Source organism: Gastrolobium bilobum, unplaced genomic scaffold, assembly GCF_033153095.1.
Source record: "Gastrolobium bilobum isolate Gb01-03AN ecotype WA unplaced genomic scaffold, APGP_CSIRO_Gbil_v1 utg11829, whole genome shotgun sequence".
Classification (NCBI taxonomy): Eukaryota; Viridiplantae; Streptophyta; class Magnoliopsida; order Fabales; family Fabaceae; genus Gastrolobium; species Gastrolobium bilobum.
Genome location: NW_026895834.1, coordinates 1 through 58,588, shown reverse-complemented (window position 1 = coordinate 58,588; position 58,588 = coordinate 1). Strand labels below are relative to the sequence as shown.

General features: G+C 34.1%; 3 protein-coding genes across 3 annotated transcripts; 1 reads left to right on the top strand and 2 right to left on the bottom strand.

Moving 5' to 3' along the window:
• Nucleotides 1-16,332: 16,332 nt before the first annotated feature.
• LOC133296273 (uncharacterized) lies at nt 16,333-18,591 on the bottom strand. The gene is made up of 7 exons (XM_061495220.1): nt 18,442-18,591; nt 17,912-17,988; nt 17,282-17,414; nt 17,030-17,187; nt 16,821-16,944; nt 16,507-16,698; nt 16,333-16,425 (listed from the first exon to the last, which is right to left on the bottom strand). Exons 1-7 carry the CDS (start codon nt 18,589-18,591, stop codon nt 16,333-16,335), a joined length of 927 nt encoding a protein of 308 aa, XP_061351204.1.
• A 15,177-nt stretch (nt 18,592-33,768) lies between these two features.
• Nucleotides 33,769-43,483, bottom strand: LOC133296278 (uncharacterized). The gene is made up of 5 exons (XM_061495229.1): nt 43,372-43,483; nt 43,105-43,171; nt 37,178-37,363; nt 36,910-36,949; nt 33,769-34,074 (listed from the first exon to the last, which is right to left on the bottom strand). The coding sequence occupies exons 2-5, from the start codon at nt 43,105-43,107 to the stop codon at nt 33,992-33,994; spliced, it is 312 nt and encodes a 103-aa protein (XP_061351213.1). The 5' UTR covers nt 43,108-43,171; nt 43,372-43,483; the 3' UTR covers nt 33,769-33,991.
• A 13,899-nt stretch (nt 43,484-57,382) lies between these two features.
• Nucleotides 57,383-58,546, top strand: LOC133296270 (uncharacterized; the record flags this gene model as incomplete). Its single annotated transcript, XM_061495216.1, has 3 exons — nt 57,383-57,493; nt 57,542-57,991; nt 58,109-58,546. Coding segments are annotated over exons 1-3 (999 nt in total), but the record flags the coding sequence as incomplete, so codon positions are not given.
• Between the last annotated feature and the right edge of the window lie 42 nt (nt 58,547-58,588).

The following is a 58,588-nucleotide window of genomic DNA, read 5'->3' as shown; positions in this document are numbered from 1 at the left end:
GATCGCGCCAACAAAGGACCAGAGTCAACATACCATCATCAACAACCTCAAGCCCAAGAAGCAGAGCATCCACATCATTTCAACCGTGTGTGATTAGGCCCGATATACTTTGGCCAGCCCGTATTGTATTTGGTCTGATGAGACACCAACTCTTAATCTGTTTTAAAGTGTTCGTGCTTTATAAATTATAATAGAAATGATTCACGCCTAAACATGCAAAGTCTCCTTAAACATACAAATTTATTTAAGAAGTTACCAAAACAAACAACGTGTAAAATACACATAATGACAAGCTCAACGAGTGTTTTAATTTTTCTTCAATTAAACAATCTAATGGATGTTTTTCATTTTTAAAGTATTACATATGTTAGAATATCTAAGAAATGTCTCGTAATATCATTATTGTAAATTAAAATATCTTAAAATTGAGTTTTACATTTTCTTATTCATCACAAATTCCGTAGCAAATACTAACATAGAGATTTAGTGACAGAATCATCATCGGACTTGTCCAGACAACAGACCATGTTCTACTATTGTTTCCGTCGCTAAACAAAGTTTACAAAACGATAGGTTTTGTCTGACTATTTACAGATAAAAATTAAATATTCGATCTTCCTCATTTACATCTTTGTGAGGGATTTAAAATCTTAATCCTGGATTTGCCTCAAACTTTAGATTAACCGATGGGGAACCTATGAGATTACCGGAGGAATAATCTAAAAAAAGAAAAAGAAAATTAAAAGTAGAGATTGATTTTCTATTTATGAATATATCCAATTTTAATATAGTCAACAAATTGAAAAATGTAATTTCATTTTTAAATTCGTTGCAAATAGAGACTATGAAGTACCGACACTTCAAAAACCCTGATGTGTCGTGTCCGACACTTCCCAACACTCTTCGACACTCCGACACTCTCCGACACTCCAACACGTGTTGTAAAAACTCAAAAAATGATTCAAAGGTTGCGTTGCGTTACGTTTTTAGTTTCGATTATTAGATTCGTTAGATTACGATTACCATTTTATTGAGTTTAATTTAAATATTTGGGATATCTTATGTTTTTTTGCAAAATTGATGGGTATTATAAGTTTAACTTCATTTTTTGTTAAATTATTGAATATTATATATAATATACACTACATAAATTAAAAATATTATTTAATATCAAAATGTGTCCTAACTTGTCGAAATCTCACTTTTTTAGAATAAACGTGTCGGAGTGTCGCGTCGTGTCGTGTCACGTGTCCCGTGTCGGTATCGGTGCTACATAGAATAGAGATACACTTATGATTCGTCACTGATTATGGTCTATAGTTAAAGTTTTTATAATAGTGCACCTTAACTATTTATTCTCTAATCAAGTATTCTCAAATAAAAAATGACAAAATTATTAGCTCATTATTGAATTCTTTTACAATATAAATGAAATAATTGATTGAAACACATTTTTTTTACTAATATATAAAGGCATAGTTAGGGACATAGGGGTAAAAAAAAATTAAAAATTCCTTTTTTGAGCCATTTTTATCAAAATTATTTTGTCGATGTAGTGATTTCCCTCTTAAGAAAATTATATTGTGCATTTTATTTTACACTATCTAATGTCTTATCTTAAAACATTGAGCCAATAGAACTAGGAAGGGTGAATTATTATATTAAAAATTAATGAAGTTATTAATGTGTCTACCAAGGAAGCACCGACACGGCATTTTTAAAAAAATTTGTGTGTCGGACACCGACACGCGTCCGACGTGCACTCAACTTTTCTGGACACATTGACTATTTCGACACGTGATTTTGACCGTGTCCGACACGTTCAAAGGATAGAAATGTAAAATATTTGAAATTTTTATAAAATTAAAATATTTATAAAATACCTCAACACTATCCACGAGAATCACTTCAGATTCGATGAGAAAACAAAGTCTCAGCAAAAAACTAGAAGAAAAAGAAGAAGAAGCATGCCAAAAAGAAAAGCAAGGCCAAAGAGATGTTCCCGTTTAACTTTTGTGCTAAAGATACAAGCTTTCATGGATATTGGTGGTGAAGCTCTCCAGCCACGTATTTCTGCAACTCTTGGCCTAGGGACTCCAAAGCTTTTGAGTGTGAGATAGAATAAAAGTAGGTTTAATTCTTGCTATTCGTGCGCTCTTGAATGGACCAATAGAGTGCTAGTATTTGACACCTTGTATTTGGTTCTGTTCTTCTTCTTTTTTTAAATAACTTGGTCATGTCATCTTTTAAGTGGCTGTTTAATATTGTTGTCAAGTGCTATTGTATGGATTTTTAAAATAATAAATTTATTTATGCCTTGCTTTTTTAAATGAATTTTAAAAAAATGAGTAAAAATAAAATATTTTAATTGATTATATGATTTATTATGAGTTATTATATGTATTAAATATATACTATATTATATATATTAAAAATATTATTTAATATAAAAACGTATCTTAACGTGTCGAAATCTAATATTTTTTGAAATTACCGTGTCGTATCCCGTGTCCCGTGTCGGTGTCGGTGCAACATAGGTGTCTACGTAGCATATGTTAGGCAAAAACGCAAAAAAATTTAAATATTGCTATTTTAATAATTATTTACAAAAATACAGTTGTTTTGAAATTAAATATGAGTCTGTTGCATTTAGTCATCATGCCCAGAATCTGACGTGACCACTCACGCCCAGAACCAGGCACGACCCAGGAGAGAGAGATGCCCTGACCAAGGAGGAGAAAGACACGTCCAGTATGGGACGTGAGTAATGAGAAAGACATACCCTATTGAGTGGTCACGTCCAATTCTGGGCGTGACGTCACGTCGAATTCTGATTATAATAGATTCGTATTTGGTTTCAAAACAGTTGTATTCTCGTAAAAAAATTATTAAAAATACATGTGAATAACTTTATTATAACTTTAAGATAATATCCATTTAAAAAAAATCTCAAACAAATTCATCAAATAGCATGTAGGTGTCCCAGGTAACGTATTGTACAACACGACAAATAAGGATATTTTTTAAGGGATGAATGTTCTAGGAGATAACTAGTGTATTACCCGTGCGTTGCACGAAGGAAAAAAAATCGATTTGTTTGTCTCGTAAAAACTAACGCAACACATGCAAGTTTATTGCTGCATTTTACATTGTCATGTGGTCATTCAAAAATTACGAAGTTGGACTAAGTTCTGTAAGTATTTTTCATAGATGATCAGAACATTTAACAGCAGTTATGTATGATATATCTGTAATAGAGTAAATCATAATAAACATAATAACGTAACATGTGAACAAAAAATATTTAAATGATGTGCTTGACATGAAGGTAATAAGAAAGATGTCGAACCTACATTTGTGATCCTTCATCCTCTTAGAAATCAATGAGTAATAATCTACAAATGAAAGTATGAAAAAAAAACATGAATATGCGAGTACAAATAAAAAGTGTTATAACAATACATCAATATATTGATGACCATGGAATACTGTTTGTTCAAAAATAGCACTTAACAATATACCATGTGTGCATGAAATACGATTCCTGCATGAGAGAAAAAAAGTAGCAGTTAAAAAAACCAAACGTCAAACCAAACGGCAACGAAGATAAGTAAAAAAAGCACTACATTGCCATGTTTTTTTGTCTTTACCTGTACCAAACAGTGATGTTATCTCTTTGTAGACAGAAGGAAATTTACTACATTAATCTTTGAAATACTTCCTTGTAAACTATATTAAGGGTATTATTTGTAACACAACCATTTTCATCAAGGATCAATATCTTCAATCCATGCTTGCTCTTTACTCTAGACAGTGCCACGTATACTTGCCCATGAGTGAAGACAAGCTTAGGGAGATAAATTGCAACATGAGAAAGAGATTGTCCTTGGCTCTTATTGATAGTCATGGCAAATGAAACAATCAGGGGAATTGTCTTCTTTGGAAATTTATAGGAAATGTGTGACTTGATGGGCTCATCGTCATTCTAGGGATTAACACAGTTTCATCTATATTGCTTCCTGTAAGACAAATGCCTCAACAACATGATTCCCCAATTTTGTAATGAGCAGCCTTGTGCCATTGCATAAACCTCTGGACTGATCAATATTTCTCAATAGCATTACTGGAACTTTAACCTTCAAGGTTAATTTATGATCAAGAATCCCCGAACACAATAATGTATTTAAGATCTCAGGTGTGAATTCATCATCCTTAATAGAGGAAGCCACATCTTGCTTCAGAATTTTATCTGAACTCAAAAATGTCCTTTCTTCACTAGGAATCATAGACATCAGGTGCTCGTTCAACATAGCAACATCAGACAATTTAGGAGTTAGAATAGCACGTTCTTTGAAAAATGTTGGATCTAAAATATTATCCAAGAGATTCGGATAAAAAAAATTAACCATATCTGAAAGGGGATCTTCTGATTCTGTAATCAATAATTCATCTGAAATTTTTATAGTAGATTCTCCGTCTTCATCATCTCCAAGATCACCATCCCCGACTTTAAGTAGCCACTCAGAAAATTCTTTATTTCCTTCACATCATGAGTGGTACTTCCAGAACTAAGACACATGTTCTTGGTTAAAGTTAATAAATGACAACGAGACCATAGATGAGAAGAATTTATGGTTGCATTTACTATCTTCTGTCTACTGCCATGAGGAATGACAGGTAATATTTGCCGAAAGTCACCTCTTAGAACAACAATTTTTCCACCAAATGGCATATCAACGTAACTCGTGTCAGAAAATCTAAGAAAATCTCTAAGTGTTCTATCCAGAGCCTCAAAACAAAAGCTATGCACCATTGGTGCTTCATCCCAAATGATTAACTTCATTTTTAACAGCAACTCAGCTATAGTAGAATTTGGCTTTATATTACACGTTGAATCTTCATTGATCTGAATAGGAATACGAAATCTAGAATGTGTTGTTCGTCCTCCAGGAAGCAGAAGGGAAGCAATTCCGCTAGAAGCAACATTAAGTACTATTTCAGCTTTTGATCTAACAAATGCAGAAAAAGTATTCCAAATAAATGTTTTTCCTGTACCACCGAATCTGTATAGGAAGAATAACCCTCATTTACCTGCTCTAACTGCCGAAATGATTTTGTCATAAACAACTCTCTGCTCATCAATGAGGGAATTCAGTAGTCTTTGATGCTCTTCTCCCAATGAAAATCTGTCATACATTAATTCATCAACCACTAATCGATTCTGAATATCAAGCAACGATTCACTGGTGATGCGAGGCATTGACGGGTAATCAGAGAGGCATTTACCATTGCTCTGCAGCACCTTATCAATTTCAGCAAGTGTTGTGTTTTTTATACTTTCTTCTGTAAGAAGCGCATCTGAAAAACCATAAAATACAAAGAAAAAAAAGTTAAAATTAACAAAGAGAAAGGTATAAAGGAAAGAACAAAAGTGAAATAAATAATAAAGCAACATATGCTGAATTCGGGTAAAAAAAAAAGCGAAATAAATAGTAAAGCAACATATACTGATTTCGGTTTTTAAGAAATATAAATGCGTTAAATATTATCATAACACGTACCTTGACGCCCTATTCTTTTCCTATGCCGATAAAGAACGTCGTCGGATAAAAATTTCCAACACTCTTCTCAAACTTTTTCAGGCCTGTTCCTTGAGTTGGCAAATAACAATAGAGCAAACAGAGATCTAAGATAAGCAGCAGAACCCCAGGAACTTGCCTATTTAATTGCATCAATATACTCATTGTCATTATCTAGAAGTCCTAAAGAATAGCAGGCATCCTTAAATGTAGGAAAAATCACGCCATTGATCGTTCTAAGATCTTCATAACTAGTACACCCCCTTTGAAAAGTAAGCAACGTGCGAAGATAGGAATCTTCTCCATTATTGGCAGAAAAATGATTTATTCTCCCAATCAAAAATCCTACTTTTCTAGGATTCCATTCATGTGTTTGGTCTTTGTAAACAAATTCAGTCGGGTACTCTGCATAAGTTAGATGCCTACCTTTTGGATTTTTTTTATTTGCATCCATCCAAGACTCAAAGATTGATAGTTTAGACTCCGCCCTTGTCTTGACTTCAGAAATCGAAGCATTATCACTGAAAATAATGTTCTTTTCATTGGGCAGGTGAAATGGAAATCTCTGAACAGGGGGTATCTGGAATGAATGTCAAATCCAAAAATTCTCCAAGCAGCTTCACATGTGGAGACATACCTATAATAAATAAATAATTAAAACAACAAAGTTGAAAAATCCTCAAAGAAGATACGTCGATTTTTGGGTGCAGCAAAATCAGATTAGAGATAATTTTGAGTACCTGCAGTCATAAGACATCTTCTGCATGATGTACGGAAGCTGTCACTCTATCATTCCCTTTGTGAATGTATTTAAAAAGATATTTAATGGCACTTCTCTGGAAAGTATATTCAACGTTGATATGAGCCTGATACTTTAAAAGAAGTTGTGCATTATATAGGGCACAACAAAACGATTATCAAGTTCAACACCATTTTTGTTCACAACTCTCGCATCATTTCTTCTCTTATAATGAGGGAATCCATCGTCATCAATTAAAGTACGGGAGCAAAAGTTTTTCGGAAATTTTTTTGAACACCGTCCATCCTTTATGCAAGGAGATTTGTATTTTTCAGGACCACATGGACCATGTATCATGTAACTTATGACAGCTTGAAACAACGAAGGATTCGAATCCTTGTCAGGAATCTTCGCTGAAATCAATTTATCAATATCAAGAGCACTTTCAGGCTTGCTTGAAGGGTGCAAGAATAGCAGAATATGAGCATGAGGTAGTCCGCGCTTTAGGAATTCGATTGTACAAACATCTGTTACATTGACCAAAATGCAACAGAAATAATGATAAGAAAATAATAATGTTATAGACAGATTTCTTGCATGTCATGATAAATTCCCTTAAAACTCGATTTAAGTTATGAAAATATATATATATATATATAAGTTTAGCATATACTTACATGTAATAACTTTGCCAAGAACATTTTCTTTCCTTAAATCATGTAACAATTCGTCCAATTTGAACTTGAATACTCTGCATAGAATATCAGGCCTATCTTCAGGGCTAAGTTGTCTGGCCCTTACAACTCGTGTGATTTCTGGCCACTTAGGATTGCAAGTAATTGTTATAAAAAGATGAGGATACCCAGCCCAACAGCAAATTGCAAAAACATCTTTACAATTTTCAGCCATATATCTAGGTCTGCCTGTGAATGAAGTAGGTATAATTATACGTTTTCTAGTATTTATGGCTGCATCTTCACCTCTGTCGAATGAATGTTTTATATTTTTGTACAACTCAGCTCTGAGATGACTCTGGTTATATTGAATCAAATTAAGCTGTTCAAACTCAATCATAGTGTACGCATCAACCAAGAATTGTTGGAGAAGTTTCCTTGATCGAAGGAGAATTTCTGACTCTCCTGATCGCATCTGAAGTCGAAAAGAAAAGAATTCCTTCATGTTGATAATAGCTTTTGCATTAGTCCTACCACTGGACACCACAATACGCTGGACATCATCGCGATAACCGTCTTCACCATAAGGAAATAACAATGGATACTGCAAACCAAGATATAATGGATGCTTCACATCGATGCGCTGCAGCACTCTATCTTGGGTCTCAATAATGATATCCCTATCACATATAGCAATGTCTATATCTCCAATAATCAAAGCAGCCACTTCGGATGCTGTCGGAAGATTATAAACTCTTCCATCACTACCACACTTTCGAATAAGCCTCAACTTCACACCATTAAAGCCATCTTCTTTATAACGGTCTCTAGTGCACCGGAAAGACTGAGCTATACTATTGTGCTTATCCAACATCTGCTTCAATGATAGGATAATTTCGGGATCGAGCTTATCTTCAGTACTGGTCGAACTGCAAATATAATTACAAAATAAATCATTCACTAATATGAAATAAACATAAAAATATACACCATAAATGAACAATGAGAATTGGTCAGAAAAGGAATATGCCTTAGACAACCCAGTCTGTTGTCCACTTCGTGGTCAGTATCATATATATATATATATATATATATATATATATATATATATATATATATATATATATATATATATATATAGCTGAGCAAATTTTGGAGTCTGACTATCAGCCGGTAGAAGACTACCCATTAAATGATGAACTCGCCCCCAACTCTAAAACAGTATGGGCCAGAACCTTTATTTACCGATCCATCCACTTTTTCTCCAAAGGATGTGAAGGAAAAAATCATGTTGTACGCTCTGATATTTTGCAAAAAATGGCGGCTCCTCGCATTTGAATTAACATGCAATTGAAGCAACGTATCCGGAGCAGCTTTCAACAAAGGAAGTTTAACTTTTCCATTGCCGCAGCATAAAGTAAATTGTGGTGTACTTGGTTTATGATCCTTCTTATTTCTCTCTTCATACCACATGTGTGCTTCACAATGGTCACAGACAAAAGTAGGATCCCTAGCGTCCCAATAATCTAAACATTTACAAAAATGCAGTTTGAACGTTAGACGGATAATATTATTTGTAAACAAAAATAGAAAATAGAAATTAAAATAAAGACCTTCATTGTTAGAAGTCGTGCTAGGCACATTGGAATTATTGATTTCAATATCTGTAACACAAAGAAAAAATGGATTGAGAAAAAAAAATACATTTCAATACCAATAATTTTTGTTTTATGTATTAAATTAAGCTAATGTGCACAATTTTCACTATAAGTAGCAGACAATCGTGCTTGAAGCTAATTTGTAAAAAATAAAAAAATAGGTATAATAATCGAACACAAAGAAATAAAATAATCGAAAATATAAAATTAATACAAAGACCTTTGCTGACAGAAATAATATTTGGCATATTGGAATCATTTATATCCATATTTGCAACAAAAAGAAAAAGTAATGAAAATAACAAAAAAGAAAGCCCAACACGATTTTATTTTTCCCATATATTAAATTTAGCAAATGTGCACCTTCACTGATAGAGGTAATGTTTGGCACATTTCTGTCATTGATTTCAGAATCTGCAACAGCATCAAAAAATTTAAAAAATTAACAAAAGACAGTTTCATATAATAAATTAAGCAAATGCACTCCATTTCTACTATGAGTAGGAATCAACTGTTATCTAAGAGGATAAGAAAAGAAAAAAAAATAGTTCGATTTTATAAAAAATGTGATGTCATGAACGTTTATAATTCAATTGTTTCAAATAATTCAACACAATTGTGCATGTATTTGAAAAAAACAATGTAAACAGTAATAGGTGTTTTAACTCACTTTGTTGATCAACTTCAGCTGAAGTCCGACTTGTCTCATAATCACATGGGAAACTATATTGTAACACATACAGAAAATGGAGACCGCATTAATGCAAACTACTGTTATGAATAATTTTTTTTCTGTATAATCATACCGTGATATACAATTTGAATCGCATAACGCAGTTAAGGTTGAACGCACTGAAACATCATCGTTCACATCCATCCCTAATTGAAAATTCCAAGGCAGAAGCAGTTGAATTAAAATAGCAAAAATATAGTTAACAAATTACATGTATTAAATTTTTATAACACACGGTTATAGTTCATTTCACTCGAAGATGAATTACCTGTTAAGTCAAGCATCTTTGGTATATCGTTTATCGTTACACATTGCTTAGAAGTTTTCTTTTGAACCATTAATCCTTTCCGCCTAATTCTAGCATTTTGGCCATCTAAAAATTATAATAAAAAAAAGCAACAAAACATTAACCACTGTAATTTTGCAGTTGTATTTGACATGAAATATTACCTTTAACATTGCTAAGAAATGCGTAATTTACAGAAAACATTACCTTCCGTGGGAGGAGAATGAATATAATCTTTAGCAATGGTTGATCTAACATTCGACAGAGTATGCTTTTTGTTTTCGTATGTACTGATTGGTTAATTTTTTTTTTAATATATTATTCATAAGTTGGGCTTGCCTTTTATAAGAAAAGTAACATGCGTTAAATTATAACGCTTAGAAAACACACGTCATTTACCTGCCAACGGTTGACGAAGTCAACAGAGTTAGATTTTCTACACAATATAGATAATATAAATTAGATGACAACACAACAATGCTAAGTTTAGCGAAGATAGAAATTTAAACACAATATAGATAATATAAATTTAATAATAAAACTTGCAATACAACCATGGCACAAAAAAATAAAAAATTGACATAATATAAGTTTTTTATATTTTTCGTAACAACAATAAAAATTCTGTACAGGAGAAAGAGAGTTACGTACTATTAGTTATATCAGGAATATATTGTCTGCTGCAGGTAAACTCATTCCGTTCACTGGTGATCTGAGTAAAGCTGTAAGTTTTAAAACAGAAAAAAAATGAATGATTAATAATCAAATCTAAATGAATTAACCTAAGCAATAAACTTATCTGCCAATGGTGGACGCAGATAATGGAGAAAGATTTTCTACATCAAAAAAATACAGATTTCAAAATATATAAGAACACAACTAATCAGAGTTTATGGAGGATTGCTTATGTACAAACCATTAATGAGTTAACGATTCAATAATGTTTGGAAGGGAGGAATTACATACAAAGGCGGAACCTATGATGCAGTTGAATGAAATTAGCAAAAAATAGTTAACAAATTACATCTATTATCCTCTTATAACACACGGTTGCAGTTCAATTCATTCGAACATGAATTACCTGATAAGTGAAGCATACATGGTATATCTTGTGATGTTACACATTTCTTAGAAGTTTTCTTTTGAACTATTATACCTTTCCGCCTTAATCTAGCATTTTTGCAATCTAAAAAATATAATAAAAAAAAGCAACAAAACGTTAACCACTATAACTTTCATACAAACTTGATATGAAATATCAAATTATATATTTCTAAGAAATGCGTAATTTACAGGAATAATTACCTTGCGTGGGAGGAGAATGAAGATAATCTTTAGCAATTGAGGAGTTAACATTCGACAGAGTATGCTTTTTGTTTTCGTATGTACTGATTGGTGAAATTTTTTTTTAATATTCTATATGACATGAAGCTATTATACAAAATTTAACATACTTGAATTTTTAACGATTAGAAAATGGAATGAGTTTACCTAGCAACGGATGACGGAGTAAACGGAGATAGATTTTCTACACATATATAGATAATATAAATTAGATGCCGACACAGCAATGCCAATTTTATCGAAGATAGTAATTTAAAATTAGAGGCTTAATGATGGAAGGGATTACAGTAAGCATGGGAGTACTAAATTAATAATAAAACTTGTCTGTTGATATATAATAAAATAAACTCATTTACAAAAAAAAAATGACATTCAGGTTGTTTTGTATATATTTTTTTATAAACAATAAAAACTCTGAACTGGAGGAAGAGAGTTACGTACTGTTAGTTATGCCATGGAGAGGTTGTCTGTTACATATAAACTCTGAACTCATACTGGTGATCTGAGTAACGCTGTATGTTTAAAAAAAGAAGGAATCAAGACCACTAATGATTAGTAAATGAGTTAACCCAAGTAATAAACTGACCTGCCAATTGTGGACGCAGATAATAGAGAAAGATTTTCTACCAAAAAAAAATTTACAAAGTCCATTATATAAGAACACAACTAATCAAAGTTTATGGAAGATTGCTTCTCTACATACCATTAAAAGGAAATAATTTAATAATGTGTGGAGGGGAGGAATTAGATACGATTTTATAATAATCATAATTGTGTGTTATATTACGCTAAGAAACAACGTTAAAAAACTTGTTGACAAAAGAAACAACGAAACAGACCATTTGTAATATTACGTAGCCGTTGTTTGTTGCAACTTATGTCATTCCTTATGTTGCCTACCTCAGAAATACTACATACTTAAAAAAGGAACAATAACAAAATTAACTAAATTGTGTTGAGATTAATATACAAAATCCATTAACGGTAATGATTAATATGACGAATTAAAATTACCTGCCAATGGGGCAGGGAGAAGACCCCAAAAGATTTTCTACACAGCAATGATTTCAATGAATTAGATATTCCAATGACAATTAACTGTCAAACGCAAGAACATAAATCGGCGTTACCAATCAACTGATTCGATTCAATGCGACCTTGGTTCCTTCTTTTCCTCGAAGAAGTTTCAAATTCAATTTTGTCGTTAGACATGACGGTATTGAAACGTTATATACCTGCGTATGAGATGCTTCACAACGTACAGGACATCCCAAGCTTGATTAACTCGCTCACTGTTGCAAGAAGAGGATGCTGAAACCACAGTTCAGCTGAGTGTCGGCAGTGGGAATATGAAGAGACAATCTTATGAGTTAACATATGAAGAAAAAACATTATACGTTAAAAAATGAAAAGACAACTCCTATCTTGGCGGGAAGCGTTAAATGGGGTTCTTTATTTTGCTGTGACACATAAATATTTTAATACAATTGGGAATGCTGATTCCTTGGCGGCACTGGTTTTGTTTTTTGGTGTCAAAACCGATGGGCAATAATTTACTCCCCACTTGAGGAAGCTTACTCGATGACAAAGAAGTTTCTTGATGCATGACCTTTGGCATTCAAGAATGAGTATAGTGTATATGATCCTTTTTCTTCTAAAACCTTCACTCACAGCGTCAATGAACAAAGAATGAAGCACATGGGAGTCATTTATGGCAATGCTATATCACAATCCAATACTCCTTCATTGGTCTGTTGCAACGCAGATTACACAATCGACTTATATAATTAAAAGACTTTTTGAACCAAAATAGGAAACCAACCAAAACATTTTTTAAACCAACAAACAGTCATACTAAGTCATATTTGTAATGCGTCCATAATCACAAAGTTAACACAGATGAAAATTTGGATTAGTTATTATAATTGATGTAAGTAATTAAAAAAATCCCCAACAGTTTGGGTAGTTTCAAATTAATGCTGGATTCAATTATTTATTATCAAGGTGCATTCCAATAGCCAAAGACTCGAAATTCAATTATATACAGGGCAAAAACATTCTCTGCTAATATGAGTCTTATTGTTCCAATGCATAAGCTCTTGTCCATTATTTACTCTATAAACGAAATCGCATGTTGGGGATAGTGGGAAGTTGAAAACGGTGACTGTTGAGAAGTGTGTTGAGTAAAATATCGCAACCCTAAACACACAAATAACTATATTTTTTTTATAACCATCAGTTTAAGTTGGGCCTGCCTTTTATTTCAAAACCAAATATTGTATAATTTTTTCAATTCTTCACATTCAGATTAATCATCCTCTGCAGACATGACACTAAATGAAATAAACTGTACAGTATATGAAAAAACACAAACCAAAAGAAGAAAACAGTAACATTCATTAAGTTAAAATTGCACATCACATAATAACAAAACATTGAAAGATAAGAAACTACTAAATGCAACACATAAAATAACTAAAACAGATATAAAAAAGCCTAAACCAACACCACCAGAAACTAAATTAGACTATAGTCATTATACAAAATAAGTAGATCTCAAAATCTGCCTTGCAACTTTGACAGATCTTATTCCCAAGCATGTTATTAATCTCATGGTTCTCCGATGAGGAAGGGTCATCCTCAGTTAATCGCGTTTCACATATGCGGGGATTGCAAATGGGTATTCCGTGATAAAACCATCTCCCTACGCACCCATAAGGACCTGATTAAAAGTCTAACACGTCATCTGCAGTGCCTCAAAAGGCACTCATTATCCAGCGCGCGAAAAAATTCAAAGCCCACAGACCTCTCATCTTCATCAAGACTAGCCATCAATATGATGGAACATGCGTACTTGGCATCTTGGTGACCTTTCAGCGCTGCAGTCCTAATGCCTTCAAGAGCCACCGCTTGCATTTCTGAACTCAATGTTTCTCGAAAGTAATTGACCAAGCCCTCACGATACAATACTTCAGGATTGACACTCTCCCTACAACGCTGCAAAAATTGAACTTGTCGTCTTCTTTTGGCTACTTGCAGTGGGTCGTAGTACACGTCACCTTGTTCTTCACTGCCCATGACCCTAACTCGGTGAAGAAAAGGCTTCGCATTTTTAACCCACTCCAATGGTCCCAGCGCAAAATTATCCAACGAAACACGCTCGTAAACATGATTTGATTCGGCAAGTTAAAGAAAATCGGTGCAAGCAAACTTGACGTTAGTGATGTCCTCAATTGAATGAGATGCCACATTTCCAAAGATCAGCAGCAACACATCTGACGACAGATGTTTCAGAGACTGAACACCGGTGATCTCCATTTTCATGCGCTTATGTGATGATGAACCAGCCATAGAACAATCTTAGGATGAACAATGTTGGATGAAAATTACACGGAAGATAAGATGAATATAAAAATACAGAAACCTCATTATATATAATGACGTAGAACGATACATAGCCAAACGATTAATCTCGACGATTCAGCTGCTCATCTTTGTATGACGCACTGATTTAAATGGTCTGGAACTCATTGGCTGAACACGTTAACTGGAATATGGAACGTCGTCGATTAGATGCAGCCTGCAACGTTTTGATGAGAGATGGTCCCAAATTAAGCTTTTAATTGTTTAATTATGCTAATCGATTTCCAAAACAATTTTTCTTCAAATTTCAAAACGGTCATTAAACCTGAGATGGTCATTATATCCTACGTTGATTAAATAGCATATTAGGTGCAGCATTTTGATGACAGATGAGGATAGAATACACCGTTGTTCCAAATTCCAATTTAAATTTAAAAAGAAACAATGTAGAAAAAAAAGAAACAGAAAGAAATAACCTGTTAAGATTTTGTTGACATATAAATTTCCAAAACGATATGATATCAGTTGTTAAGATATGTTATTGGAATTATTCAAATTGTCAGATTATAATTTTTGTTTTATCAGTCCTTGCTTGAGTAAAATCGAAATTGTAAAATTAATCCTTTAAAAGACAAACCAAAACATAATCAAAGATTGGAATAATCATTTGATTATTAACATTTATTGCACAACATATATATATATATATATATATATATATATATATATATATATATTAGTTGTCAATGGAACAAAAGACATTGCAAATAAAAAAGACATTTTTTGAATAAAGGATAATAAAAATTCAAACTTTAAATTTTAAAAATAAGAAACATAAATTTGAATTAAAACTACTTATTTTGTTAGATTGAAATCGTATCCTAATCTGTTTTTAGTAGTTATAAACGTTATTTTATTTTTGGATAAAAAAGACATTTTTTGAATTCCAATGATCAAAGGTTAATAAAAATTCAAACTTTAAATTTTAAAAATAAGAAACAAAAATTTGAATTAAAACTACTTATTTTGTTAGATTGAAATTGTATCCTAATATGTTTTTAGTAGTTATAAATGTTTTTTTTTTGGATCAAAAAGACATTTTTTGAATTGCAATAAACAAAGGTTAATAAAAATTCAAACTTTAAATTTTAAAAATAAGAAACAAAAATTTGAATTAAAACTACTTATTTTAACAATAATGATTTGAAAATTTAATAAATGTCAAGATGTCAAGAAGATGTGTTTATTTGAAAAAAAAGGAAATCTTTGTATTCCAACACAGCAACACATCACATAACATGACATAGATCAACAGCTTAGGTTTCCATTGCAAAAAAACAGCGTTTATCAAATATATCAATATACATTCCATAAGCGTTATCATTGCCTGAACTAAACACAACAAAACATCGCAAAACATTTTGAATATTTAATAAATGTCACGTTAGAAAAAACGATTCAAACATTTCAAGATGTAACTCCAACAAAAAAAACGTGAATTCAACATTTCTGTAAACATCTTGTCTCCAAGACAAAAAAACACCACTCTTCAGTTACAGTAGCCCAATCTACGGGGTATTCTCATATGCTTCTGCGTCAAATCTATTTAAAAAAACAGGAAGAAAAAATTTGATGATCACCATTTAAAAAAATATAAAAGCAAATGACGTAGTTTGCACATTATATTATGAAAAGAAAAAGAATATACATGCCACACGATTGAATTATAAATATCAATTTGAAAATACGTAACTCTTTTTCAAGCTTTATTTTTTTGGCTGTCCGAACAACTGAACAATTGAATTCTCCAGCAATGGAATCATGAGAATGGATCACTAGTGTCAACATTGTCAGAGAGATATCACCAACGTCAACACTATCACAGGTCTGACTCTCAACATCCTCTTCATTATTTCATAAAAAAAAAGTACGTCAAGTATCGACTTTTGCATAACATCAATATAAATTCAAATAATGGGTTACCGCAACCTTTTCTAGTTCTGACGATACAATTTCATTTTCGCATGCATCCTCAAAATTTTCTTCATCCTGTGATATACAATAACCAACAACAGTCAACAAAATGAATAAGAAAAATGGATACCCAACAGAAATAGAGAAGCAGCATACATTTGGATCGACTTCAAAGATAAGAGACTTAATGAACGCTGAGATTATGTCTTTGCTGATAAAATTTTTAGAAACACTATACTTGGGCTCGCTGTATGAGTTCAAATCCTTTTGCTTGATATTTAGCTTGAACAGCATCGACTTCTCATTCAGAACATTTAACTCTTCTGGAAATTGATCCAAATCCGCACCCTACAGGAAAAAAAAGGATCATCCATTAAACAGGGGAAAAAAATAACAACTATAGCGCGAACATAGTGCACTCTATGTCAAAATATACATTTTCAATATTTCATAGCAATGATAATACAAACCCTCTTGAAATGCAGCTCGCGCAATTCACCAGCACTCATCCCCAACAAAGACACACAGTCGCGATCAAACAGAAGAAATGATTCGGAATCCGTGTTATCCACAACTCTTACCTGAACACTAAATCTATCGTTTTGCAAAATTGTATATCAGAAAAAAATATTAAGCTTACAGATTAAAGACAATTTAAAAACCAAGAACAATATATTACCTCGGATAATAATCTTCCCAATGTTTTTGGCAGTTCTTACAGTACCACTTCTCAAAATGCTCACAAACAAAAAATGGACATTTTTTGCAAGACTTGTACCACCAGTTGTATTTGCTCTCAATAGATTTTATAGTCTCATACGTGATGCAAGTCGTAACCTTAAATATAGCAATCGCAGGCAAACAATTCACATCATTCATACAGACTTGATATTATTCAAGAAAAGCAAAAAAACAAAAAATCGATATTTACCTCGCCACAAAGCTTCACATCACTGATAGACTTCTTTTCAGTCTCCTTCAGAAAATCATTTTCGTAAGAATAGGAGGACTGAGTAGACAGCTGAGTCATCCTCATACTACTTTCCACACCATCAGCCGAAAGACTATAAAGAGAAAATTCATAATACCATAAATGATTAACCGAATAAATTCTCAAATGAGTTCAAGAATAACAAACACACCGTTTTTTGAACTCAACGATCTCTGGCATCTTCGAATCCATGACAATCCTCGTTGTATTTTTTGTATTTGTTATCCCAATCTTACCTATCGAGTTGAGTATATCAAATAAAAATTGAAAAGCCAAAAATAAAAAACATGAATGAAACAAAACACAGAAGCATAACGTTTTGACAAAAAAATTGTTAAAATCATACCCCTAAAACATTTTATCCTGCCTAGCTGGACTATCATGACGTTATGAGGAGTGTCGCTGTTTTCCATAAAAGATTGGACCTCATCCACATAATGCTCCCACAAAGTGCACTCTAGCTTGTGACCCCTTCATATGAGTTGCAGCAAGAACAACAGTAATACACGAAAAATATAAGCTAACAGAGCTTGGCAATTTTATTTTTTTTAAATCTACAATTTTAAATACCTCAGGTTGTCAAGCTCCAACACAACCATTTTTCGTCTTCCTACCAGACACCACACGTTCACAAACTTCACCAATTCCTGAGATTAAACCAATGACGTCTACAAAAAAAAAGAGGGCAGCAAAGAGTTCGTAAAAAAAATGCAAAAATTAAAAAATGAAAAACATTCAGGAAAATTATATTACCCACTAAATAAGGAGAGTTAGATGTTTCTTTCTCAATGATGTCATAATCAACAAAATCAAATTCACTCGCAGAAATATTAGAATCAACAATTGATTTAAGACCAGTCCTCAAATTGAAAGACAAACGATACTGATGCTTGGTTGGCCTAAACACATCGCTATTGAATCCAACTCCAATTTTTTTTATAAAATAACACTCTCCTTCATGGATTTTCTTCCGCACCGGCAAAGAACCTTTGACAGTGGCGTGGATCCTACCACCCCTACAAAAGAACGCAGCCAACTCACAAAAGATGGAAGATTTAAAAAACGCAAAGAACCAAGATTTAAAAAACGCAGACAACTACCTGTTCATCCAATAAAACCATTTCAACATTGTCGTCAAAATCTCTACGTTGAAAGTTAGGAACTTTCCAAGCCAGAACCACCTTCACCTTAATCCTCCAGTCCTCCTTGGCAGGATTGACATCCTTTAGAAAATCATATTTTGAAAACATATTGGTAAAACGATCAAAGAGAGAACGAAGAAGCTGATTCCTTGAGGCTGTATGTTTTAACTGATATGCGTCAGAGGCAAAAAAAGGAAAAATGAACAGGAGCAACAAAATCGCTCCCAAGCAATCGCATAGAACAATGTGAAGCAGATGTATTTTTTAAAATGTTTTGTAATTCCAATGGAGAAAGTAGCTCAACATTAAATGAGTTGTCAGATTTCAAAAATGAAATTTAAATTTTCAACTCCAAAATTCAAATTTAAATGAGTTGTCTGCCACTACAATTTATGACAAATCTGTACCATTGGTTTGAGTTATGAAATCTTGTCCATCGATTTTTGTTCAAAATTAGATTTTCTTTTATATTTTTTTATTCACTAATTTACCAAAGATTGAAAGTTTTTAAATTTTTGTAGTGTGAATGCAAAGTTGAAATTGAAGGAGGAAGTGACATGTCAGCGGACTTGCCAAAGAATGGGTTTGTGTTAGAATATAAGATATGTTATTTTACTTACCATTTTTTTGTCTACTTTTTCTTACCACTCTCCAATATTGTTATATCAGAATCTTAAGAAGAGAGAGAAAGATAAATGTTAGTTAAAATTCTAATGTAACAGTATTGGAAAGTGGTAGGCAATGGTAGGTAGAATAACTTATCCCTTATTAGATTATTTAAACCTCTCATGTCTTCAATGTTTATTAAGAATTAAAAAATAAATAAATAAATTATAATTATATTATTAATTAAAATTATTTAATTAATTAATTAATTTAATTTAATTAAAATAAATAATACAGTATGTACCAATCCATAAACTTATATATCAGACCTTATAAAAATATATGTATAGCCAGATTTCTAAACAATTTTTTTTAAAGCTTTGATCATATTCTATTTTAATTAATATATTAAGTTAGGTTCAACCTATTAGGTCGTCTTCTTCATTTACAGCTCTACATATAATACTTCCTTAATGTAAGCTCTTCACACCCAATCATATAAGTTGTCATTCTTTCCCTCTTTTACCCTTTTTTCATATATATTTTTTAAAGGGTTTGTAACTATAGTTGTTTTCTTGAATGAGTTATTAGGTCAGGCAGCTACCTCACCTCTTCATCTATATATATATATGTGTGTGTGTGTGTGAGAGAGAGAGAGAGAGACAAGATGAACTTACACCAGTGTAAGAGTGATAAATCTTAACCGTTGATTTCCGTCCATCAAACAATTGTAATTAATTATATTATTCTCATTAATTAATTATTAATTATATCCGTTGGATATGTGAAAATAAACGGTTAAGATTGAGTGTGAGTTGTTACTCTTACACCGGTGTAAAAAGATCCCATCCCCATATATATATATATATATATATATATAATAAAATTATTTCTGCAGCCGTTTTACGTACAGTAACGACAGGTGTATGGTTATGATTCCTCACATTTAATGATTTCAACCTTTGTATGGTTATCATTCCCCGCATTTAATTCTTTCAAGTATATATATGGCAAGTATTGGATTGTTGCACATGCAGCAGCTGCAGAAATGTAAATCCATATATATATATATATATATATATATATATATATATATATATATGTAAATGAGTTAGGTGATTTGTTAAGAGTCTACGATCTGGCCTGTTTTTGATTGATCCATTTTAAAAATAATATAGGCCTGAGTTCATTAAAAGACATTTTTAGAAATCAGGCCACGAGCCTATTTAAGAAGGTTTGATCTCTAAGGCTTTGTTTGGGACTTGGTTTTAGGAGGGGAAGGAAAGGAAAGGGAGGGTTTTAGTAAGCTCTTCCCTTGTTTGTGAGTTTAAAAAAATGAGGGGAAGAAATTGGGGACTTTTACTAAACCCTCTAAAACTCTCATTCTTCGTAAAATTAAAGTTATCCCAGTTTGAGGGATTTGAGTGGGGAAATATTAAAAATTACTTATCTACCCTTAGCATTAAAATGTGAAAACTACATAAATGTGAATCGTTTTTAAATGTGACATTATTAGAAAAGTATCAAATATCGACAGAATTTATTGACAAAAAATATTTTCGTCATAACTAAAGACGAAATTAGAGACGGACCTGGATTTTGCCATAATGACCGACATAAATTTTTTGCGGAAAAAAAAAATTCAGTCAAAATTATTCGTAGAATATAAATTCCGTCGAAACTTTCAATGAAAATATTTCCGTCCAAAATTTTGACAAACACATTTCAAACGAAAATTTTTGACGTAAACCAATGACGTCAAATTGTTTTATGGAAAACATTTACATCAAATTTTTTCGACGAAAAATCTTTCCATCAAAATTTGTGACTAAACATTTCTATAAAAAAGTTTTGACTAAAATTTTTTTTTTGTCAAAATTCTTTACGGAATCTAAATTTCGTCAAAACATTTTCCTCAAAATATTTCACAAAAAACATATTCATCAAAATTTTCAATGAAACACATTTCCATAAAAAAAAAAAATTGACGGAAAATATTTCATCAAAATTCTTTACAGAATTTAAATTTCGTTGAAAGTTTTTGATGTAAATATTTTCGTGAAATTTTTTGACAAAAAAAAATTTTCGTCAAAATTTTTAACGAAACACATTTCCATCGAAAATTTTCAACGAAAAATATTTCCGTCAAGTTTTTTGATAAAAAACTTTTCCATCAAAATTTTCAACAAAACATATTTCTGTCAAAAAAGTTCGACAGAAAATATTTCTGTACAAATTTTTGACAAAAAATATTTCGATAAAAAAATTTCACGGAAAAATATTCTGTCAAAATTCTTTACAAAATCAAAATTTCATCGAATGTTTCAAATGAAACGTTTCCCTCAAAAAATTTGACAAAACAATTTCTGTCAGAAATTTTGTCGAAACACATTTCCATCGAAATTTTGAACGGAAAACATTAAGTCAAAATTTTTTACGGAATTCTTTTTTCGTTTAAAACATTTGATGTAGGAAATCATTTTCGTCAAAACTTTTGACGGAAACTAAATTTCGTCGAAAATTTCGATAGAAAATTTATTTTTGTAAAAAATTTCATCGAAGAAAATTTTTTGTCGCTTTTCGATAAAAAATATTTCGACCAAAGAATAATTTTGTGACAAAATTTTCGTCATTTGCAACGTAGAAATTTTGTCAAAAATATGATCTATTTTAGTATATGAAAAGTACATAAATAATTTTGTTAGAAATTTTAAATTTAATTTAATTTATAAAATACAATAATTTTATTAATTTTAAAAATGGGATAAAATGGTAAAAATATCTCATTAACCCTCTATTTTTCTCTTTTACCATTTTTTTAACTCACAAACAAGGGAAGGGAATACCCTTCAATTTCCTTCCCCTCCCTCCCCCTTGGATCCCCTTCCTTCCCTTTGTTTGAGAGTTTGGAGGGGAAGAGAGTAAACACCCTATCTTACTCTTCCCGGGTCACATAGTCAGTTACGGCTGCTGCTGGGGCTCGGTATTGTCGCAGCTCATCCCATTGTTTCTTCAATTGATCGAGATAATCAGTGAATGATTGTGAAGGTAGTTGATGAGTCGTGTGAATTTCCAGTTGAAGCTCAAAGTTACGAGAGACATTATTCTCATGCCCAAAGTGTTCTGCAACTGATTCCCAAAGATCCTTGGCAGTGTCTGTACACCCCGTATATATCCGGTAATGTTATCATACTATCGTATTAAGCAGCGCTTAATTAAAATTGCAGAATGTCTTTTTCTTTTCAATTATGATGCCATTATCATTACCAACTTGCTTATTAATCAATTAATAAAACATCGCCTGTATGTAATTGCAATAAAACAGCTATCTGAAATACCTCATAACATAGATAATAAAAGTGTGGCTCTAGTCACGGAACTACAACAACGTAGACCAGACCATCTAACAGTTTATACAACTCCAATCTAAAAGTACTAACATAAAGTGTCATGGACAATCCCCATGCTCACTCAAATAAGGCAACACGCCCAACATCAGTCTCAACAACAACATAATCATAAATAGCGAAAAACATAAACAACATCCAAATCCAGTCATGGCAGCAATACAACATAATATCATCAACTAAGCTCTGGCCTCCTGCCGCCAGAGGCATCAGTCACCAAACTACCGGAACCTGAAATAAGCATTCCCCAAACGTGGGGTGAGATCTCTAAACAAGAAATCTCAGTAAGACAAGGGGTCCTCAAGGATCTTCCACCCCAAGCTCACTTACATGTGCAATATAAGTTCAAAAGCAGTTTATCATCATCAGTTCCAAAATAGTGCAATGCAGCAGATAATCATGTCATGTGTGTCAATTCTATTCTACTGGCCAGAGAAATGCAGGATTTACGTACGCCAAATACCCACATTAGTGCAAGACGCTACTTGCATTCACCCCGGATCACCATCTCGTATGACGCCACATACTCAGGTTTACCGTCAAGATGAAACAACACATGCATATTAAAAGCCATTACACATAAAGCTCAACAGCATTTCAAATATTCAAGCATGTAACACAGCATGCATAAACCACACCCCCAATGGGACATGGTGGAACCACAACATGGCTAAACCGAGGGCATGAAAGCTTACCTTGCAAGCTAACACCCAAAGCCAAGAGTCCACAGCTCAAAGTCCAAACACAACATATAACTTAAAGACAACGCCTTTCCTTTACGTTTTACGTCCTAAGGCTCCATACCAAGCCATAAGCCCTTAATCACTACGATTCTGACTTAGTTCATTAATTACAGAAGTTCAACTTCATCAATCTAGGGTCCACAAACCCCCAATAGCCTACTATACCCACAACACAGCTACTGTTCTACGAAATCCCAGAATATCCGGATATTCCTCGGGACCATATCCGGATATGCAATATCCGGATATTTCACTGTACATATCCGGATATACAATATCCGGATATCCAGATTCCCATATCCGGATATCCAATATCCGGATGTCCAAATCCCATATCCAAATATCACATATCCGGATACTTCTCGGGCACATATCCGGATATTTCACGACAGAATGCAGAAACTGCATTTCGTGAAGATATCCTTCCAAGGTTGGGTTTTTACCGATTTTAAACACCTAAACATGCATTTCTAGGTGTGTTTGACCAACCCCAACATTAAGTTATCATCTTTTAACCTTTACATGCATCAAGGTTCCATTTTTAAGCTCAAAGACTCATGATCAAAGGTGATGAAGCTTACCAAAGCTCAAACTCAGAAAAATGGTGCTCTTGGAGCTCACACAACAGCTCTAAGGTTCTGACTTCAAGGGTGCACGAAAATACCACCTAAGCAAGGATCTTTCTCACCAAAGGCCACCACTTTGAAGCTCACAAGCCAAGAACAAGACACCTCCACCCCAAAACTAGCAACTCAGCCCTCACACTAGCCAAGGCAGGTACAAAACTCAGAAAAGAAGTAATCTTCCCACTCATAACACACTCCTCTAAGTGTTTGATGGTGAAACAAGAAGAAAAGATGAAGACTTTGCACAAAACATGCATGGCAGGCTAAGGGAAGGTGGTGGCAGCAGCTGGCCTCCAAGTTACACGTAGAGTGGCTGAAGAACCAGCCTAGGGTTTAGTGTCAAGCACTATTTATAGGCGGTTAAGTCACTAACACACAGTATTAACTTTAATTGCTACGCTTATCATTTTAATCCCAAACTTTGGAATATGAAACTACACATTTTTCCAAGAATTATCATATTTTTATTATAATTTTCTGAGCACCTTTCCGGTACGCGCTTTTCAAAACCAGTACCGGTTTCTAGCACCAGTTCTCATTAGACTTGAAACTCATTTTACAAGTCCTACATATCATTCTAGTAATTATCATGCACTTGTTATAATTTTCCGGGATACTTTTTCGGTACGCATTTATACCAACTAGCAGAACCGGTATCTGCACTTTTCTTCCGAAAAACGACTTTCAACATTAATACTCACTTACTATAATTATTAAAGTCTCATAATAATTATTAGGGTCGATTAAGGAATCATTTCCTATTTTCTCATAATTTATTAATTAAATTCCTTAGTTAACGGTTCGGGTTCTTACAGTGTCCGAATATGCAAATAGTTTGTAAATTTCAGGTTCCATTGAGTTATTATGAGCGATTTGTGTAATTTGCATGAAATTATGCATTCAACACAAATATTTCGTAGGAGATAATTTTATCTCTTATACACACATAACAGTGTATGAGATCTATGCTTTCTTTTTTCTCTCTCTTCTTTTTCACATGACTCCACATGGGTCCAACATACTTTTATGTGTCTAGGAGACAAAAAATATCTCCTATAACATCAGAAACAGTAATCACATCTTATTATATGAAATAAGGGATTAATGTTTCTTATTTTATAGGAGATAAATTTTATTTCTCACACACACATAAAAGTGTATAAGGCCCATATGTGGCCATCTGAGAATAAGAGAGAAAAAAATATATGGACCCCATATATTTTTATGTGTGTAAAAAATAAAATTTATCTCCTACAACATGAGAAACATTATTTTCATAAAATAAAACCCTCTTTAAAAGCAGCTCATGCAACTAAGGAAAAATGGAAAAATTATTTTAAAAGTGCGTCTAAGGATGCTAGGAGTCTGCATGACAACCTTCACAGAATTAGTTTTTTTTTTTCTATTTTTGTTTTCGGGAAAAGAAATGGATAGAAACAGTGTTTGACAAAAGCAGTTTATTTTTTTGTTCCCGAGAATGAACCCGTTCAATTTCGGTGCTGGGTAACAGGAAAAAAATAATTTTTTTTTTTGCTTTTTTGTTCTCGGGCCCAAAATGAGAAACATTTGTCTCTCAATCATTCTCCACCACTACCATCACCACCACCACCACCACTATTATCCCGACCACCACTACCATCGTCGCCGCTGTCGTCGTACCACCACGACGATGCCACCGCCATCTCTACGCCACTACCACCATACCGCTGTCACCACCACCACCATCATTGCCGCAGTCACTGCCGTCACCACCACCATCATGTCATCACCACCACCACCATAACCACGCCACCACCATCGGCCTAGGGATGTGCATAATGTCCAAATGATCTAAACCATTTTAAAAACTGAACTATACCAATAAAAAACTATTTTTTTTAAACAGTTCAAAAAAATTATCCACTTCTTAATTACGGATGTGGTTTGGATATCCATTTATCAAATGGTTTGGATATGTTGGATAACCAAACCATATCCTTTTTTTTTCTTTTAACAGTCTTCAATACCTTACACCCAAACCTGAGTATCCTCAATGACCTTATTCCTCTTCCTTATCCGAAGGTTGTCGTAGAATTGAATGTTGTTATACCTTACGCTCAACCCCATCCTAATGTGACTGATAAGAGTTATCCATCACCAAAAACTCATCGATAAGGTTTTAGGTATCATATGTGAAACGAGAAAGTCAATGGTTTAAGGTTTTGGAATTGCAGTAGTGCTCCCGAAGGCGTTGATTTTAACCTTGAGATCGTTGAAATGGTTTCCAAAATGACTTTAATATTTTTCTTGTTCATTATATCATTTTGATGTTGTGGAAAGATATTTTTTAAAATTTTAATTTATTTTGAGATTGTATTAAAATCATGTAATTAAGATAAATTTATCTTTAATAGAAATAATTTTACCCTTAAATTAAATATAATATTTTTTTAAGGAGCAAAACCAAACTTAAAGATATCTTTTTTTGAAATAACAGTTTTATTTCAAAACTTTTGTGCAAAAAACAAGTAAATAAATAATAAATTTATTTTCATTGTATTTCAAAAATAAAAAATAGCATAACTCATCAAAAATCAGTTTTGAATTTGTTATAAAATCGGTTTTGAACTTCATAACCGGTTTAAAGTTCATAATCGGTTTTGATTTAAAATCGGTTTTAAATCAAAATCGGTTATTAACCATAAACCGGTTTCAAACCGATTTGGACCTTTTAAAATGCGGTTTTATAAAAGAAAATGGTTCAATTTGAAAACCAAACCGTTTAAATCCAGTTTGGCTCAGTTTTTATCAAAATCGTTTATGAACCGCTCCATGGACATCCCTAATCATCGCCACTACTACCACCACCATCCCGACACGACCACTGCCACCACCATCGCCGTCTTCGTCACCACCACCTCCACGCCACCACCACCATCACCACCACAACCACCACCACCGCAGCTAGGGGTGTTAATGGACCGAGTCAGGCCAGGCTTTGGTCTTGAAAGGCTAAGCCTGTGTTTAAATATGTTAGGCTGACCTAGCCTGTAACCTGTTACGAATGTAATTATAAGCCTATGACCTGACTTATTTACAAAAAATAAAAGTCTAACTTAGCCTGTTAAAAAAATAAGACAACAAAAATTTATCCAAACAGAATATACGATCAATAGCACTATTAATTCCAGAAATATTCATAAATTCAATATATATATCCAAACAATATAATATAGAACAGAATCATTCGAAAAGTATAAAAAATTAGGTTAGTATAAAATATATTAACGTAATTTAGAAATATTGGATAACAGTTGCTTGATAGTATGAGTGGGCTAGGCACAATGATGGGAGTGAAAATTAGGGTAGTACAAAAAAAGAGAGTTAGTAGGCCAGCTGCCAGTCTGATAGGTTTTAAGGCTGGACTTTTGAATTGGAGCCTGAAGCCTTTTTATTAAATAAGCTTTTATACAAGTCTAAGTCTGGATCCAACAAGTAAAGCACATAGGTTAGGCCAGGCCTACATGAGCTGAGTTAAAGGCCCTGGCTTGTTTAATACCCCTAGTCGCAGCCACTACCGTTACCACCAACACCACCATGTAAAAAGATATGTCTGAGAGTACTATGATACTTGCAGATATTACTCCGAGAGTATCTGGCTTTGGAAAGCATATGAGAATTTCCATAGAAACTGTAGTACTTTGATTCTGTAAGATTTTGTATGAATTCTGTAAACATAAAGATTCTAATTTTGAAATTTTGTTTTGATGCAATTAAATTTGAATTGTTTGAAAGTAGAATAGGATTTAACTGTAATTATTGATTGTATGTGTCTATTGTATGCTTATTAATAGCTTGTTTTGTAACTTGATTGTATTATGTTCATTTTATAGGTTTTAATGTTAATATAAATCTTGTGTGTTGTTTTGATATTGACTCATAATTTGTATAAGTTATTCTGATTTTGTTTATAATGTTATAAGTTGTGAAAAATTTATAGATTTGTATAAGTTATTATGTTAATTTTGTAGATTTTAATGTTACTATAAATCTTGTGCGATGTTTTGATATTGACTCATAACTTGTATAAGTTATTCTGATTTTGTTTATGATGTTATTGATTTGAATTGATTGATAAAGTGTGGTATTCGATTTTGTAAGTATTGTGATTGATTTGACATGGTAAATAGAGTAGTGATTATCTGATGTTATGTATATACTACTACTATTATGATGGGGGACGCCTCAGTGTTGATAGAAAACACATTTCTGAGAGCCGTTATATCCGGGATTTATGTGGACACTGAATGGACTATGTTCATTTGTGATCCAAAGAAAAATTTATTGGCCAATAAAATAAAAGATTAGTGACAGATACGCCGAGGTGCTCCAATATTTTGGTTGCATCTGGTTGCTCTGGAGTGGCATGAGGTCCTCAGAGTTGTCTGTCTGGACTACCTGAGGTAGAAATAATAACTACCAGATGTCATATTCAGTTCTGAGTTTCAGATATATGTTGTGTGTTGTGCTCCGTAAGGACTATAGTCTCGGAGACATTGGAAGTAATCCTATAATTAATTATAAGTAGGAATATAAAAGAAAAAGTGATGAATTTTGTGTAGCTGTAAAGCTAAGGTACATAATGAACTCAGAAAAAGATTAGCATTAAAAGAGCTAGCATTAAGTGAGCAATATGGTATGAATTGTGTAATAACTATAAACTGAGTTGGGTTGTAAGTGTCCTAAGGCATTGTTGGTTCTTGTGTGTGTCACCCATTGGTTATTAGGTACATTTGAGGTATTAGAAAGCATTTGCAAAGTTGGGGATTTTTGTAAAAACAAAGGAAACTCTGACGAATTTTCTGTAGAATTGGCAGAATTTAGGCGAACTTTGGGAGAGCATATCTCCCTCTACAGAGGTACGATAGAGACGTTTCATACGCCATTTTAAAGCTTGAGATAACCTTTACATTGTGTTAAAATTTGAAAACTTTCTGGGTTGTACGCAGCCCTGTAGAATCCTGTGAACACGGACTGTCCAGAACGAACCTGTGCAGGGGCTGTTTCTGGCAGTTTTTGGGAAATTAATTCCCGCTTCGTTTCTCAGTAAAATTAAGTGTATGATATGTCAAATTGAAGGTTGAGGTGTCTAGTTTGTTGTATAAAACTTTGAGAGCAATTGGTTTAGTGTATTTGCTGCAGTAATTCGTGGAGTGAGGGATGTTTGAAGCTGTTTTGGGGTTGGTTGGCAGTTTCGCTTGTCCAACTTCAAACGGCGATATCCGGAGCAAATAAGCTCTAAATAAAGAGTGTGATAGCTTCCTAGAGAGGTAATTGAGTGTAGAATAAGATGTCAAAAGATGATACGAACATGAAAAAAATTGAGAGAGTGTAAATGAATATACCGAACCATGTTCGGATGGGTGAAAAACGTAAAATCGAGAAATTAGCTAAGTGGGTTTATGGGAACCCCTTAGTGTCTTGTATTGAGTAAAATAAGATATAAAAATAGTTTAAACAAGTATTCCGCAAGAGTTTACAGTTATGGTCACAACTTTTAATTATTACGCTTTTTATTGTTTTAAATACTCGCGTAATAACGGAAAAAGTTTATTAGCATTTTTATAAATGAATTGCTGTGATTGTAACTGCGCTTAATATCATAATTAATGTTAACAATACCGGTGTACAACGGGCTGTTACACATCAAGTCCCTCACAACACATTATGGCCGAAATCTAGGGACCAAAACACATAGAATTTTTCCCACTTTGGGCTTCTCACTAATTCACCAAATTCATACTTACTCCAACACAATAGACCCTCTTAATATGTCAATTAAAATTTTGCACCATGAACCCTATTTTCCCCCATCATGGCCGAACCTAGGGAGATACAACACAAGGGAATTTTTTTCATTCAACACATGTACAATTGCTTATTTAGCGTTCCTATATCCCAAAACATCCATAATACATCATCAATGCAAGTTTTTAAACTAATTTAATTGCCACCCAAACATGCTCATAACTTTCACAACATAAATCACAAGACTAAAATCATAGGGTTAGAGTTTTGTTACCTCTAATCAACTATCCCAAGCCTAGAAGACATTCACCAAGCAAAGCTCCATCAAAAGCTCCATTTTTCACCTTTGATGAATAGTGAACCGAAAAGGGGGTGATGAATATCTCCTTCCACAAACGAAATCAGCTCAAATAGAGGGGTGGAATGGCTTCCTTGGGTGATTTCCTATGAGTTTGGTATAATGGGCCAAGAATTTGGTTGATGATTCATGAAGAAATCAAAAGAAATAAAAAAAACCCTAAGCTCCCTTGTCCATGGCTGCCGCGGGTTGGGAGGGGAAGAGGGAGAGAGAAAATGTGAGGGAATAGTGAACTTAAGTCACTTAAGGTCCTTTAAGCCCATGTGGCTTTTACCGGATGTTTTTTTATCGCGTATTTTAACTTAAACGGACCAGGAACTAACTTAAAGCTACGGACATATTTTTATTTTTTTTAAAGTCATTTACATTAATTTTTATTTCCTAAGGAACAATATTCAAAATTCACAGTATGGTTTCTGCACTGTTTTTGACGAAATACACTGTGAATCACTAACTATACTTCGTTTACTTACGAAACTTAAAACTTATAAACTTATCATTCTTGGGCCTATTTTGAATTGCTTGGCATATATTGGACTTTCTTATTCTTATTTCATCAATTATTTGCTTCTGGACTCTACCGGTTGCTTAAACAGCAGTACAAAATACCTGGTAGAAAACATTATTCACGTAATTTTCACGGAAAGTGCTAGACTATACAATTTTTCGTTCTGAACTCATATTTGGCGTCAGAATTGTCAAAATATGTTTCTAAAATCATTTTGCTCATTTAAGCTCTACCGGTTAATTCACAAGATTGCAAATTATCCGGCAGAACACACTATTCATAAACTAGTCATGATTACAGTCAAAGTACTCGAAATCAAGCTCTGAATCTAATTATGGCATTTAAATCCTTAAATTAAACCTCAAATTAAGATTTACAGTTAGGGTCATTATAAGATGCATCTTGTTAGTATAGGTAGTACCAATTAATTCTTATAAGCTATCCTTAGTTGTGCTGTCCTATACCAGCACAATCTCTGGAATCTCTCTTTTCGGTGTTATTCAATTCATTCATGTACCCCCGCCGCTAGAAGCCTGCCAGGAGCCGCTCCTTGTCCGTGCCCTTGCGCACCGGCGATCACTCCCCGCCCTCGTCAGCGCACGAGATGTTACATTCCCTTATGTCAGTGGTAATACATATACCGTAATCCCTGAGACATCTACTCGCTATAGCATAGATGCTCTCAATCTTTGCCACCAAACTTATATATCTTGTTCCCTTACTTGCTGCTTGTGCTAGTGGATAAGGGATTATGGACAGCAACACAATTTCATACATGAATTTTATTTTATTTTTTAATTCGCATTATAGATGTGTCATGTGTGGCGTATAATTGGGATAAGGAATCTTAAGTATAGATGAAAAGCTTCCTCTGACATGCATAAATAAAGACCACTTTCATATGTGTTTTGCCTGTGCAGATGCCCTAAAGTCAAAGTAATGTAATTTTTCTCTCTAGAATCTTGAGTTTGGGGACTATATCCATTAGTAATTACTTAGTCTTCAATTCTTGCTGCGTTAAAGTCTACTCACAGATTATTTATTAGACTACTCCAATCTAGTTTTCAAATGGCCCTTAAAAGATATCCTCAAAGATATATTGGTTACATTAGCAAGCCAAAGATATGCTATATAATAAAAGCTGCAACCAGCTAGCTTGTTTTCTCATTTCTGCATGCCATGATTTCCTACATCACCAAATGTGGATGGATCATGATGGATTCTTCGTTGATTCATATACAAAGAAACAATGTAGGAGGCTTGCCTCTTCATTTCTTGATTCCAATGTCATCATTATTCAATGATAACATGATATCTTATCTCAAGTTCAATGGTTTTGAATGTGTACTGTTGAGATTCTCCCCGCCACTGATGATGCCCATGGAGGAGTCATTATAGACTTGAAGGAGTCAATGAACTCTGAAGTTTTTGTTACTTTGCTTAGAACTTCAATTTCACAATGGAAGCAACAGGTGATTATAATGATATCTATGTATATATAGCTTTTGAATGATGATGTATTTGTTTCATTGATTAAGATTTATAAAATAAAATTCTCATGTGAAAATCAAGTGTAACTACTCTTCTAGCTTCCTTTTATCTTAACTCGTTCAAATTTCTGAAGTGTACACCCAACTAATAAGCTATTTGACTGATGTTCTGGTGAATTGTGTACAATTTCACGTTTTCTCAAAACAGTTTCTTAAAGCTTCATCCTCTGGCTTTTGGATTTCACTCCTAAGGCACCCTCTAGTATCATGTAGAGCTTGAAACTTGCATGCAAGGTCTTCCTCTCTTAAAGCCTCCAGAACTGATTGCAGAATCACCAAGGAAAATTTAGAAGAGAAAGATAAATTTTGAAACCAAGTGAGGGAATGAGGGAATCAAGAGTGAAACCATGAGAATAATTATATATTTTCCTATGAGAATCCTCCTAGTTACTAAAGAAAAAATATATATCAGTAGCTATCATAGGATGATTCATGCTCTCTGTTATGTATATAACCTTTTTCATTACCAAAATAAAAACAAGTTTTGTTCATTATCAATATGCAAGGTCCTTTTCTTTTTCATTAATCTACTGATACTCTCTCACAATAAGAATATAAATGCCTAAAAGTTGGTTGAAGATATGTTCAAAATGTTTATGGAAAGGAGCTATTTGTGAATAATGTAAATGGTTAAAATTAGTTATAATTTAAACAAAATGTTATATTTAATTTGTTGTGATGATGATTCATTAATGTATTAAAAATACGTATTAAGTTGTTTGGTAATGTTATAACATGTTTAAAAAACTTTAGAGCTTTTAATTGAGTTACTTAATTAGAGTTAGGTTAAGAATTAGCACTGCTTTGTTAAACATAACTTATAAAAGGCTTTTCAAATAATATTATTAGATGAAAATGCCATTGCACATAGAAGTGATAGAACCAAACCCACCCAAGTCCCAAGGTGTGTTTTAACACTCATTCAAATTTTTATAATATAAAATTATTGATGTGACGTTCACCTAAAAATTTAAATTTTTAGGTGAGATAATTGTTTACATTAACAAGTGGTCATGAATTTGATTATTACTACCTTCATTCTGTTAATAAATAATTAAATGTTATAGAGTTTCTTAATATAGATAGATGAAGCCTTTGCATTATTAACTTTTTAACGCCAACAAACTCTTATGTGAAGGATGTAGAAAGATATTATATGAAACCATTAACCTTCAACCATTATATGCTGTGAACAGCTTAAATTTTTAAAAAGATGGGAAAATTCACTTACAAATTAATTTAATATCTGCAAAAAAACATGGCTGTGTCGAGGGTGAAACTTAGACAGTTATTTTGCCCATAATAGGAAACAATTTATCTCAAAATCTCAAGTACCATGTGCTCTCAAATTTCATGTGCTGCTAACTTAGCTGTTAAAACTCTATCCCAAAAAAAGAAAAAAGAAAAAACTTAGCTGTTAAAAGATATAATATAAAATAAAAACATGTCATAATTTATTAAAAAAAACACATTTTTTCATTTTAATTTTTTTTTGCAAAAATTAAAAAATTAAATTGTAATTGCCCCAATATTATGTAAAAGGTTCAAATCTTCTAGATGACAATGACCTAAGCCTAATATGATGGTCCTTTAGCTTCACATCGGTATAAGGCCACTCTAGACCTTAATGAAAAATTTGTTTCACCATGATAATATCATTGCACTAAGAGTGACATATTCTTTTAAGGCAATAAATTCAGTGTTAAACAAACAAGTACATCAGTAATCCTACAATTGATAAATCATTTCAAGATTTTTCCTGAGCCACTATAGATAATTACCAAGCCATCTAATTAATGGGATAGTACTTTTAGCTCATAACATGGAAATTTTATTTAAGGAACAGTTACAACAATATTCATTAAAGATTCAATGAGCACGCTACATGTTGTTGTGAATCAGCCTTTGATGGAGTGCATGGCTTTACCAATTGGCACCATCTGCATCCCGTGCCTGGTAGAAATCATTTGGCCGAACAATGTTGACCTCCTCAAACTCATTATCATCTGGAAGCAACAGATGAATAACTTTTCATATTTTGTTTCTGAAAAGCAAAAGTGTGCAGGCACATGCAAAATGATTTCCTCTAAGAAATGATGCTGTCAAAATGTAAATTCAGGATTATCTAGAACAAATAAAGAGGGTGGGGGAAATAGGATAAACTGCATATATATGCCAGATGCATGCTTGTAAAGATCATCTCAAAGATACAAACATCCCTGTGTCCTTTTTTTTTTTAGGGGGGAAGGGAGGAAGACTATTTCATAAAACCCAGATCAAAAGTTAAAAGGATCATCAAGATGGAAATTCAGAAGACCTTAAGGAATTTCCTCAATTTGCTTTGTTCCTATCAGTAATCGCTTATGTAAGATATTCCCGTGTTTGTGAATTATTACTCCGACAAGACAATTTCAATTCCATGAAGAATGAGTCCAATCAATCATATGACAAGGCTCAATAAGGCATACCATGTACGCTATCAAAATCAAACTTGAACAAAGGAAAATCCTGCTGTAATGATTTTGCTGAAGTTATAAATTCTAAACAACCATAGCATGCTAATTACCGATAACCTACGTTGCACCGACACCGATACGGGACACAGGATACGACACGATATGACACTCCGACACGTTAATTCTAAAAAATATGAAATTTCGATACATTAGGACACGTTTTGATATTATATAATATTTTTAATTTATGTAGTGTATATTATATTTAATATTCAATAATTTAATAAAAAAAATAAAGCTACACTTATAATATCCATCAATCCCAAATATTTATATTAAACTCAATAAAATGGTAATCGTAATTCAACGAATCTAATAGTTAGAATTCAAAATGCAACCCAACGTAATCTTTGAATCCTTTTTTGAGTCTTTGCAACGAGTATTGAAGTGTCGGGAAGTGTCGGACACGACACGTCGAGTTTTTGAAGTGTCGGTGCTTCATAGCCGATAACAATTACTATCTACATATTGTTTTCAGTTGGGAATAACATACAGCCAAAACTGAGATTTTGGTTCCTCCGATAAAATTGACAAGACCATATTGTGACTGCTATTTTCAGAATGAGAATAAGAAAAGAATTTCATAATTCAGAACCAGAACTTCATAGGTTAAAAAAAATAAATGTGAGAAGAAGCTCATTAGAAGAATGCATTTCAATGGAGTTCTATTTGGGAAAAAAAGGAATTTAATGATCAATGGCATCAGACCGTTGTATAATAGATAAAGAGAAGTCAATACCAAAGAAACAGTCCCATTAAAGGGAAAAGAGTAACAAGCTAGGCTTTTTAACCCTTTTACCTTTCATTAATTAATTAATAACCATTTTGCCCCTTATTCAAAACTATCTACCCATCTACCCCTTTTTAATCGATTAACTTGAATATTTAATCGATTAAATGGTCAAAACAGGAAAAAATGGTTGACTCGAAATTTAATCGATTAAATCTCCCTATTTAATCGATTAAATCTCCCAACAGGCAACAAAGGTCAAATCTCCTCCATAAACAAAAGCAGATCCATGCATATGAAGCAAATCAACAAGCATAGGTAACCAACAAACAAAGAAACCAACAAATTCACCTCTTGATGAACAAGGAAAACTCGATTGTTGATTTGCTTATCACCTCTACAATACGGTATCACCTCCCACGGGTCCTCCATTGATGGCTTCTTGGCCAGGTATTGTTAATTCCTTTAACTCTCCATCTCTTTTTTTTGTCTTTGCTGAATTTCACTTTCAGCTAAGCTTTTTTTCTTTCTGAGATTTTGATTATGGAATTCCTGTTCTTTATTTAATTTCAATTCTTCGTTTTCCCTCCAATTCTAGGGTTTAATTTGTGCCAAATTTTAGGAAATCGAACAATTGAGAACTTACCAAGAGGTGAATCTGTTGATTTCTTTGTTTGTTTGGTTATCTATGCTTGTTGATTTGCTTCATATGCATGGACTCTGCTTTTAGTTACGGAGGAGATTTGACCTTTATTGCATGTTGGGAGATTTAATCGATTAAATCTCGAGTCAACCATTTTTGTCTGTTTTGACCATTTAATCGATTAAATATTCAAGTTAATCGATTAAAGAGGGACAGATTGATGGATAGTTTTGAGTAAGGGGCAAAATGGTTATTAATTAATTAATGAGGGGCAAAAAGATCAAAAAGCCTAACCAGCTATGATGTCACAATTCACAATATAATATAAATAGTTAATTTACAATAGTGAGATAAGGCATGGTTGTACAGTTTTAGTGAAACATGGGAACGGAATGCAGCCTAAAACTACTTACACATGATATGACAATGAACTAGAAAGCAACCTTTTTTGTTTGAGTGGAAGAGGAGAGAGATTTCTATATTAAACGATAAACCATGTCAAATAATTATCTGCATTGCAGACAAGTACCTAGAATATACTAAGAAGTTATTAAAATTAATTAATGAAGAGGAGAGAGATTTCTATGTTAAACGATAAACCATGTCAAACCATGTACAGGAAAAAGCTAAATGATTAAGTTATTAAAATTACCAAAAGCTCATAATCCTCCAAGAAGATTAGAGTTTCTTTTGTAGCCCTAGAATATACTAAGAAATTCCTGAACTACCCCACAAATACCTGACTTTGGCCCAAAATTTTGAGGACTATTACAGTATTACGACTTTTTGAAACAGTCCATAATTACTGCAATTCCCTAGAAGGAATGACATAATTCAAAATTAATCTAACAAAAATCCAGGATGACCTGAATAGTCTATCCTATGGTCAAAATTGCAGAATCCTTCAAAGAACAACATAGTCAGAGGAAAAGGATAATAATATACACATCACCTTTTCTCAATGTCAGTGCAACAACAGCATCATTTTCAACCTGAACAGTAAAAACAAAAGAAGCTTTTTATAGGAAATTGTCAACATATAGGACAATTAAGTATAAAAAAAAAAGTATAAGCTATATGAGGAGCAGGCAGTATTTTTTGGCTAGTTAGCAGTTAAGAATAGATGTAAAAAGACCCAGGTGTTAGATATCTTCTAAATGCTAACATTAAAAAAAATACAAATACAAATACAAATCACATAAAGCATGATGCGAGAGTACCTTTTGATCTGCCAGAGTTTTAGAGTCCTCTAATACATCCCCTGTATCAGGTAGAATTAAACGTTGATTATTAGCTGGTTGATCAATGAGTTCTTGCAACTTCTGCTTTATGTCAAGAATTTTATCAGATGGCTTGCACCGGATGAAGTATGTTGTTTTAATACGCTTAACACGAATGTACATATCCTGTGATGAAATGATAGTTTAGTTCACTCCAAATATCTGATAATGCATAATAGATACTATTACAATATGTATTATTTTCTTTTTTACCTTTATTCATGTGCTGTAACTAATTGGTAGATATTTTTGTGTGCTGTAACTAATTGGTAGCTGAGCTGGACATCATTCTGTTAGGTATTATTTTGTGCGTGTATGTAGTTTTTCATTCTGTTACAAAACCCTCTCTGTAATGGCTAATATAAAAAGCCTCTTGTACTCACTCTAATCAATTAATGAATTCCAAAGATGAATATTCAGTTTATATCAGAGTCTCATCCTTTCATAACTAATATGGTATCAGATGAATTTCTTTGATTTTTTCTGCCATTTTTAGATGGCTCGTGGCACCAATCGGCCACCACCAACCGATTCCTCTTCTGCACATTCAGGAACATCCGCTCCCATGGATGATTCCTCCAGTCCCTATTTTTTACATAGCAGTGACCATCCTGGTCTTGTTTTGGTTTCTAATTGTCTTTCTGGATCCAATTATAATTCATGGAATCGAGCAATCTTGCTTGCTTTAACTGCCAAAAACAAGTTAGTTTTTGTTGATGGATCTCTTCTTCGTCCTGCTTCAACTGATCTGTTGTTCTCCGTTTGGAATCGTTGCAATTCCATGGTTTTTTCTTGGCTGTTGAACTCGGTCACCAAGGATATTGCAGATAGTTTGCTCTACTTCACTACTGCCTATGAAGCTTGGGCTGATTTGAAGACACGATTCTCTCAAGCAAATGGTCCTCGCATCTTCCAACTCAAACAACAGATCTCCTCTCTTTGCCAAGGACCTTTGGACGTCAATGGCTATTACACCAAACTCAAGTCACTTTGGGACGAATTACTTGATTACGCTCCTCTACCACTCTGTACTTGCGGTGCTCTTCGTCTCATCCACAATCATAGAGAGCAGGATCATGTCCTTCAATTTCTCATTGGGCTCAATGATTCCTATGCTTCCTCGCGTGCTCAGATTTTACTCATGGATCTGTTACCTCCTCTTGCCAAGGTGTTTTCGCTGGTTCTTCAAGAGGAGCGCCAACGTCAGTTGTTTGTTTCCTTACCATCGCCTGCCATTCCGGATTCTCCACTTTTGAATTCGATACACACCTCACCGTCGCCGTCTCCGGCTGTTTCTTCCCCTTCTGCTACGGTGGCTGCCGTCCAACGTCGCCGCCCCGTTTGCACTTACTGCCATCTTTCGGGTCATACCCGTGAGAAATGCTTCAAGTTAAATGGGTATCCTCCTGGTTACAAACCCAGGGTACCCAGGCCCAGCCCATTATCAAACCCAACCCAACCGTCAGCCCAAGCCTATTCTGCTGTTTCTGTCTCACCTACCTCTCCTAATTTTTCCAATCCTCACCAAGTCACGAACCCTAATCTCCCTGTCTCAGACTCACCGCTTGCTTTTACTCCATCACAATACAATCAGCTGGTTTCTCTTCTACAACAGAGTTCTGCACTTCCCCTTCGGTCACCAACGTCTTCTGTTCCTGACACTCCTCCCTCCGTGGCCAGTTTCAGTGGTAAGACATCTCTCTCTTTCCCTCCGTCTTGTTGGATTTTAGACACCGGTGCTACGCACCATGTTTGTGTCACGCTTAATCTCTTTGTTTCTTCCTCTTCTTCTGCTTCTCTGGTCTCGTTCCCTAATGGTTCCTCTGCTGTTGTGTCTTCGGTGGGCTCTGTTAAGATTTCTGATTCTCTTGTTCTTTCAAATGTATTATTTGTTCCAACTTTTTTCTTCAATCTGTTGTCCATCAGTGCTTTGACTCGTGATTCCCCAGTCATTGCTAATTTCTCTTCTTCTTTTTGTTTCCTTCAGGACCGTGCTTCGGGAAGGATGATTGGGATTGCTAGACGTCATGGCGATCTCTACCTTTTGGATAGTAACAACCTTTTTCCCCCTAATCATGTTCCCCATCCCCTTTGTTTTTCCATTTCTGTAAACAATGCTATTCTCTGGCATTCTCGTTTGGGACATCTTTCCCATTCTGTTTTAAATTCCATGAAGCATATTTTGGGTTTTTCTGATGCTTTACATACTGATCATTTGTGTACTGTTTGTCCTTTGGCGAAACAAAAACGCCTCCCTTTTATTTTAAATCCCCACCTTAGTGCATCATCTTTTGATTTGGTCCATTGTGATATATGGGGACCTTTCAGCACTGTATCTGTGGAAGGATCTCGTTATTTTCTAACCTTGGTTGATGATTCAACCAGGTTCACTTGGACCTATTTCCTGAGTAATAAGTCTGATTTTTTTGTTGTTTTTCCTGTTTTTTATAATTTGATATTTACTCAGTATAAAGTTTCCATTAAATCCCTTAGATGTGACAATGCTCCTGAGTTCAAATTGTCCTCCTTTTTTTCTGATAAGGGTATTCAAATCTTTCACTCATGTGTTGACCGTCCCCAGCAGAACTCTGTGGTAGAAAGGAAACATCAGCACCTACTCAATGTAGCCCGTGCCCTCCATTTTCAGTCCAAAATCCCTCTCCCATATTGGCAAGACTGTGTTCTTACAGCAGTATATCTTATTAACCGTACCCCATCTCCCCTTCTTGATTCCAAAACTCCTTTTGAATTGCTGTGCCATAAACCCCCCTCCTACACTCACCTACGAGCCTTTGGATGTCTATGCTATAGTTCCACACTTCCAAAGACTCGCCACAAGTTTTCACCACGTGCTCTGCCTGCTGTTTTTCTTGGTTACCCTGCAGGATACAAAGGTTATAAACTCTTGGATTTGGCTTCAAATAAAATATTCATTTCTCGTGATGTTATTTTTTATGAGCACATTTTTCCCTTTACTCTAACCAATATACCCTCTTCTTTCCACACTGAATTTTCCCAATTACCTCCTGCCTTCACTCCTCATACAAATTCCTCCCCTTCTTTTATTTCCACAAGACCTTCACGGGTTAGGCATCCTCCTTCCCATCTTTCTGACTATCTCTGTTCCTCTTCCACAACTCATCCCTTGTCCCAATTTATTTCTTATACCCGACTTTCTCCCTCCCATTATGCCTTTGTTAATTCAATTTCATCCATTTTTGAACCTGCCACTTATTCCCAAGCATCCCAACTTCCGGAATGGCAGGCTGCTATGTCTTCTGAGCTGACAGCTCTTGAAGCAAATTCTACTTGGTCTCTTGTCTCTCTCCCTACAGGTAAGCAGGCTGTGGGTTGTAGATGGGTCTATAAAGTGAAATACAATTCAGATGGTTCAGTTGAGCGTTATAAAGCTCGCTTGGTTGCTAAAGGTTTTAGCCAACAAGAAGGGATTGATTTTTTGGAAACCTTTTCTCCTGTTGCTAAAATTTCCACTGTCCGTGTTCTTCTTGCCTTGGCTGCAATTAATAATTGGTCCCTCACTCAATTGGATGTTAATAATGCGTTTCTTCATGGTGACTTGCTTGAAGAGGTCTATATGACTCTCCCCCCTGGATATTCTTCTCTGAATCTGCCCACTAATGTTGTTTATAAGCTGCACAAGTCAATTTATGGTCTTAAACAGGCTTCACGGCAGTGGTTTGCCAAATTTTCTGCCACTTTATTGCATCTTGGTTTTTCACAATCTCACTCTGATAATTCTTTGTTTGTTAGGCATTCTTCTACTGCCTTCATTGCAGTTTTAGTCTATGTGGACGATATTATTATTGCCTCTAATAATATTGCAGAAGTTCAATTGCTGACAGCTATGTTACACAGCAAATTTAAGTTGAAAAATTTGGGCAACTTGAAATATTTTTTGGGGTTAGAAGTTGCACGCAGTACAAAGGGCATCTCTGTTTCTCAAAGACATTATGCTTTGGAAATACTTAAAGACTCTGGGCATTTGGGTTGTAAACCCCGTTCCACTCCTCTTGAGGTTGGTTTAAAGCTTTCTTCTAATGTTGGTGAGTTGCTCTCTGATCCCTCAGTATATAGGCGTCTTATTGGCCGTCTACTTTATCTCACTATTACTCGGCCTGATCTTGCATATGCTGTTAATTATCTTAGCCAATTTATGGCCAATCCACGTGAACCTCATCTCCAGGCAGCATATCGTCTTCTTGGATATGTTAAAAATACAATTGGTCAAGGTCTATTTTTCTCATCTTCTTCTGCTCTTCAGCTGAATGCTTTCTGTGACTCGGACTGGGCTGCATGTCCTGACAGTAGACGTTCGATTTCTGGTTTTTATGTTTTTATTGGTGACTCTTTAATTTCTTGGAAATCCAAGAAGCAACACACTGTTTCCAGATCCTCCACTGAGGCTGAATATCGTTCTATGGCTCATGTCACTTGTGAGCTGTTATGGTTATTTTCTTTATTCAAGGATCTTCATTTTTCACACCAAGGACCTGCTCATCTCTTCTGTGACAACAAGTCTGCCTTGCATTTGGCAGCCAACCCTGTTTTCCATGAACGCACCAAACACATTGAGATTGACTGCCATCTTGTTCGTGAGCACATCATCAAAGGCACCTTGAAGACTTTTCCAGTTCCTTCATCCAAGCAACTTGCTGATATCTTCACCAAGGCTTTGCTGCCATCCAAGTTCATTGCTTTATTATCCAAGATGGGAGTCTTAAATATATACTCTCCATCTTGAGGGGGCCTATTACAATATGTATTATTTTCTTTTTTACCTTTATTCATGTGCTGTAACTAATTGGTAGATATTTTTGTGTGCTGTAACTAATTGGTAGCTGAGCTGGACATCATTCTGTTAGGTATTATTTTGTGCGTGTATGTAATTTTTCATTCTGTTACAAAACCCTCTCTGTAATGGCTAATATAAAAAGCCTCTTGTACTCACTCTAATCAATTAATGAATTCCAAAGATGAATATTCAGTTTATATCAGAGTCTCATCCTTTCATAACTAATAGATACCAAAAAATAATGAGAGCTGCTAGGATGGATTTCAATTAAAAAAACAGCAACAAATCCCCATCTATATTATGAGTAGGATTGGCATTAACATAACCCTGAATGCTTATAATGGATCAGAGTATGTGTTGTATAATCGAACATGATATGATGTTAATGCACACCAGGAAAATGCCTCTAGAAATTGATTATGAATTCGAAAGAAAGCAGGCAATCATCTTTTTCACATACAAAATAGCTACCATGGTGCACGATTCAACCAAAGTACTCCAATTCTTATCGTTAAGAAAATGAAATTCAAACAAACTTAAACAAGCTATAAATATCTTCATGATCACCTAACATCACTATAAACATCTTCATGATAGCCTAACATAACTACCATATAAAATCCAAGGATGTCTCAAGGCTCAAGAACTAACACACGGATTGAGTAAAAGAGGGTAATTTGACATGCAATTTTTTTCATATTTTCCTTCTCATGCAAGCACGGCAAAGACAACTGTGTTTACTAATTCCTTCGCTTTTTTATCACTCTTCCCAACCTATTAACATAAAAGAAAAGAACTTTCGATTGTCTTTTATAACAATTCTTACCACTTTACCTCACTTTACTTGGAATAAATTCAAAACAAACACTAAGTCAATACTTAACTTTCAATTGATTTCATCAACCCTCCCATAGCTTAAACATAGCAGCATTCTCCAACATCATAAACACGATTGTAACTCAATTTTCTCATGCCAAAGCCATTTAAACGGTAATTAACAAACACAAAATAACAACATTCGAAAGAAAACAGCACAGAAAAGTGATGCACATACCATTTATTATGCTTCGGGTGTTTCTCCCTCGTAACGAAATTTAAGGGTGCTACTACAGTCCACAGAACTGAAAGTGAAACAATAAAAAAAAAAATTAAAATTAAAAAATAATTATATTTTAATACTTCGATTTTCAGTGTAATGAGGAACTTTTGGGAAAATTACTTGACAGGGGGAGTAATTCATATCAACTTTGAAGAGAAATCGGAATCTAACATTTGAATTTGCAAAAAAAATAAAAAAAATAAAATGGGATTTGGATTGTACCTGGAAAACTGGTGAATTTTTGAAGTGTGAGATTCCGAAGAGGTTTTATCGGTCTCACTCGTTCACTGAAGCACGCTTCATCAGTTATTCACGCTTTGGTCGGTTGACAATTTTTACACAAAGTATTTATTTATTTATTTATCAGAGTAATATTTTTACTACCAATAAAATCTATTATCAATTCAATACTTATTTAATTATTATTGGATTAGAATCTTTTCTCTCTTAAAAAATTTCAACATTTTATGTGATGCAATGATAATTAAAAATCTGTTTGGATGTCTGTTTTTAAGAAAAGCAAAAGTCATAAAAAAAATAAAAAACTTACTTTTTTTGAAAGATAAAAATTTTAGCTTTTAAAAAAAACAGAAATTAAAAACTAAATATTTTTTTCAAAAATTAAATATTTTTTTAAAAATCTAAATAGCTGTAATTTTTATAGAAAATACTTTTAAAATAAAGAAGTCGTACAAATGACTTTCTTAAAAAATCAATACAAACGAGCTCTAAATAAATAGTAAATTGGTAGTGATTTTTTTATAATAAAAATATCACCCCTTTTACTTATTGATAGATGAGATATTAAATAAATGTCCCTTTATTTATTTTATTTTTGGTTGAGGTCATGATTCTAGGTAGCTGCACACGTTGACAAATGTCCATGTCGATTCTTGAATATGGGCCTTGGGCCTGACGAAAGTCACGAGTCCAAGGTAACCTAGCCCAGAACAAAATACATTAAGTAAAACGTAAAGCCCATTTACTTTGGTGAGTAGATTTAAGATTAGATTTTTTTTTTAATTGAATATGATTAACAGTTGCAAGTAGGGTTATAAATGGAATGGACAAAGTTATACTTTGGTTTACATAAATTAAGCCTAAGCAAAATATTTCGAACCTGACCTAACCTATTACTCTGATGTAGGTTACAATATAGGCTTAATTTGACCTATATTTAAAAATTAAAATGTCTAATCTAAGTCTATTAACTTTTTTAGGTCTATCAAACCTCTAATAACTATCAAAACTAAAAAGTATATATATAAAATAATTTTTTAAATTAAAATTATATAAATAATCATTTTAATTTATTTTAATTAAAATAAAAAATACCTAATAGATTGGTCTATAGGCTTGTAGGTCAAGCTTTGTAAAAATAAGTCTACAGCCTATTTTTTTAAACAAGCTTTATTTAAGGATTAATCATGTTCTATATTATTAAATATACTAGATCAAGTTTGATCTAATGTAGGACAAGCTGTAGATCCCTGGTAGGCCCCTGACTCATTTACATCTCAAGTTACAAAACTAATTCTAAGAGTGGTAAGTAGATAAAATATTCTCTGCAGTAATGATTTCAATTTTGGTTAAAATTTTAACAAAATATAATACCGCCAATTTTATAATATATATGTTTGATTTATCAGAAAAATATTTTTACAGTTACGGCAGATAAATTATCTGCATTTACTCTCAAGACGATGTAATTTTGGTATTGAAATATTAAAAAATTATAATAAAAAGAGTATTATAAACCTGAAATAAATTAAAATTATAAAAATACTTTGATTTTTGCTTCAAAACGATGTCGTTTTAGACTCAATGCAGATAATTTATCTACATTAACTGCAAGAAAAAATGAACCCTTGATTTATATATGTTATCTAATATCTATTATGCATTTCACGTAAAACTTAATCCTTTTCTTTCTTTTTCTTTTTTAATATCTCCATTTTGAATGACAATAAATTTGAGTTTTGAAAGATAACGAGATTAAAAATCATCTAAATAGGGCTAGGGGGTTATTTTTCCATCACTACCCCCCCCCCCCCCCCCCCCCCTTTTTTTTTTCCCTTCTATGTCCAAACAATATATGAAATTTAATGATTAATATATATTATACCAAAAAAGAAATTCTTGTAATCAGTAAAAAATAAAAATCAAACGAGCAAGCGCAAAATGCTAATAACTTAAATATTCTATGCATATAGATTTGAGCATAGCCTGGGATTTGATATCTGATGAATTCCTGGTTGAACTTCATGCCTGAGAGAGAGGTAATTGGCATAGCTAGCAACATAAATAAATTTATGCACTCAATAACGACCTAACTATTGCAGTTTCATCGAGAGTTATAATGCACTAGTTTCATGAATGGGGTCGGGAACTTGTTCTCTACGTTTCTTAAGTATTTATCATACGGATCAGAATCTGACATTTTTGGGAGGAAGGAAAGCTTAGTTTGAATGCACTAGAAGAAGCAAGGACGATTGGTAGAAACTCCAAATAGGGTGAGTTTGGATGGGGAAGAAATGAGAAAAATGGAAGGTTTCATGTAACTTCCTCTTTAATTTGGAGTGCCAAAAAGGATTTTCCCGCATATGACATAACGCATGAGCTGTTGTTGGTAAAATAATACAACTTAGGAGTTCGGACTGATTCATTTTTTATAAGGTTGACAGAAATCTACTTCTATATATTAAAAATATAATTAGAGTTTATTTTTTTATAAAATAAAAATAGCAAAAAAAATTTATTTTATATTCTCTTAAAGATTGAAACGTACATTCTTAACTTATCTTGCTTTACATTTTATATTTAAATTCTGTTAAATTAATTGTACATATCTTCGTTATAATTTTAAACATTTTTCTCTTTCTATTTATATTTCTTAAATTCTATTTAAAATACTTATGCATATTTCTTTTTATAATTTTAAATATTTTTTCATGTATATATTTTTATATTCTACTTAAATTTTATTATGCGTGTTATGTTAGTGTTTTTCATATTTTATTAATTTTAGGTGTCGTAAGAATGTAATGACTCGACAAATTATGTTGTTTGGAAATTAAATTAAATAAATGGAGTCGCCAATAATTATCTTTGAATTATGAAAAATTGGAAAAAAAATCCTTTTACTTTGCTAATTAATCTTTAATAATTTAGATCGAGGTGCAGAAGTTTGATTGTGCACAAAATATGATGAAAACTTAATTCTACAGTACCCCTAATACATAAGTTGGTAATATGGGTTGAACCCGCCATGTCAACTCGCTAATACGTCAAAATGGGTTGGATTGGGTTGAGGTTTTTAATCCACCAACTCACTTCAACCCGTCCCGCCGTCTAGAAGTGGGTCAAAACGGATTCAACCCGCCGTGGGACGGATTGACCCGCCGGGTTATAATTATTTTTTTTTTTTTACAATTAGGCAGTATTTCATTTGTCATTAAATTTTTGTTATATCCCAAAAAAAATTATCTTAGTACTTCCTAGAAAAATAAAGAATGATAATTTTATTTATGACAATTTTTTTTTTATATATGGAGACAAATGAGTTCCTAAATAATGTTTGACAAATATTAGTATACATTTAAGATTAAGACTGAAAAAAATTAAGAGAAGTGCGAAATAAAATAAAATAATATTAGAAAATTCATAAAATATAATTTATTTTTGAATTTTAATTAATTTTTTTAATTGACGAGTTGGTGGGTTGACCCGCCAATCCACTATAAAACGGGATGAGTTCATTTTTTCAGCCCATATTTAATGGCAGGCCAACCCGTCCAGCCCCGTTTTTGGCGGGTTGAGATGGGTCGAGGCGGGCCAACTCAAATTGTCACATTTAATTATACAGCCACTAAAAAGGGTTACTTTAAATTAATTGTGCAACTTTTTTAAAAACATTAAAAAAAAAAATTGCTTAGCCCATAGACAAAAATAATTAGAAGGACTGCATTATTATATTTTTATATTTTGGCTTGACAAAAAAAAAATTCTCACTGCGACATATCCTCAGGTGAAATATAAAACTCAAAGTTACATCATTCTTAATAGTTGAAGATAAATTATTTTTAAAACATTCGTTAATAAGTTCACCAGTTTTGAATCATGAAGCTATTACAATTAAATTAATTTTCAACGAAGGTCACAGAGTTAACAAGCAGTTACAATTAAGTCAATCATTTTGGATAAATTAATTTTAGCCTTATTATATCAATATAAAATTTATGATAAGTTTAAATAGGTTATCAAAGTGTCACAACTAAAATGACTCCAAACATTATAGGACCAATAAGTCATCCCGACTAAGTTACCCATTATTAATAATAGATTATTTTTTGATAATTGATAAAAAGTTAATAGTTTATTATTATCATTGCTATTGTTGTTATTATTTTTTCTATGTCCTTATCGTTATTATTATTTAAAACAATGTTTGAATCATTAATAGATGATCGCGGGTAAAAATTAAAATGACTCTACATAAAAATTATAGGGTTAGCAAGTTGTCACATCCCAGCCAACCTTTTGATTGCCCTTTATATTTTTTAAAGCGACAAAAAATGAATAATTTTATAACTTCAAATGCTCACAATTTGTTTTGTGGTATTATTGTTTTTTATTATTAAAAATAATTTTAAATTATCATATTATCGCAGTCAAAATGACTCTACATAAAAACTACGAAGTTAGCAAGTTATCATAACTCCTAGTGATGTGGGGTGTGTGTTAGGAGTGTGTGTAGTGTAGGGTGTTGTGTTCAATTTCTTGTAACTTCCAAAAAAAGCAAGTTATCATAACTCAATCACCTTTTTTATTATTAAAATAAATAAATAAATTAATTTATATATGAAATTTAAAATATATCACAGTGAGTAATTTTAAAATAGATTGAATCATCAAACTCTCAAAATTAAAACGATTTCAGTTTACCAAAAAAAAAAAAAACTATTTCAAACAAAAGCAAAGAGTTAGCCACCCGTCACGATTAAACTAAATCTTCTAAAAAATTCATTTTTTGTCAAAAATTATAATAAAATGAGAATAAATCCAGTCAACATGGGTTGTTTACAGATGATGTTCCCAATTTTTTTTTAGTTTGGGGAACAAATTTAATTAGAAATAATGTTTGATAAAATCAATTTATTTTTCTATTTCGGAAAATAAACAAAACACAAATTGGCAAAAGTAATAAATATTTTTTTATTCTCTGATATACTATTTATTAAATATATAATTTTTTTAATGTTTTATGATAATTAAATATACATTATTTATTAAATACATATTCTCTTTATAACTGAAAAAAAATACATATTCTCTTTTAATAGGAATATACAGAAATAAATTGTGTTATCAAATATGTTTTTTATCCAGAAACTCTTCGTAAACAAAGAAATAAAAAAAAAAAAAATTCTTTAATAATAAGGTTAGAGAACACAATGATTGTCATGAACATCTTTGTTGTGACACACACATTATGATTTTATCCTCTAAAATTCTCTTTCATTTATTTTATTAATATGAATGTATTAATTGGTACTTTTCATATTTTATTTTTTATTAAAAATTAATATGACAAATATTGTTTAAAGTAAAATATTTAAAGTAAAAAGTTCGCACTTATTTATAATTATTTTATTTTTAAATTAGTATTTAATAGTAATAGCTTAGAAAAATAGAAATTAGAAACCAAAGTAGAGAATTCTCTTTGTGTAATTCATAGACGTTAAAGTTCTCTGGATATTTTTTTTTTTTGGTATGTTATGGACTCATATGTGAGGTCCATTTATCACTAAGCCCAACAAGGGACAATTTAAATATAAATCTGATATAATTAAAGGAGGATATCCATCAAAGATATCAATCCTAATACGACAACATTAAGCATGGAGTTGGGCTGCTAGGAAAAGCACAAAAGGTCCAGAATTCAATACACACGGGTAAACTCTATAAATAAGAGGTAAAGTCTATAGGTATAATTATTTTGTTTCTCTTACTATTATGTTGTCACTGTGCACACACACACCACCCCTTTGGCGAAAGCTATTTTGTATTCTTTGTGCACAGTGATATGCTAGACTCAAGGGCATCTAACTCATAGATATCTTAGGGAGAACATCTTGGTCTAAGAGTAACATACTAGCCTATTGAGCTAGGCATCTCGTTCTTCAGGACAAAACATTGATGCCATCTGTAGGGAACAATTAAATCGTTATTCCCACAATCACGAGCAGGAATGGCACTTCGTACAAGGAGTAGCAGTCAACTGTCACCATATCCAAATCTTCCACTAAATCCTATGGTTGAAGAAGTAAACCAACCATAGAATCAACTAAAGAACGAGGTTAATTATGATGTTGCTCACATGAGTGAGGACATCTCGGACACAACCTCTACACCCACTCCTCTGAATCGAGTTGTGGATCCTCCTCGTCAGTTTGCAGATGTGGTTGCCCGCATATCGCTTGCTGCAAATGCAGACACCCGCCTTGCTGCGATTCTAAAGCGGATGGAGGAGACAGAGCAGCGCAACAACCTTCAGCGGCAGGAGGATCTCAGGAGAATTCAAGAGATGGAGGAGTGTTTGATGCAGACAAGGAATTTGGGTCGTGATGGAGGTCAGATCCAAGATGAAAGGGAAGTTCATGGAAAAAATCGTCAACTCCGGGATGGAAATGACTAGGTCCGGGGTAATACAGATCGTAACCTGGATACTTAAATCCAGGTTAGAGTCACTGAAGTACAAGGCATGGCTAATACAGAAGGACTATGAATCTTAATCATCATATTCGGGTTAACAACAATGGTGAAGGTCACAGTCCAAACACCAATCACAATGCGAATGTGATAATTTCTACCCTGAATGCTAGAGCAAGGAGGAATGTGGGGAGCAACCAAGGTGATACACATCACAACCAGGATACTCAGTTTCCATATAACGTCCAAGGACGTACTGAGACTGGTGCATATAGGAGGAAATACAGGAATGGGCAATACAATAATAGTCCCTTCACTGGTGAGATTCTTAATACCCCTTTCCAAAAGAATTTGACTCGGCACACTTGCCGAAGTATGATAGAAGCCAGGACCCACAAGTCCATATAGATGCTTTCGATACAGATATGAAGATCAGTGTGATTGATGTGCCCATTATATCCCAAATATTTGCTACAACATTTACTGGAGCTGCACAGACACGGTTCTTCACCCTGCCTACCATTTCGATTGGATCTTTTGAAGACTTTGGAGAAAAATTCTTATTGAATTTTGCAACAAGTAAAAAGCATATGAAATTCGAGTTTGCACTTGAAAAAATTCGGTAACAATCTGGAGAGACTCTCCAGAAATATTTGAACCAATTTAAAGATGCGGTATTGCAAGTTTCGGGTTTACAAAAAAATGTCCATGTATATTTGATTGGGGTCGGCTTGGATGGTGCGTCTTGGTTGGAAAAATCAATATACAAGGATCCTGAGAAAATATTAGAGGAATTCAGAGCTCAGTCAAAGAAATACTTTGAGCTTGAGCAAATGGAGATAGCAAATGCATTAGGAGAAGAAAATAGGAATGCGGCCCGAAGAAGAGAACTCCAGCTCCAAAGGAAAAAGAATGACCAGGGAACAAAAGGAAAGATTTATGTGGAAGAAACCCGGATGACAGATTTTGGGTAGGGAGGTATGAAAAATATACCCCATTATATGTACCACAATCTCAGATATGGAGAGAAGTGGCAATGACCAAGATGAAGAAAGTAGAGAGACCATGACTGTATTCAACCAAGGAGGCTTGGATCAATCCAGGTTCTATACATTTCATAATGGACCTGGGCATACCACTAATCAATGCTCGAGATATTGTGGAGAAGTTTGTCCGAGATGAAAAAATGCACCAATATGTAATTAAGACGCAAGATTGGAAAAATAATAATAGAAAATTCAGGGGCCAAAGTAGAAGTAAGAGCCGGCTCCTGAGAAGTAAAAGAAAGAAGATAAAGGAAAGAAGGAAGATTTCAATGATGATGAATTCCCAGAAGCCGAGTTCGACTCAATGTAATAAGTGGAGCTCTTGGTGGAGGTGGAGACACTTTGAGTACAAGAAGAAAGTATCTCAGAGGTGCTTTCGATTAGGGATCGACCAAAGTTCAAGGAAGATCCCAGCAAACCGGATGCTCATTCATTATATTTCACCAAAGAAGATTTAGAAGGTGTACTACCAGGACATGAAGATGGTTTGCTTATTACAGGAACCCTGGTGAACTATCGGGTTAAAAAGATTTTTGTAGATGCCGGCAGCTGTGCAGACATCATCCTTTAGGATGCTTTTAAAAGAATGAACTTAGATGAAGAAGATCTAAAGTCGTGTAAAACTAGCTTAATAGCCTTTAACGGGAAAAATATACCCCCTAAGGGATATATAGACCTCATATTGACTCTGGGGACAAAGGAGGAGTTCAAATCGGAACAGATAAGGTTCATCGTAGCTGACTTTCCCTCTCGTAAAATGTGATCTTAGGAAGGTCAATCGTCCATAAGTGGGACATGTTGGTTTCCACCTCGAATTCGTCCAGGATATAAAGTAAGGAAGCAGATAATCTCTCAACACTCAAGCAAACCAATTAACATGGTGGAGTTGGACATGAGAGAAGAAACTATCATTCCAAGACCTGAGCCAAATGGTGAGTTGGAGGATCTTATTCTAGGGGATGACCCTGGTCAATTTACCAAAATCGGTAAGACTATTAACTCAGAGATAAAAGCCGGGTTGGCAAAATTTTTGAAGAACAACATGGATGTTTTTGCCTGGAAATCATCTGAAATCTCAAGGATTGATCCCAAATTCTATTGTCACAAGCTAGCAGTTTATCCCGGATTAACTCCAGTTTCACAAAAGAAAAGAAAACTGGGACCTGAAAGAAGAAAAGTTTTGGAAGAACATGTGAAAGAGCTTTTTGATGCCAAGTTCATAAGGGAAATACAATATACCACATGGCATGCTAATGTAGTAATGGTAAAGAAACATAGTGTGTAATGGAGGGTCTATATGGATTATACTGATCTCAATAAGGTGTGTCCTAAAGACTCATATCCAATGCCCAACATAGACCGGCTAGTGGATAACTCAGCCGGATTCCAGTTGTTATCCTTTATGGACGCTTATTACGGCTACAACTAATTACCAATGTACCCAGAAGATTAAGAGAAGACAACTTTTATTACTGAAAAAGTCAATTATTGTTATAATGTAATGCCTTTTGGGCTCAAAAATTCATGAGCCACATATTAGAGGATGCTGAACAAGGTATTCGAAGACCAACTAGGCAAGAATGTGGAAGTCTACAGAGACGACATAATTATAAAATCAACAAATCTTGCAAGCATGTTTGAGATCTGGACCAGACATTTCAGAAGCTCATAGCTCATCGTATCCGGTTGAACCCGGTTAAGTGCGCATTTGGAGTCCCGACTGGAAAGTTTTTGGGTTTTATGCTAACCTACAGAGGGATTGAAGCGAATCCAGATAAATGCAAAGCAATGCTGAACATGAAGGCCTCTAGAAGCAAAATGGAAGTTCAGCAACTGACGGGCAGACTGGCCGCCTTGACTAGATTCTTACCAAAGTCGGCTGAGAATGTTCTCCCATTTTTCAAGTTATTGAAGAAAGAAGCTAAACATGGATGGAACTCGGATTGTCAATCCACGTTTGAGAAAATAAAGAGATGCCTAGCAGCATAATTGGTGTTGTCAAAACCAAAACCATAAGAAATCCTAATATTATACTTGGCCATTGGAGAAGAGGTGATATGTGTCGTGTTGGTGAAAGAAATACATAAAGGCCAAGAGCCGATATATTTTGTTAGCATGACTCTTCATGGTCCTGAACTGAGATACCAAAAGCTAGAAAAAGTGGCATTTGCCTTACTCACCACGGCAAGAAGATTACGACCATATTTTCAAGGACATCAAATAATAGTTAGAACTAACCAACTAATATGGCAAGAGTTGCACAAGCCGAATTTGGCTGGAAAGATGACTAACTGGGAATGACATCACTTATGAAACTCGACATGCCATTAAGTCTCAAGCTTTAGCCGACTTCATAATGGAGCTTACCCAAATGATGGAGGAAGCACTAAGAAGAACGACATTTGGAAGGTTTGCGTTGATGGTTCATCAAATAATAAAGGGAGTGGAGCCAGGATTATAGTTGAAAGTTCATAATGGATTTCAACAGAACACACCCTACATTTGAATTTTTCAACTTCAAATAACCAAGCAAAGTATGAAGTCTTGATAGCTGAACTAATGCAGGTCAAAGAACATGGGGCCAAAGAAGTTAAAGTTTTCAGTGATTCCCAGCTCGTCACTTCACAAATTGACGGGAAATATCAAGCCAAAAGTCCTCTGCTGATGAAATATTTGAATAGAGTCAAAGAAATTATGTCTGAGTTTGAGGAAATGATGATTACTCATATTCCTCGAGGAGAAAACAACAACGTCGATATCCTGTCTAAATTGGCAAGCACAAAGAACCTGGGTAACCACAGAACCGTAGTTCAGCAGAGCATAGTAGAGCCGAGTTGCGTGATGGTGATCACGTCATCAGAAGATTGGAGACAACCAATTGTTTCTTACCTTGAAAAAGGAACACTACTAGAAGACTCATTGGAATCCAAGAAATTGATCCAAGATGCAACATTTTATACAGTGGTGGAGGATCAATTATATAAAAAAGCATTGCATTCTCCAATGGTGAAGTGTTTGAACTTGGAAGAAGCCAAGTGTGTCCTAGCAAAGATACGTGAAGTAATTAACGTCCAACACATGGGAGCTAAAGCCCTGGCCAGATAGGCTCTTCGGGCAGGGTATTATTGGCCCACTATGGAAGTTGATTCAAAAAATCATGTGAAGAAATGTAGCAGCTGTCAGAAGCATGCCAGAATGATATTTTCTCCTCCAGAAAAACCAAAATACATTTTGGCTCCATGGCCCTTTTACATATGGGGAATGGATTTGCTAGGACCTTTCAAAGCTGCTGAAGGTGATTGTAGCTTTAGACTACTTGACAAAATGGATAGAAGCTGAACCCGTCACTATTATAACCTCGACTAAAGTTTAAAATTCTTTGAAAGAAATGTTCTTTCCAGGTTTAGAATACCAGCCGAGATAGTGATCGACAATGGAACTCAATTTACTGACAAGAGGTTCCGAGAACTAATGGTGGATTTTAAAATTCATCACCACTTTGCATCTATGGAACATCCCCAATCAAATGGGCAAGCTGAAGCTACAAACAAAATAATTATGGATGGGTTGCAAAAATGGATGCAGGATGCTAAGGATAGCTAGGTTCATCAGCTATACTTTGTTTTATGGGGTACAAAATAAGTATCCAAATAGCAACTAGGGGTGGCAATACAGGTATTGACCCGCGGGTCAACCCGTGACCCGACCCGCTGATGTGGTTGTAATATAGTTGATTTTCCAGGTTAAAATACTAAGCTTTAAGGTCAAAAGAGCATACTTATCAATTCATTTTCAATGTTATTTCTCACTCAAGTTTATATTTGGATAGGAATTTAGCATGGAAAAATGAGAATTTGCGCAGAAGGAAAATTTGGATCAGATGTGCGGCGCTATCAGCGCGGAATAAATGCATTTTCAGTGAAAATTTCGCGCCATCAGCGCGAAAGAAGTATGATCGGCGCCATCAGCGCGGATTAATTCAAATTCAGTGTATGAACGGCGCCATCAGCGCCGGTTTTCGAGCAGGAAGACACCGTGTTTTGAACGCGTGCGAGCAAAATAAAAGGAGGGGGGATCAGAAGACAAGGGAGACAGACGGAGAGCTTGCGAAGAACTTCTGGAGCTTTTAAACGGAGATTGATCTTGGAGATTATTTTCTCTTCCTTTGGAATTCAGCTATTATTCTTCTTTTATGAATCATTGTAATTCAGCTATGACCATGTCTGGCTAGTTTCCTTCATTGTGGGTAGGGTCACAAACCCTATGTGAACCTTTTGTTTATTTATGGATTGGTTTACTTTTCGCTCTTTAATTTAATTGATCTATTCCTACTCTGTGCGTATTGCTTATCATTTATATTAAATCTGATCAGTTTAGTATTGAATGATAATCTGAGGGTTAGAACCCTAGATAGGAATATTGGGGTTTTGGTCCAGAAAAGGGGTAGGATAATAATTAACATGCGTGCTAGGAATAGACGCATTCTTGATTACAAACGTTTAATTTATCTGTGTAATGCTTGATCTCAATTGAAACATTGCAAGGAATTGGGGTTTTAATTGTGATTAAAGGGCTAAATTTGCAAGGAATTGGGGTTTAGCTAATAATTGTTTTGATGATAAATTGTTTGATTGTTTATTTTAATTGAGCATTGTGAATCAATCCGTAGTAAAAAGAGGGGATCATAGGGCGAGTGTACTTACCTGCAATATCTCTCATATTTTTATCCAAATCATTTTGCATCATTCTCTTATTTTTAAAATCCAAAAATACGTCTTTGTCTTTAATTTCTATTGTTCTTCAAATCACTTGGGTTTTATATCTTGAAATGACGTTTATAAGATATTCGCTCACAATCCCTGTGGAGACGATAACTTAATTATCACTTTATTACTTGAACGATCGGTACACTTGCCGGTTTGTATCAAGTTTTTGGCGCTGTTGCCGGGGATTGTGATTTCTTATATCTTATAATCTTGAATTTCAAGATTTTTCTTTCTTTTTGTGATTATTTTATTTTATTTTCTTCTGTTCTTGTTTTAATTTGTTTTGAACATTGCTACTAATCTTCTCTTGAAGTTTTATGCGAGGCAAGGTTGATCCTATAGAATTGTTATTTGATCCTGAAATTACAAGGTCTGAAAGGAGAAACAGAAGACTTGCTCAGAAGAAATCAAAAGTGCCAAGTGCTCAATCTGAAGAAGCACCTGAAATCCCAACCATGGCAGCGAATAATGAAGCTGAAAATCCACTCATGGATACCATTCTCACTCCAGCCTTCAACAGGCCTAATTCAAGTATTGTCCAACCGAATATTGCTGACAATAATTGGGAGTTGAAGTCTTCCATAATTCAGTTGGTGGAGAGAACTCAATTTGGAGGAGATGAGCATGAGGATCCTCACAGGTTTATAGACCGGTTCTTAATGATCTGTGACTCGACCAAGCACCCTCGGGTGTCTGATGATGCTATCCGGTTGAGATTATTCTCTTTTGCTGTAAAGGGAGAAGCACTTAGCTGGCTGGAGAGGCAGCCTGCACGGAGCATAGCTACATGGAATGATTTGTCTACAAAGTTCTTTGCGGAGTTCTTTTCCATGGAGAGATACAATCAAATGGTGAATGATATCACCAACTTCACTCAAACTGAGGGTGAAACATTGTGTGCAACAAGGACTTGATGAGGAGGTTCCCTCATTATAATTTGACTGCTGGTGATCAAGTCAGAATATTTTTTAATGGCATCACACCTGAAGATAGAATGGTTTTGAATGGTGCAGCTGGGGGTACTATTAAAATCATGAGGGCGAATGAAACTCTGGAGCTGATAGAGAGGATGGCCAGGAATGAAAATCAAGGGGTATCTTCAAAGTCTAAGAAAGGTAGCCTTCATCTAGAAAGTAATGAGTCAGTTCTGGCTGAAAATAAATTGCTAGCTCAACAAATGGCTAGTTTGACTTCCAGGCTTGACAAGATGCAGATTGCTGGAGTTCAAGCTCAATCTTTTGCCATTGTCTGTGATTACTGTACGGACAATCATGCTCCTAATGAATGTCCCTCTCTTGCTTCTTCTGATTCACCTCAACAAATGCAGGTGAATGGTATATGGTATGACCAGCGCCCTCAGCAGCCAAATCTTCAGAGAAATCAGAATTTTTCTGGTGGTGGTAACAATTTTCAGCGGAGAGCTCAGGGAGTTGGCATGGATTTCAAATCTAATACTTATATTCAGCCTTCACAGAGTCAACAACGAGAGCCTGCTGAGTGGGAAAAAGCCTTTGCACAAATGGCCAAGACTTCTAATGAGATGGCTCAGACCACTAATACCTTTATGGAGGAGACTTGAGCCAACAACAAAAATACAAATTCTTCCATCAAGACCTGGAGAATCAGATAGGACAATTGGCAAAGCAAGTTTCAGAAAGAATTCCAGGTACATTTCCAAGTAATACAGTTATCAATCCAAAGGAAGACTGCATGGCTATTATTACTAGAAGTGGCAAAGTGGTAGCGCCTCTTAAAACTCCAATTATAGATTGTGCGGAAGAGGACGAGAAGCATGATGGAGCAGTTGAGCCAGAGGTTGAGGTAATTGTGAAAGAAAAAAACAAAGAAATTGTTACTGAAAAAGAAAAGGTTGAAGAGCGACCTGTTGTGGTTGAGAAAAAGCATGAGCTGAGTCCTGAATATGTGCGGTCTAAAGCACCTTACCCAGAGAGGTTCAAGAAAGAGGCTTATAACAAACAGTATGGCAGGTTTTTAGACATCTTCAAGAAGCTGCACATAAACATCCCTTTTGCAGAAGCTTTGGCAAGTATGCCTGGTTATTCAAAATTCATGAAGGATCTTTTGTCAAGGAAGCATAAGCTACAGGAATGCCAGACAGTGACACTTACTAAGAAGTGTAGTGCCTTTATTCAGCAGAAGATTCCGGCTAAGCTTAGTGATCCGGGGAGTTTTAATATCCCTATTGCCATTGGCAATATTTGCAATGGTAGAGCTCTTTGTGATCTTGGGGCTAGTATCAACTTGATGCCTCTTTCTGTTTATAAGTCTTTGGGGATTGAAGAATTGAAGCCTACAACGGTCTCTCTTTAACTTGATAATAGATCCGTGAGGACACCTAATGGGATTATAGAAGATGTCCTTGTCAAGGTTGACAAGTTTATCTTTCTTGCTAACTTTGTGGTGTTGGATATGGAGGAAGGAAGTGGGAAGCCTTTGCTCTTAGGTAGGCCCTTTTTGGCTACAGCCCGTGCTCTAATAGATGTTGAGCAAGGAATGATTAAGTTGAGGATGAATAATGAGGAGATTACTTATAATGTTTCTGAGGCTATGAAAAGACCCGATGAGCATAGTGATTGTTCTCAAATTGATGTTTTTCAAGAAATAGTTCAACAGAAGAAGGTGCGTCCTCAAGAGATTGATTATGAGTTGAGAGCCTGTGATCATGTGCCCTTTAAAAAAAAGGAAGTTGCTGTGGAGGTGCTTAAAGAAAAAGTTGATGACATAGAGGTTGGGGCACCTAAGGTTGAATTGAAAATTCTGCCTAATACTTTGAAATATGTATTCTTGGGAGATGAAGAGACATACCCTGTAATCATCAATAAGGGACTATCTTCTGACCAAGAAAAGAAGCTGGTTGAAGTTCTAAAAACTCATAAGACTGCCATAGGGTGGTCT

What these genes read in the sequence shown, in the direction of transcription:
- LOC133296278 (XM_061495229.1), bottom strand. An exon ending in AAACTCTGGCAGATCAAAAG is followed by an intron (nt 36,950 to 37,177) that starts GTACTCTCGCAT and finishes TTTACTGTTCAG; the next exon opens with GTTGAAAATGATGCTGTTGT. An exon ending in TGCACTGACATTGAGAAAAG is followed by an intron (nt 34,075 to 36,909) that starts GTGATGTGTATA and finishes TGTTGCTTCCAG; the next exon opens with ATGATAATGAGTTTGAGGAG.
- LOC133296273 (XM_061495220.1), bottom strand. Translation starts at nt 18,591, where the DNA reads ATGTTTTCAAAATATGATTTTCTAAAGGATGTCAATCCTGCCAAGGAG. An exon ending in TGGTTTTATTGGATGAACAG is followed by an intron (nt 17,989 to 18,441) that starts GTAGTTGTCTGC and finishes GTTTAATCTCAG; the next exon opens with GAATTGGTGAAGTTTGTGAA. An exon ending in TGGGAAGATTATTATCCGAG is followed by an intron (nt 16,945 to 17,029) that starts GTAATATATTGT and finishes GCAAAACGATAG; the next exon opens with ATTTAGTGTTCAGGTAAGAG.